General features: G+C 64.5%; 2 protein-coding genes across 11 annotated transcripts; both read left to right on the plus strand.

The window, feature by feature from the left end:
- The first annotated feature begins 17,610 nt into the window (after window positions 1-17,610).
- INF2 (inverted formin 2) lies at window positions 17,611-45,206 on the plus strand. 7 transcript variants are annotated; one of them, XM_033421424.2, is made up of 23 exons: window positions 17,611-17,766; window positions 29,063-29,462; window positions 31,067-31,182; window positions 31,248-31,407; window positions 31,878-31,911; window positions 32,853-32,994; window positions 33,661-33,802; window positions 34,012-34,650; window positions 35,193-35,338; window positions 35,414-35,475; window positions 36,150-36,252; window positions 36,389-36,474; window positions 36,964-37,064; window positions 37,589-37,659; window positions 37,749-37,856; window positions 38,170-38,240; window positions 39,375-39,495; window positions 39,808-39,972; window positions 40,055-40,157; window positions 40,331-40,471; window positions 41,093-41,722; window positions 42,151-42,207; window positions 44,931-45,206. In XM_033421424.2, exons 2-22 carry the CDS (start codon window positions 29,072-29,074, stop codon window positions 42,204-42,206), a joined length of 3,588 nt encoding a protein of 1,195 aa, XP_033277315.1. In that variant the 5' UTR covers window positions 17,611-17,766; window positions 29,063-29,071; the 3' UTR covers window position 42,207; window positions 44,931-45,206. The 7 variants fall into 7 exon arrangements, with proteins under 7 accessions (XP_033277315.1, XP_033277321.1, XP_033277324.1 ...); XM_033421397.2 differs by lacking the exon at window positions 17,611-17,766 and adding an exon at window positions 27,013-27,234; XM_033421407.2 differs by lacking the exon at window positions 17,611-17,766 and adding an exon at window positions 27,013-27,234 and having other exon boundaries at window positions 40,055-40,139.
- A 3,732-nt stretch (window positions 45,207-48,938) lies between these two features.
- Window positions 48,939-67,005, plus strand: ADSS1 (adenylosuccinate synthase 1). Of its 4 annotated transcripts, none has more exons than XM_049704936.1 (14): window positions 48,939-49,222; window positions 55,980-56,082; window positions 59,019-59,081; window positions 59,854-59,904; window positions 60,131-60,197; window positions 61,339-61,446; window positions 61,543-61,624; window positions 62,139-62,265; window positions 62,694-62,848; window positions 63,562-63,686; window positions 64,444-64,641; window positions 65,155-65,252; window positions 66,405-66,525; window positions 66,627-67,005. In XM_049704936.1, the coding sequence occupies exons 1-14, from the start codon at window positions 49,031-49,033 to the stop codon at window positions 66,730-66,732; spliced, it is 1,596 nt and encodes a 531-aa protein (XP_049560893.1). In that variant the 5' UTR covers window positions 48,939-49,030; the 3' UTR covers window positions 66,733-67,005. The 4 variants fall into 4 exon arrangements, with proteins under 4 accessions (XP_049560893.1, XP_049560896.1, XP_033277340.1 ...); XM_049704939.1 differs by having other exon boundaries at window positions 48,941-49,222; window positions 66,405-66,554; XM_033421449.2 differs by lacking the exon at window positions 64,444-64,641 and having other exon boundaries at window positions 48,941-49,222.
- The last annotated feature ends 280 nt before the right edge of the window (window positions 67,006-67,285 follow it).

Raw genomic sequence — 67,285 nt, forward strand, 5'->3', positions numbered from 1 at the left:
CGTCCTCCCTCATAAGAAGAGGAACAGACACCAAGCTCGAAATCTCTCCCCCGTGTGCACGGTGAGAAGGCAGCCGCCTGCCACCCAAGGAAGGAGGTCTTCCCAGAGAAATAAACGGCTGTGGACTAAGCCACGCAGTCTGTGAGGTTTTGGCAGACACGTCCCCGAGGCCAGCTGCAGCCCCCGGAACCCGGCACTGCGCTCCGCCCCCAGACTAAGCTCCTCTCCCCCGAGTCGGCCCACCCTGCCTGCCACAGGGCGTGCGGCAGGTTAGAGGCGCCGCCCGCCCGAAGCCGTGCAGCCCCGGCTGGGTCCAGGGAGCAGCTGACACTTGGCCGGCAGCTCAGAAGGAAGTGCCCCGCCCCCCCCCACCCCAGGAATGCAGCGTTGCTCCTCTCCCGCCTCCAATGCAGGGCAGAAGACGCCTCTGGTACAAAGGTCTTCTGTCCCTCTGGCCAGGTGACCCCAAGCTGACACGGGAGCCGGGGGGTGGGGGGGGTAGCCTCGGGCCGGGCGGGCCCCTCCCGCTCAGAGCCCCCCCACACCCGCTCCCCAGGCCAGGCCTCTTTCCCGCAGCCGCCCGGCCGGCCGCAGGGCCCGGAGGTGGGGAGGATGTGGACACGCCTCCCTGAGGACCGGCTGCAAACACAGCTCCTCTGATCCGTGTTTACCCACAGTTCGTCTTAGGCCAGAAAGAAGCCCCGGGGTTTCAGAGGAGGTGGAAACATGCCTTGTTCCGGGTGAGGGTTACACGGGCTATTTATTTCTCAAAATTCATCAAACTGCACACTTTGGTCTACACATTCTACTGTATGTAACTCACACTTCAAAAACACAGAATCAAAAAATAGTCATTATTTAAAAACTCAGAAAACACAGACAACCAGAAGATACTAAACAACTGCGCCCTGAGTCCACGGCTGTGCGAGCAGGTGCGCGGGCCCCTCCCCCAACCCCGCGGCGACGTGCCCACGAAGGCTTCAGACCACACGCGGACTCGGACCCTGCACACTTCTATCAACAGTAAAGCCCGAGCGTGTTTCCACTACATCTGCCACCATATTTTTAACGACTACACGACTTCACACTCTGCATAACCCAACATTTGTTTTCAACAAGTTACCAATTGTTCTACAGTTTTTCTTTCAACATTCGAAGTAGTACTGACGTAAACACCCTGGCTGCTTGATATCTGAGCACATTCGAAAGTCTTGCCTTGAGATGAAGTCCCAGGATTGGTATGCTGGGACAAAAGACACTCGCATTTTTTTTATATATTTATTTTATTGGGACTTCCCTGATGAAGCAATAGTTAAGAGTCCGCCTACCAATGCAGGGGACACGGGTTCAAGCCCTGGTCTGGAAAGATCCCACATGTCGTGGAGCAACTAAGCCAGTGCGCCACAACTACTGAGCCTGAGCTCTAGAGCCTGCGAACCACAACTACTGAGCCCGTGTGCTACAACTACTGAAGCTCGCACACCTAGAGCCCATGCTCCGCAACAGGAGAAGCCACCGCACTAAGTAGCCTGTGCACCTCAACGAAGAGTAGCCCCCGCTCGCAGCAACTAGAGAAAGCCCGTGCGCAGCAACGAAGACCCAATGCAGCCAAAAATAAATAAATAAAATCTATTAAAAATGTTTGTATTTATTTAGTTGCGCTGGGTCTTAGTTGAGGCAGGCGAGCTCCTCAGTTGCAGTATGCATGTCGGATCTAGTTCCCTGACCAGGGATCGAACCCGGGCCCCCGGTGCTGGGAGAACCACTGCGCCACCAGGGAAGCCCGGCACCTGCATTTCAAAGGTTTCTTTTTTCGTTAAACACCAGCCGGGAAGCAGAGGCTTGGACAGGGTTTTTTGTGTTTTGTTGTGGTTGTTGTTGTTTCTGATCTCTCATTAGATCTTTACAATCCGAAGGAGGCTGAGCCTAGAGGGAGCATCGGGAACAATCCACTTTGGATTTGAGGCGAAATGACAGACAGGAAGCAGACCAGAACGGAGATAACAAGTGCAAAAATAATTACTGGACATCCACTTCTGAGGAGGAAAGGGTGGATCCCACACGGAAGGCAGTCCTGAAGACAGCCACTGAGAGCGGCCGGACACATTACAAAAATCCTGCTGCGGAGGTCAGAGAGCTGTGGCGCCCTGACGACTTAAGGAGCCGAAACTCTGGGGACGGGAGAGCTGTCCAGATGCGCAGATGGCTCACAGCCGTCTTGTCCCCTGGGGACACTTATCGGTCTGGGCGCCGGGCCGAGGACTGGGCCTGGCCCCAGAAGCTGCAGAGAAGAGGAATCAGCAAAAGTTTTGCACAGTCCCAGGAGCAAAAGTGTCCAAAGTAGAGAATTCAGGGGCCTTAAACACACCGCTGGCCTCCCACCCCCACTACAAAACGTTTGTAAGGTCGTGGTGCTGCATTCGGCAGGAGGCTGACCTGCAAGCTCTCAGGTGAATCTCTGAAGAGACCAGTCCCCAAACCAGACAAGCCCCTTCCTGCCCCGGGTCATTCTTGATCCGGCTGCGGGATCTGCCCTCCTCCAGCCCTGTAACTGCCTGAGGGTTTGCTCCCAGTAGCGGCCAGGTGGCTCCAACTGGACCAACTCTTGCACAGATAACAACTACGATTGCTGGACACAAAGACAACTGTCTGACAGCACCGGAGAGCAGCCAGGACCAGACAGAGGCTGTAGGGGATGGACACAGGGGAGAAGGGAACAGCTGGGGTTCCCGTGTTCCGAGGGCAGCCCCGTCTGGGCCGCACAGGGTAGCTAAAACCATGATGAAACATACGGTCTTACTGACGTGAAGAACCAGAGGACAGAGTTTGGGGTGACTAGAGCAGCTAGAAAGTGAGGGGAAATCCCAGAAAAGAGAGAGCCACAGGACTTCCCTGGTGGCACAGTGGTTAAGAATCTGCCTGCCATTGCAGGGGACACGGGTTCGTGCCCTGGTCTGGGAAGATCCCACATGCCACGGAGCAACTAAGCCCGTGCGCCACAACTACTGAGCCTGTGCTCTAGAGCCCGCAAGCCACAACTACTGAAGCCCGCGTGCCTAGAGCCCGTGCTCCGCAGCAAGAGAAGCCACTGCAATGAGAAGCCCATGCACTGCAACAAAGAGTAGCCCCCACTCTCCCGCGTGCAGCAACGAAGACCCAACGCAGCCAAAAATAAATAAATTAATTTTTTTAAAAAAAGAGAGAGAGCGCCACAGACAGGAAGCCCCAAATACTCCATAATAAACTCGTCTCAAACCTCTGGCTGGTCTGTGAGCTGTGCTTGCGCAGGACGGATTCCAAACAGCTCTGCAAACAGAACAGAGATTCTACCCACCAACCACCAAGGGGGCGACGGTGTGTATGGTTTGAGTTCAGTCGAGTTAACCACGGAACAAAACAAAGAAATTAATCTTAAAGAGAACACAGCAGAATCCAGAGTCCCTACAACAATGTGCAGGGGAGAAAACCATAAAACCAATGCGCATGCAAAGAAGCAGGACAGTGTGACTGAGACTCAAGGAAGAGAACTGATGGAAGTCAGGAGACAAAGGAATATATCACTAAGGTGCTGAAAGGAAAGAAAACAGCCAACCTAAAATTCTGCACCCTTCAAAAATATCCTTCCAAGATGAAAATGAAATCAAGACTTCAGAGAAAGAGAGCTCCCTGGTGGCACAGTGGTTAAGACTCCGCGCTCCCAGTGCAGGGCTTCCGGGTTCAATCCCTGGTCAGGGAACTAGATTCCACATGCTGCAACTAAGAGTTCGCCTGCCACAACTAAGGAGCCCACGTGCCACAACTAAGACCTGGCACAGCCAAATAAAAATAAATAAATATTTTTTAAAAAACAAACCTGAGAAAATTAAAAAAAATAAAAAGACCTCAGGGCTTCCCTGGTGGCACAGTGGTTGAGAGTCTGCCTGTCGATGCAGGGGACACGGGTTCGTGCCCCGGTCCGGGAAGATCCCACATGCCGCAGAGCAGCTGGGCCCGTGAGCCATGGCCGCTGAGCCTGCGCGTCCGGAGCCTGTGCTCCGCAACGGGAGAGGCCACGACAGTGAGAGGCCCGCGTACCGCAAAAGAAAAAAAAAACTTCAGAGAAACAAAAACTAAAACTATTCATCTTTGCCAGATCTGCATTAAAAGGAATATTAAAGGAAATTTACTTAGGCAAAAGGAAAATGATCCCAGAGGTAAACATGAAAATGTAGGAAAAAAAAACAATACCAAAAAGGATAAAATTTGTGGGTAAATTGAAATGAATATAGACTGCAAAACAATACTCATAATATCGTTTTCTGTTTTTTAATAAATTTGTTTATTTATTTATTTGGCTGTGTTGGGTTTTCATTGCTGCGTGTGGGCTTTTCTCCAGTTGCAGCAAGTGTCGTTGTGGTGCGCGGGCTTCTCATTGTGGTGGCTTCTCTTGTTGTGGAGCATGGGCTGTAGGCGCGTGGGCTGCAGTAGTTGTGGCATGCGGTCTCAGTAGTTGTGGCTCACGGTCTCAGTAGTTGTAGCTCATGGGCTCTAGAGTGCAGGCTCAGTAGTTGTGGGCCACGGGCTTAACTGCTCCGCGGCATGTGGGATCTTCCCGGACCAGGGCTCGAACCCATGTCCCCTGCATTGTCAGGCAGATTCTTAACCACTGTGCCACCAGGGAAGTCCCTCATAATATCTTATAGAATTTAAAAATATAAGTAAAGCTACATGCATAACAATAAAGGTGGGGGATATCTGCAATACACGTGCAGCAAACCACCAAAGACTTAATGTCCAGAACATATACATATATAAAGAACATCTACAAAGCAACAAGTAAAGGACAGACAACTCCATAGAAAAATGGGTGAAAAGACCTGAACGGACGCTTCACAGAAGAGGAGAGTCAAGAGATCAGTAAACATACAAAAAGTGACCCAATATCATTAATTGTCATGGAAATGCAAATTAAAATCACAATGGAATAACCCAAACCCACAGAGTGGTCAAGGTGATATAGATGAAAACTTCCAATTACAGTAAGTCCCCTACATACAAACAAGTTCCTTTCCGAGAGCACATTCATAAGTCCAATTTGTTGGTAAGTCCAACAAAGTTAGCCTGGGTATGCAACTAACACAATTGGCTATATAGTACTGTACTGCAATAGGTTTATAATACTTTTCACACAAATAATACCTAAAAAACAAACACAAAATAACAAAAACATTTTTAATCTTACAGTAGAGTACCTTGAAAAGTACAGTAGTACAGCACAACAGCGGGCATACTGGGGCACGTTCGCATCTTTGAAAGTTCTCAACTTGAAGGCTCGTACGTAGGGGACTTACTGTATGGGCAAGGATGTGGAGTAAGTAGAACTCATGATCACTGGTGACAGGAAAAGCTGGTGTGACCACTTAGGAAAACTGCACCTACACAGACACACACCTAAGATTTACCCACCAGAAGGGTCCAGACCAAAGACAGGTGCTTGAGTGTTCAGAGCAACAAAAGAGGCCAAGCTGGAACCCCTGCAGTGTCCATCAGCCTTAAAACGAGATGCGGGGGGGTGACAAATCCGGGGCCATGCACCAGGGAAACAGCGTTCGGCAAGGAGGCCAAGAGCGACACCCCCACACCTGGTTCTGAGTCCAGTAAAGGGAAAGCAACCGAACCTGAAACTCATGGCCCTCCCTGGGTGGGGTGCTGATGGGAGGAGGGGTGAGGGGCGCTTTGAGGGGGGCTGGGATGGTCCCCTTGATCTGCATGTGGTTACGGGTGAGTTCAGGGTGTGTGAAAATGCATGGGGCCCTGCTTACGTCGGAGCACTTTCCTGTGCGCCTATTACACGCGGAAGCAGAGGGAGGCGTGTGTGTGGCCAGAAGCCCGGAGGTGCCTCCCCTCCTGCTCCTGGGGGCTCAGTACCTCTGGATCGCTGTCCATTCCGTGGCTCCATAAACATAAGGGCGCCCAGATTTTAAAGCATGACTATGGAAAGCGTGCAGATCTTTCAGGAACCCGTCTCCTTTGTTGTCATAAAATATATTTGAAATTCAGCAACCCCTTCTATTTAAATGCAAATACAGTCTGACATTTTAGAGTAAAGCGCTATAGTATTAGCCCAAGCTGCTCTGCAGCTATTTCCAACCCTCTTCCCTCTGTGTAATTGTGAAGCAAGATGTCTGGGTTAGGGTGGGGCAACTGAACGATGGTTACCTCTTAGTGCTGGGATGTCAACTGACTTTTGCAGACTTCCTTTTCCGTCATTTTTTGCATTAATAGATATTTTAATAATCAGCATTTTTCAAGATGATGAAACTGCTCTTTTGTGCCCCTGGTTTAGCCACTCCTAGCTGGGCAACCTTGAGGAGGTTCCTTAACCTCTCTGAGCCTCTCTGTTTACAACTTTAAAATGTAGATAATAATATTACCGAGTTCATAGATTTTTGTAAGAATTATATTAGATCATTTTCCAAAGCACCCATAGAGTGGGAGAGGCCCCGTACGGCGCCGCAGCAGCTGCTGCTGTTGCCAGGCGCGAACAGGGGATAAAACAACAAACGGATTCAGCCTTTGCTGCAAGGAGATTCTAGACCAGCAGCGCGAGATGGGGGCAAACACCCAAGCCCAGCCCAGTCAACCCCTTGCTGCCCTGGGGGTGGCCAGCAAGCTGCTGTGAGGGGCAGAGAAACGGGGCCAGGAGGGAATGGAGAGGTGGACCAGGGCCGGGGGTGTGAGGGGCGGCAGGCCTCCTGAGGGGCCCGAGACCACACAGAGACAGCATCCCACCCCAGGGGCATGGGGCACTCAGTGCTGGGCAGGGCCCCAAGACCAGAAAGTCAGGAATGCCTGCACCCAGATTCTCCCAGACTGAGAGCAAGGTGGGGGTCCTGGATTTCTCTACTGTAGCTGCAACACTCCTCAAGGGTGACGCTGTGCTTCTGCTCACCTGGCATAACCAGGACTAACCCTATGCCCAGCACATGGGAGCCTTTCAATAAATGTTCGGGGGCTTCCCTGGTGGCGCAGTGGTTGAGAGTCCGCCTGCCGATGCAGGGGACGCGGGTTCGTGCCCCGGTCCGGGAAGATCCCACATGCCGCGGAGCGGCTAGGCCCGTGAGCCATGGCCGCTGAGCCTGCGCGTCCGGAGCCTGCGCTCCACAACGGGAGAGGCCACGACAGTGAGAGGCCCGCGTACCGCAAGAAAAATAAATTAAATAAAAAAATAAATAAATAGAAAAAATGTTCGGTAGATGGATGGATGGTGGGTGGATGGATGGATGAATAGACAGAATGGATGGATGGGTGTTGGGTTCTGTACAGGTTTTAACACTAACCAGCCGTAGGTATCTCGTGACAGAGCGAGGACAGGAGCAGAGGAAGCGCTTGCTGGTGGGAAGACCCCTAGCTCTCACACATCTCACTCTCTCTGGCACCGTCCTTTTCAGCTTCTGTATGTGTAAACGGGAAGGCTCTGTCGTGCCCCAGACAAGAGGAAGCCAGTGTGCCAGGGCATAGGCTGCGTGCTCCTGACACGGGGAGGCAGGTAACGTGACTTGCCGGCAGCCTTCAAAGCCCCGCTGAGATCCCTGACTTCCCAGCCTCGACCTTCACACAAAGGTGACCAGGACCAAGGAGCTGCTCCCAGTCAGCCGACCACGCCCGTGGCCATGGCCAAGCCCGCCAATGTCACCCTGCAGCCCTTCAGAGGCCTCGTCAGCCCTGGTGTCCGGGAGGATACACCTCTCCCGCCTCGGGGTCGGGAGCCACGGAACCAAGTCTTACCTCCACCTGCCGGGAAGGACCCGTGCCAGGTGCATCTTGCTACCAGCTACGCCTCCCTCTTTGGGAGAGCTGCCCCCCATAAACCAGGCATTGAAGAAAAGGTCCCCCATTCACGGCACCTTGTCTCCCCTCCCCCCAGGCCACCCCAGACTGCCCAAGGGTGGGGTGGGACCCAGGCTGTCCTGAGAGTCCATCCCCAGGGTTCTTCCTCCAAGGGCCCCAGGCAAGGAATAGTGGGCGGCAGCTACAGGAGGACGTGGCACCAGCCTGACTGGGGCACCAGTCGGGTGGGGGAGGACGACGCTGACGGGGCAAAGCTGTGCCAGGGGATGGAGGGGTCCTCCCGACCCACGCACCCCTGCCCTTGTGACTCCCGTCCGTCAACTCCTCTTTCTCTCCTCCACCAGGTTGGGGTTCTGACCCTGGCAACCAAAAGGCTCTTGACTACTTCCGCATCCCTGGACAGGGACCACAAACGGTCCCTGGCGCTGCCCGTCCCCAGGACTGGGCCCAGCCCAGCAGCGCCTCTCCCGGCCTCTGGGGTCGCGGACACCATTCCCATCTGGTGGCTTCCTGCTGACTCTGACCCGCCTCAGGTGCAGCAAGGACCATGATGAACATCCTCTGCCCTGCCAGTCCCGTTTCAGACAGGAAACCCGAAGCTCAGAGAGGTGAATACATCTAGGAAGGGGCGCCCCACCCACGTCTGCTCGAGGGGGCGCACAGCGCAGGCCAGGCTGAAGCTCGGCTCTCAGGCGTCAGCATCTATATCAGCTCTCACCGGACAGAGGTCTCGCTGCTGAAATACGCCGAATGCTCCACACCTTAGAACCCCCTGATCCAGCCCAGCTCCTGTTTTTGCAGCCACGGAGAGACCTGCAGTGAGACCAGGGGTCCAGGAGCCCCTTCCCCTCTCAGGCCTCAGCTGCCCCGTCTGCACATACCATGGCAAGGGGAATCTGTCATCATTTCAGGAGCCTAAGGGGGTGCCCCAGTCAGAAAGAGCATCCCTTCCACCCACCCAGCCCCACGGGGAGGGGCTGCCACAGAGGCCAGAGGAGGGGCTGCAGAGTCACCCCACTCACACCCAGCCCCCACCTGCAGAGCTGCCAGGGCGGTGGTCTCAGGGACGTGTTGAATGGGAGGCTTGGGGCTGCTCAAAGGCTCTGAGTCAAGGCTTCCCAGCCCGGGGGAGGGGGGACATCGGGTCAGGGGTGGGGGCAGGGCAGTTGGCACCCTGCACCGGGCTGGGCTCAGGAGAGCCCTGCAGGCTCTGGGGTCCCTGGTGAGGGAGTCCCCAAAAAGACCCTTCACGGGAGCGCCTGGCGTGGCCTGGGTTTGCTATGCTGAGCATCAGACTTCCGTCCCTGTTGACTTGCAGGGTCCCTCTGGGGGCTGAGGCAGAGCTGCTTTGGGGAAGAGCCTCCGGGGACAGACAGGGAAGAAGGGTCCGAGGTGCGGCCCCTCCCCCTCCCCCTCCCCCTGCCCCCTCCCCCTGCCCTCTGCCCTCTGCCCTCTGCCCCCTGCCCTCTCCTCTCCGCGCCCCCCCATCTCCTCCTCCTCCTCCTCTTCCCGAGGAGCCAGATGGTGGTGGAAGCGGCCTCTCATTTTCCGGAGCATGACTCAGATGCAGCTGCCTTCTCAGCCCCACACACCAGCCTGCAGCCTGCCCTCCCCCACCCCAGCAGGGGCCCAGGGGCTCCCAGGCCCCCCCAGACTCCACCTGGGGGCCGCAGGGCGGAGGAGCTGGAAAATCTCCGCCAGGACCCCCACCCCAGGCCCGGGGGCGGGGAAGGGCTGCGTGTCCCCCCCCAACCTGGGCTGACCCTGCGGAGGCCTCTCCCGCCCCCCTCACCCTCTGGCACCAGCACCCTACGCCCAGGCAGTAGGGAGACGGGCATGTTCTGGGCCCCCCTAGGTGTCTGAGGCAGGGGGAGAGGCTTGGGGAGCGGGGCAGTGGAGGGGCCTGGACTGGCCCAGGTGCCTGGGCTGAGCTCCGGTACTCAGGGACACTGCCCTGGCCCGGCGGAGGGCTGAGGGGAGGGCCGCGGGGAGTCCCAAGCCAGGACTAGAGAAGCTCCAGACGCCGGAAGTCTGACCTGCAGGGGTCCACGCGCAAGCAGGCAGGCTGGCCTCCTCCCGGGAGAATGTGGGTCAGAGGGGAGCAGGCGTCACCCAGGAATCCCCTGGGGTCATTACCTGCTCTGAGCGCAGGACAGCGTCCCCTCCCCCCACCAAGTCCTCTCCCTGGAAGCCCCCAAAGACACTCTTGGCTGGGAACCCGGAAACCTCTGGGCCACCACTGAGACCTCCGGCAGCTCAGGGCCCTTCCAGGGCAGGGCTGGGCCTCGTCTCATTTGCCCACCTGGCTGCCCCCTGCACGCTCTGGGGCCCTGGGTACTGGCCCACATCCATCAGTGAGCTGAACCACGAAGCCAGGCCACACTGAGCCACCCAGAGAAAGCCAGAGAAAAACCCAGCTCCCAGGGTCCCGGGCCTGGTATGTTTCTGTCGCTCTGATGGCTTTAAGTCCAGGACCTGCCAAGGGCTGGGGGAGAGCCGGCCACCCCTGCAGGGGTTTCTGGCCTTTCTCTAGCCGGTCACGGGGTGAGCGGGGACTGAGGCCCCAGGGAAAGGCGGCACCCTAGTCTCTCCCAAGTATCCCCAACCTTTGTAAATTGCCCGCTGTCCCCAGAGTCCTCAGCTTATTTCAGCCTCAGTGAATACCAAGGGCCTGGCAGCCTCCACCGCTGGGCACCTGCGTCTGTTCCTCAGCGCCCCCCCCCCCCCCGGAAAACTGACCTCTCAACAGGCTCCCACACGTGCACTCACGTCTAACCCCCACCAGGCCTGCCAGCGCGGCCCCTGCGTCACAGCCTCGCCTGGCCCTGCCCCCCACCGTCTGTCCCTACGCCAGGGGCTCTTTCACACCATAAGTCAGGGTGCCCCACGCCCACCCCTGCTTAAACCCCTTTGACTCCTTCCCCGACCTCAGAGTAAAACCTACTCTCCTCGCCCTGCGCCTGCCTGATATTCGCACTGATTCTTGCCCCTCCCTCCCCCTGGTGTGTCCAAAGGAACTTTCCCTGCCCCCAACAAAGTGGCCCAGCACCACCAGCCCTGGACTTCGGCCAGGTCACTGAAGGGCTGCTGGCAGCTCAGCCCCATCTCCCACCCACACCTCATGACACTCAGCTCCATGTGGCTCAGAGGACCCCATGCAAGCCTCCGTAGCCCCAGGTGGGGGACCCCCAGCTCCAAGCAGCAGAAACAGGATCTGGGCCCAGGCTGTCTGGCTACAGGGTTCCTGGGCTGGACCATCGGGCCACACTGCCCACTGCCCACAGGGGTGTACCTGGCCTCCAGCAGAGTCCTCCCTACACAGGCCACGACAGGCTCTGAGCTCTGGAATTTGGCCTGTGGGCGGCGCACAGGACCCTGCTGGGCAGTGGCGAGGCTGCACCCATCCCCCAGGGCCTCTGCACGCCCCCAACCTAGGCGGAGCCTGCCCCTCCCCCAACTCGCCCCTCCCCCCTCAGCTGCTGTTCCAGGGGATGCAGGCCTGAGGCAGCGGCTTCAGGAGAAGGGCGTGGCCACTTCTTCGCCAACACGAGGTGGTGGGGTGGGCGGGCGGGGGCTGAAGCGCCCAGGCTCTGTTAGCTGGGATCAGCAGGGACCCCTGGCCACGACTGAACCAACCACACCGTTGCCCCTTCCCAGAGCCCTGGAGGCCTCTCCCGGGGAAAACGTACACACACACAAGGCCCACCCTGGGCGGGAGGTGGGGCCGGCCCAGCGACAGCCCAGCCCGTGGAAGAGCAACCGGGGACAGTGAGGTGGGGTCTCCCGGGGAGGAGTTCTCTGGGCTCATCAGCCACATGCCCCCCAACCCATACCCAGCTACCTGCCCATCACCCAGCGCCCTCCGAGCCAGGCCCCGTGCTGGGCACAGGAGCAAATGAGGAAACGGAGCTGTGCCTTGGGAGGTGCGAGGTGGGAGGGCAGCACGTGCGGGTGGGGGGATCCACAGACGCATCGCGGGAAGAAATAGCGCTGGGGTTAGGGCCTCCCGAAAGCTACAGCAGGCAGGGGGCATCTTGCTGCCTCTCCTCCGCCCCTTACCGGCTGGTGACTCCGGCTCTTAAGAATGTGTTCAGTGTTCAATTAGGAAACTGATCCAATTTAAAATGCGAAAAAGAAAATCCCTTGAGAGCCATCAAGAGAAAGCTTGTCCCTCGCCTTCGTGGCACCAGATGCGGTGCTAGTTGCGCCCCAGCTGGGCTCGCGTGGCCTGGGGAGGGTCGGGTAAGACTCATTGTAGAGGGGCCCCGGCTTAGCACCCGGCACCCCGCGCGCCCCGACGTGCGCGCCCGCGGAGCCTCCCACTCCAGGGCGCGCAGGGAACAACCCGCGTCCCTAACCACCTCGGAGTTACCGCCTGCTCGAGGTAGTGCTCAGTCCCCGCGCCGCTCCTCAAATTAGAACTTGATTTCTAGTTAATTTCAAGAAAAAAAAAATATGGCCAAGGTAATTAAGGAACTGATGGATGAAAGGAAACGGTGACGCCGCCCGTGACGGCCACAGAGGGCCTCCCTGGGGAGGGGAGGGGCGGGGTGCCGAGCCGCGGGAGGCTGGAGGACGCGCAGGGCACGGAGAGCCTGTCGGGGGCCTGAGCTGCACCGCGGAGTGCGGCCAGTCCGGGGTCCATTCTGAGGCACCCCGCAGAGACAGAGTGGGGGGAGCTGGGGGTGAGGTAGGGGCTGGAGCTCACTCGCACCTCCCACACCCCCACACACCGGACACTCCAGGGCCGCCTGCACCCTGACTCTCAGCCACAGCCCGCCTGGAACTCACAGTCCAATCAGGGACACGGATGACGGACGCCCACACGGGCCTGTGCAAGGAGAGCAGAGGTCAAAGTTTCCTGGGAGAGAGGGGAACACAGTGATTCCTCCTGGGGCTGGAAGGGCGTGGAGAGGTGGAGCGTCCCCGTGGAGGGAGTCCTTGCGCAGGGCCAGCGGAAGTTCCCGGGGAGTGGGGGTGGGGGACGAGGGCAGTGGGCGGCAGCCCGTGCAGAGCCCACGGCCTGTGCAGAGCCCACGGCCTGTGCAGAGGGACTGGAAAGATCGCGAGGTCTTGGGCTAGGAATCGGCAAGCCAGGCCGGTGTATGCGGAAGAACCATATTCGGGTTTTGGTTTGGGGGTTATTTTTAACCCTTAAACCTCCCCACTGGGCTGGAGGAGAAAAGGAGAGTTGTGATGCGGTCAGGAAGATGCTGAGGAGGAGACAGCGAGGGGGTGGGGGCGGGAGGGGGTGGGGTAGAGCCCTGTCCTGGGCGCTGAGGGAGTGGAGCCCCCTCCTCCATCCCCGCCTGAAATCTGTGAACTCTTCCTCCCCGGGAAAGCTCAGATGCCAGCGGGTTCTTTTCCACACAGGAGAAGAGGCTGGGAGCCTAATTCAAGGATGGCTGGGAGCCGAATGGAACCGGTTATCCTGGGAGGAGCAGGGGACTGCCGCGAGGGGGGGCCTGGAGGCCGGAGCCCGGAGCCCGGAGGGGTGGGACGCAGCGAGGCAGGTGCGCCAGGACAAAACCTCCAAGACCTGGGAGGCCCAGGCTTGGCGCTGCGCCTCTGAGAGACACAGCCCAGTGGCCAAAACCAGCATCAAGGATTCCGGCCTTGATTTCCACCTCTCAGCAAACACCAGGGGGAACCCGGTTCTTCGGCCTAAATGCCCTGTCCCCTCCCTTCCCCCCAAGTCACCTCTGCCCCTCAGCCCTCTGCCCAGAGCCCTGCCTCTCTAGAGGGGAGAGGGGAGACCCACCTTCTGAGTCTGCAGCCTCAAGGCCAAGGGCAAGGTGAGTCGAAAACTGCTACGTGGACGGAGACACTGGGTTTGGGGCAGGGTGGGTCTCAGGCACCTCCCCACCGTCGAAGCCCTAAGGAGGCCCCTGGGATTCCAGCGGGTGTGCCTGCCGGCAGCCTCCCCTGCCCCCTGCAGCACTCCCAGAGCCAGGGCTGCACGGCCCAGTGGTTTCTTGCCTCTTTTCCTGCAGAACCTTTATCTTGAGTTAAAGATGCTTCCCCACGCCCCATATAAAGAAGTCAACACTGATCTGCTGTGTGGCCCCGTCACACTGGGTTATCTCTGCAGAACCAAGGAGAAAACCACAGTCCCAGCTAGACCTTCACTGGGTAACTGAGGCAACGAAGGGAGTCCAGGAGGCGAGGGACAGTCCAAGTCTTGGTGGGTCAGCGGAGGCCCCAGGCCAGCCCCTCTCTGCTCTGCAGGCTGCATCTCTGGGCATGGCCCCAGCACTCCCCAGGGATGGCCACCCACTGCCAAGGGGACTGCAGGACTACTGGCCCAGCTGCTCAGAGAGGCACCAGAGGGGAGGTGGCCATGGACAGAGAGACCAGGAGCCCAGAGGTCGGCCCGCTCTGCCGACACCCCCGCCCCTCTGCCTCGTGGCTTCCTTGGCTGGACGGGCCCGCAGATGCGGGGAGGTCCACGCGGGAGCCCATGGGCCTCTTGCTGCGATGCGGGAGCCACACAACATCTCGGCCAGCCCCAGGGCGCAGCGGTTCTGGTCTATAGAGTCGCCACAAACACCTAATATTGGAGAACTGAGCCATTGCCCAAGGGGGAGCCCAGGGTCAGGGTCCCACCAGCCTCGGACCACATTCTTTCAGCCAGTTGATACGTAAGCTGCTTCTGCATATTCTTGTGTTCTTGTTTAAAGACACTGTATTTGTTACGACTGTGTTGTTCATGAGTGTTGAACCCGCGGCGGCTGCCCTGTAGCTCACGTGGACAGGATGCCCCTCGGACACAGGTGTTTTCTCTGTGAGGCACGTCCAACCTCCCTGTGCTAAGAGCCACTGGACACACTTCAGGGCTATGCCGGGGGCCACTTTAAACGGGGAAATCTCCTCCCGAAAAAGCACAAAAATGTGGAAAACTGAACACTAAATTGGCCGTGTTTGCAGCATGCGATTAAACGAGAAGGCACAGAGCATCGCCTCGTCCGACCTCAGCTGGGGACTCGCAGAGTTTTTGCCGGTCTACACATGTCAGCAAAAGACTGCAAAACAAGTAGTGATTTTTAGGGTCACAAACAGATTTTAGCGAGTAGGCAAGTTCCCAAATACAGATCTGCAAATGATGAGATCTCCTGAGTGTGTGACTGCTACTCAGAGGAAGAGGCTGGAGGTTACTGACCCACCCGAGCCTCTGACTGACCGGCCCACCCACTGTCCCTTCTGAGAATCTGGTCCCGGGTCCCACCTCCCCTCTCCAGACCAGGGATGGGCCCTGACTGACGTCACCTCTGGCCACGAGGGGGTGTTGAGGCTACAGTGGCCAAAGCTGCCGGGCTACAGAGGAAAGGCGCTGAAGGAGAGACAGGGATGCTGAGAGGAGCGGGGCCCAGGGCCGGAGCCTGCAGCTTGGGCCGTACTACAGCCCACCTTTCTGGAGGTGACCAGCGTGGTCAGGTTCCTGTCAACAAGAGCAGAAGCAGAACGGTTGCCCGAGGTGCCGTAGCTGATCTGTAGCAGAGCTAGGTACCCCAGGTCTTACTCACCAGATAGACCTAGTCCTGCAGTGGATGAGTGGATGGATGGATGAGTGAGTGAGTGGGTGCGTGGGTGGAAGGAAGGATGGGAAGATGGATGGGTGGATGGTGGGTGAGTGGATGGGTGGGTGGGTAGGTGGATGGGTGGGTAGGTGGATGGATGGGTGGTAGATGGGTAGGTGGGCGGGTGAATAGGCAGATGGGTGGTTAGGTAGGTAGGTGGGTGGGTGGGTGAATGGATGGGGGGCACAGTTCTGCTGACTTCATTCTGTAGCAGTATCAGGGCACCCCAACAGGATAAAAAAGGAAAAACATTTCAAAAGGCAAATACTGAAGAGCATCCTGGGTGCTGACCTGACACAGGAAACGAAACCCAAGGCCAGGTGGCTGCTTGGGGTCCCGGGTGGGCCCCAGGCTCCCCTCTTGGCCCACAAGTGCCCGCTCACTACACTCAGGTCTGTCCTGGCATCAAACATGGGGCTGGAAGGCCTCTGTCTCTGAGAATTCCCGTGCCTGCGGGGCTGCTCCCAGCGCTCACACGTCAGCGCCCGAAGCCTGCTGTGCTCCCTCCTCCGGATCTGTTTTCTGCATCCCAGCGGGAGGCAGCGACAGGCTCTCCGCAGGCTCACTGTGGCCCGAGCATGGTGCTGTGGGTGCACGCTCTCTGCGGGTCAGTCTCAGGCCTGCGCGAGGGCCACCGTGGGTGTATGCTGGAGGGGGCCGGGTGCGGTGAACGGACCGGACCCTCGGGTAAGGCCATGCAGGACACCCGCCAGACCAGGACAGCCGGGACTGTGCCCACCTGCCCCAGGCTGGAGCACAAGGGAGAAAGCCCTGGGCAGGAGCCAGCTCTGGGGGCGAGAGAGCTTCCCTCTTTTCCATCAGGGGAGGGGGCCTCATGCCTGAGTGTGCCACAGAAGGGCTGACCCAGTGGCCAAGCCATAGATCCCTGGCCAAAGCCAGGCCTCCCGCTTCAGCGACTTGGGGAGGCCCAGGGTTCTGCCTGCTCCCCGCCCCCGATGGTAAGGGCTGGGGGCACAGGGCACCGGAGGCCCCGCTTGACACTGCTCTCCCAGCTGGGTCACCCTCCCCAGCCCAGCCTGAAGGCTGGAAAGTCACTCCCCACCTTCCCCCCCTGCACTTCTCCATCCGCTGGATCCACAGACACACCCACTGACCACAGCCGGCTGCAGCCAGGAGCCAGGTTGGGGAAGCAGTGAGTCAGCGACTGGTGTCACCCCCAGAGGTGCCCACTGCTGGGATCCAGGAGGGCATGGAGGGGCCTGAAATCCAGCTCGGGGAGGATAGGAAGGCTTCCAGGAGGAAGCCACACCTGCTCCACGGGAGGGTCGAGGAGAGGGGCCGGGAGCCAGTAGGGGCGCTGGCCAGCCCTCCAGGCAGAGGCAGGCCCGGCCCTTAGAGAAACGACTGGCGCATTCCAAGAACAGCAGAGTCCCGGCAGCGTCCTGTCAGGGAGCGGCCTCCACATTCACACGTCCCCTGGCTGGAGGGTGTCCGGGAGCCAGCGCACCCTCCTTGGCGGCTCACCTGGGCGTGCCCAGCCCTCAGGGGCCCTCGTTCCACACCGGCCTGTTGCCAGAAGCTGTTCCCTCACTGGGGCCGAGCCAAGGAGACTTCAGGCGCTGTACACGCTGCTCTTATCCCCAGCCGACAGGGGCAGGCTGGGGGCCGAGGGGTATGGTTGGCCCCAGGGAGAAGCGGGAGCAAGGTTGTGGAGCCGCCTGGACCTGGCGCTGCGCCCTGTGCCCTGAACGGCCCATCATGAGCCCTCTCCATCCACACTACCCCCACCATGGTCCAGACACTGCAGGTCTCGGGAGAGATTTGGCAGGACAAAACCACAGTGGAGACACTTCACCACGTGTGCTCATCTCACCTGGTAACCTTTAGGCGTAATTGTCAGTCTGTTTTACAAATGGGGGAGCAGTGGAGCCCAGGGAGGGGGCGGACAGTGAGGGCTGAGGTGGGGAGACCACTTCCAGATGTTTCCCAAGACGCCCCCACCCCTTCCCCGTTCTGTGTGTCTCACTCCCCAGCGCCACCCCGGCCCACGAACAGCGAAACTGGCAGGGCCGGGAACCTGTCGAGCCGCGGCGGAGGCGGCCCGGGTATTTATAGCCGCGGGGAGATTCCCTCTGCGCCCCGGCCCAACTGGCAAGAGCGGGCGGGGCCTCTCCCGGCGCCCCCCCCCCCCGCAGACTCCGCCCCGGCCGACGCCCGCTCCCCACGTGGCCGCCGGCGGGCGGGGCTGGGCGGTGCCTCTTCTTCCTCCCGCGCGCCCAGCGGAGCCGGAGCCCTAGCTGAGCGGAGCCCCGCAGTGGGCCGGCAGTCCGCGGCTCCTGACCCGACGCGGACCGAGCGCTGGCCTAATATACCCGCCCTCCGCCGCCGTCCCCTCCCGGTAAGTCGGCTACCTCTGGGCCGGCCAGGAGCCGCGGGGAAACTGAGTCCGGGCCATGGGGGCGCTTGGGGTCGGGGAGTGGGGTTGGGGGAGCGGCGTGTGCGCCCGGGGTGGCGCCCAGCAGCCCCGCGCCCAGGGCGGCGGGATCCCGGCTCCCAGGCGGGGACCCTGCGGCGCCCCGGCCCCGACGGTTCGCGCCCCATCCCGGACTGCCGGCCCCGGTGCGGAGACGCCGCCCGAGCGCGCGCTGCCCTCGAGTGGTGGGGCCGAGGGTCGGCCGGGCCTCTGCCCTGTCCGGTGCCGGCAGAATTTGCCCGCCTCGCGGCTGCTACATCCTGACTATGAATCAGCCCCAGTTGGGGAAATAAACTTCAAGTGGCACCACAAGGCATGCGGCGGCCTGCGGCCCCGCCTGGGCTGCTGGGTCTGTAGCCGCCTGGATGCAGGTGGGCGCACACGGGGCCCTGGCACCCACATAGGCAGGCCTTGGGGGAGCGAGCCCCCGTCACTACTCCGGGTTCCTCCAGAATGGGGCTGGAAGTCTGGCCCCGTGCTGCTCCGGTCCCACTCCTGGGCCCCTTTCCTCGGGAGGAACCCGGGAGTGACCGTAGCCTCAGGAGGGAATCCGCGCTTCCACCAACACCGGCTGCTCCTGGGGAGGCACGTAGGGAGACTTGCCTGTCTGGCCTCCTGAGCCTCTGTGACCCAGGCCCCAGGCTGCATGGTGGCCGGCCTCAGTTGTGACCGCAGTTTTATTGCCCCACCCCAGCTGGACACACACACCAGGAGTCAGGGCACCTAAGGTGGCCATGACCCCGCCCCAGCTGGGAATCAGGAACAAGGCCAGAGGTCAGGCACACCCACGAAGGAGCTGGAGTTGCGAAGTCCCCTCCCCACCAGCCCCGCCCCCTTCTCCCTCTGGCAGTGGGAACCGACCAGGACTCTGGCCTTCTCTGGGCCTCAGTCTCCCCACCTGCACCCTGAAGGGTGGGGACAGTTGCTCAGGCGTGAACCTCCTCTGTCGCCCAGCGGTGAAGGAGTTGGGGACCCAGAACAAAGCCCCAGACCCCGTCACGGTGCTTCCCAGGGTGGCGGGCTCTGGGTAGGGCATGCTGCGGCCCTCTTGTAGCAGCTGTGGGTGGGCGTCTGGTTCCAGGTCTGGAGTCTGAGACTTCGCACTGTCCCCACTCCTCTCCAGGCCGGCATCAACTTTCTGCTCAAAGGGCCAGGTTGGTGTGGTAGGCCCGTCCCGACCACTGCCCAGGCCCACCCTCCCGTCTCTTCCACAAGAGTTCCCGGCCCCCAGCTCGGGGCTGACAGGTCATCGGGGCGGGTGGGCAGGCGGAGGGGGCACTGCCGGGGGGGCGTGAACCCAGGTGACCAGGTGGGGCTGCCCGTCCCGTGACCCATCCAGGCCGCAAGTCCTTTGAGGCTCCGCTCCTTGGCGGCAAAGAGTTAACCGTCAGGTGGGGGCCCCCGCTTTGTGGAGGTGCTGACAGGCTGTCGGAGCTAATTGCACACACCTCACATTTGGGACCTGGAAGCTGTACCCTGAATAGATTCCGTTTGCCTTTCGTCAAAGTGCAGTTGTTTTCCAGGTTGGAAAAGTTGGTGGTTTGTGGAACCGCAGGAGGGATGGATGGTAACTGGTTGATGATGGGCCGCCGCCCTGGGCACAGGTGTGACCAGCTGGCCTGGCCTGGACCCTGGCGGGGGGCTTTCCCTGAAGTGAGCTCGAGCCCTGGCTTGTGAGGGCACCCAGAGGAGGAACGCAGAGGCGAGGACCCCCACGGTCTGAGGGTCCGTGGGCTGAATGAAGGAAGGAGGGGCCGAGGGAGCCAGCCCGCCGCGCCCGCCCTGGCCCCTGGCCCTCCCGCCGTCCTGGGTCTTGGGGTTCTTGTGTGTTTCATGGGAAGAGGAGACTGAGCCCCGGGGTGGTTCGGGGGCAGAGCCAGTGCTGTGCTCCTGGCAAGAGATGTCTGTGAAGCCCCCGCTGTGTGTGTCAGGCTCATGCTCCCCTCGCCGCTGTGGTGGCCGGAGCGCGGCATCCACCACGCTGGGCGTGCGGGACGTGCTCCCCGGGGGCCGGGGGAGAACTGGCCGGCCCCCGGGGAGCACTTGGAGGCCAGGGCTGTCCCCCTGCCCCTTATCACCGCCGCAGTTCCCACAGGAAGAGCAAGCACATGGGTGCAGCAGCCTCTGGGTTCCAGGCCTGATGCCCTAGGAGTTAGGAGAGCTTTGTCCTGGCCAAGCAGCGCCCCCTGCCCCTGGCCCCCAATGCGGGGAGGGGGTGCCGGCCCACCCTCAGGGCACCCACCTGTGTGAGTGCAGAGCAGAGCAGCCAACGCGGACGGACAGCTGCCCTGGAGCCCGGGAGCCGCCGGCCCATCAGGGCGGTGGACCCTCCTGGCAGTGGCCGGGGGCGGGAGGGGCGGAAGCAGTCGCAGGTGGGTGACTGACGAAAAGGCCCCTCTCCCTGGGCTGTCCGAAGCAGAAGGGCAAGGGCCAAGGCCGCTTTCTTCTTCCGCCTGCCCGGCCTGCCTGCCCCATCGTTCTTCTTCTGCCCGCCCGGCCTGCCCACCCCATCGTTCTTCTTCCGCCTGCCCGGCCCACCCCGTCGCAGCCCTCTGCCCCAATGCAGCTTTCCCAGCGGCACCTCCCGGGTGCCCTGGGCAGCGGCCGCTGCTCACAGGCTGCCAGAGCGTCCTCAGCGCCCCCATCCTGTGAGCTGGGCCCAGTGGGAAGGGAGGGGGAGGGCAGACTGGAGGACCACCGGCTCCCAGGAGGTTGTGCCTGGGCCCACCCGCTCGGGAAGGTGGAGGCCTCCCTGGGAAGGGGTGCAAGGCCAGCGCTGCTGGAGGCCGGCTGGCCGGGGCCATCGAGCGAAGCCCCGCATGGGTGGGAGGCGCACGCCTGGGGAGGTGGAGGCTGTTTCTGCTTCCTGTTTTGCAGGTGGCGCCGCCGAGGCCTAGCATGGAAGGGGAGCGCTGCGGCTAGAGGGTGCAGTGGGCCGGCTAGAGGGTGCAGTGGGCCAGGGGCGAGGGGCGGGGCCGCGTCACAGCCCTGGGCGTGGCTTCCCCGCGTTTCCTCTGAGACCCCGCTTGGCTGTGTGAGCAGAGGCCGGCCCCAGCCCCCGCTGTGCCACACAGTGCTGGTTCCCCCACTCCACACGCGTCACGCCGTCCCCGCAGACCCAGCTGGTGGGGCAGGGGCTTCTCCATCCCTGAGCTTGACCTTGGTCCTCGCCAGGTGCTGGTGGATGTGGGCGTGAGTGCCAGCATGGGCCCTGCCCAGCTGGGTGAGAGGGCCTCAGTCTCCCCGTCCGGCCTGGTCCCAGTCCTCTGGGGCCCTGGGATGTGGCCTCGGTGTGCAGCCTGCCTCTCCCACCATCCATGTCCCCGAGCCCGTGTCCCCATTTTTGCTCCAAGTATGTACAGCTCGGCACTGCCGCCTGCGCGCCGCAGCCGGGAAACCGACATCTGCTCTTCACCCAGCCCCAGGGTGGGGAGGGGGTGCTGCCCGTCCCCCTTCCCGGCCTGGCTCCGCCGCCCTACGTGCACAGGCGTGAGTGGCCTGAGAACGCCAGCCCCGTGTGCCCAGATCGGATGCTGCCCGCTTTGGGGACATCCATGGCCCCTGCCTGGTGTTTCCAGCTATCGACGCAGGGGCTGGGCCAGGCCGTGCAGCTGGAGGCAGAGCAGTCGGGGCCGCCTGTGGCAGGTGGCAGAGCGATGGGAGGGACGGCCGGGACGAAGGCCCAGGGGTAGGACCTGGGAGGTCGCCTCCGAGAGGAGTAGGGGAGCCGCCTGGGAGGGGCCTTACTGGCCAGGCAGGCCCGGCGCCTGTGCAAACGGTACTGGCCCAGCCAACCCACGGTCCCTGGACAACATTCTGGCCATTTTGCAGATGAGAAAACCAAGTCCAGGATGGGCCTGGCCCCTCGGTGCCCGGCAGGGAACAGCACACAGCGTCTTGTGCCTGATGCCCAGGGTCCCACTTGCCCGGTAGGGCCGGGCTCCTGGCACTGGCTCTCGGGGGTGGGTGGCCCAGGGTCCCACTTGCCCGGTAGGGCCGGGCTCCTGGCACTGGCTCTCGGGGGTGGGTGGCCCAGGGTCCCACTTGCCCGGTAGGGCCGGGCTCCTGGCACGGGCTCTCGGGGGTGGGTGGCCCAGGGATGCTGAGCGGGACTGGAGAAGGGGCACGCGCCGTTCCAGCTCAGTGTCGGCCACGGCAGCCTGGCCGAGGTGATGTCACGCACAGTGGACTGGTAGGCAGCGGGGCACAGCACTTCCTGGCAGTTACGGGCCCGCTTTGCAGGTGGCATCCGTGGATCTGTCGGCAGACTGGGGTGGGGAGGTGGCACCAACATGCTCGTCCCTGTGTGAGGACAGAATCCAGGGCCCAGCAGGTCCTGTGTGTTGCCCAAGGGACACGGCCAGTCAGCAGCAGAGCCTGGTCTCAGCTAGAACTTGAGCTGTCCCCTGCCCCCAGGCCCTGGCTGCAGCCCGTGGCAGTGCCAGGCTGTGCAGGCTGGGCCCCTCCCTGCCAGTCTGCTGCTTTGTTCTCCCTACTCTGGGCAGGCAGCCTGGAATGGGGACATAGGACAGGCGGGGGTGGGTGGGGGCCCCCTGGGGCAGGCAGTGGGTGGCCTTCATGTCCTACCCCAAGACCCTGAGGCCTAGACAAGCACAGGGCGATCAGGGCCTGAAGCTGGCCTACCCCTTCCCTTCCCTGGACACCAAGGGTCCTCCTCCCTGCTGGGAGAGGCCTTTCCTGAGGGCAGCAGGGGGCCGGGGGGAGGGACACGGGGCTTCCTGGAGGAGGCTGCTCTGAGCTCTGTCTGGTCTTGGGGGAGAGAACCCATGCAGAGGGGACGCTGGTGGCGAGCCTGAGGTCTGCGTGCGGCCCAGCGGAGCCCTGCAGGTGGAAGCTGTGGCCAGACGCCGCCTTGCCACCCACGGGGCCACCAGGTTCCTCGCCCTCGCTCACTCCCTGACCGCAGGTCTGCACCCATCACTTCCCTCAAGTGTTCGTTGTCAGAACTGACTCACCGCCAGAAGGCGGCAGTGGCCTCTGTCACCGTTGGCCCCTGAGCCGGTCCCCGCCCTCCCGGCCTGGGATCCCCCAGAACCTGGACCAGAGCCCTGAGACTGGCAGAGGTGGCCAGGCCCTCTGGGCGCTCCCCATTGGCTCTGCCTGTGTGCAGCTGGGGAGGCCGAGGCCCAGAGACCAGGTGACAGCAGGAGGCGAGGACAGACCCGGTTCCTGTGAGCCTTCAGGGCACTTGGAAGCAAAAGCCTGGCTTCCTGGTGTGGGTACCTCCACCCTTCCTGTCCTCTCCCTGCATCCGAGCTGGCTCATCCCCAGGGAATAGGGCTCCCAGATCACCCCCAGCCCCTTACCAGAAGCCCAGACACCCACAAGGCCCAGCTCAGGGCTGCACTGCAGGGACCCTCCTCCCAGTGAGCCCAGGTAGGGCGGCACCACCTGCCCCAGCTCCGGCTGCTTTTTCTGTTCACCCGAGTCAGTTCCCTGCACCAGGACCCTCCCTGTGTGGCTCCCACCAGCTTCTGCTGCTAACAAGGAGGGTGTGAGCAGGCCACGTCGGTCACGACTCCAACCTGGTCCAGATCCCTGGGCACGGTGGGCCACCCGGGCCCCCGGCCCTTCTGCACTAACTAACCATACAGAAGACCCAGCTCCCAGGTCCATCCCTTCACCCCTGGTGACCCGAGCTGGGGGTGGACCTGCTCGAAGCCCAGCTCCCTCTGTGAGATGCTGCTGGTCTCCTTCTGTCATTTTGCTTGCTCTGTCCCTTTATAATCATGAAAATGACCATATTCACTGTGGATGCATCATCTCTTAGCGTTTGGCACGTGTCTCGTGCGACACGTCACATTTCACGTGGCTGGAATCCCACACAGTGCGCCTGGCACCCCGGTTGTCACCTCTGGGTTTTAATTTGGTGCTGCCGCGAATGTCTTGGCGCCCACCCACCTCCCAGCGGGCCCCTCTGTCCCGCTGCTGGATGCAGTGAGGGCTCCGGAGGCAGGGGCCTCACACCCCATCCTGGAGACGGCAGGTGGGGCGGGCAGGAGGGCTCCTTGGACGGGAGACGGGCCAGGGACCCGTGAGGACCCTGTGCACTCCACGCCCGGGTACGGGCAGGCGATGGGTGGACGCGCAGTTCCTTCCCGGGGGCCCACTGTGCACAGGACCCCCTACCTGGGATGAGCCCACGGGAGGTGACCCACACAGTTGAGTTGAGGCACCCTGAGGGCTCGGGGCCTGGTGAAGATGACACAGGAGCCGAGATTCTGGAAAGGAGGGGTAACGGGGTCACAGCAGGGCAGCCTCAGCTCCCCCTCCTACCCGGCAGGGCCCGGGCTGCCCCTGAGCTCCAGGAGCTGCCAGGAATGTAATCCAAGAGTTGCCAGGCAGTGGAAAAATTTGGGTTCTTGTAGGAGCTAAAAATACAGTGTGGCAGCCCCTGCCTTCCAGTTCCGGAACCCCCCTCCTGCCGTTTTACGCCCACCCCGGGGGAAGACGAGCTAACTCTTTGCACCCGCCCCCGCCCTCGCTGGCTCTGGGCCCAGAAGCACCCCAGCCCGTTTGCTGATGCTGGCAGGGCTACCCCAAAGCTGTCTCCCCAGCCTCAGGCAGCCAGTCCCCCTCACCGGCACCTTCCTTAGCCCTGGCCCCCGCTCCGGCCCCAGAGCCCCTCCTCCGCCAGCCCTTGCAGGGACTGAGGAACAGAAGGCCTCACCCACCTCCACAAGGTGCCAAGTGCTTACCCCGAGTCTGGGCTTCCCCACCCTACCATGCTGCTCAAAGTCCAGTGGATCCGTGCAGGGCCTCCCAGCAGCCGTGCCCAGGACACAGCTCAGCGCCCAGTGCCTGCCTGGACCAGCTCGCCCTCTCTGGCTCAGTTTCTCCATCTGCAGGGGCTGGTCTGGGAGGTCTGGGAGGCCAGCTTTGACCCTGCCCCCGCCGTACGCACGCACTCAGGTTGATGACCGCCAGGCAGGGGCGGTGGCTTCCCGAGAGTGCCCAGCTGCCCAGGCATGAGGGTGCCCAGGTGGAGGTACCAGGCTGGCCGGGTGCAGGAGGAGGGCCAGACGGGCGTCTGACAAAGTGGCATCTGTGTGGGCTGGGCGCGTGCCCATGAGCAGGACACCCGGATTGGTGGGCTGACCCTGGGAAAGCTCAGAGGGAGACCCTACCTTCTGGAGGCCCCGTCCGAAGGGGAAGGCATGACCCGGCCCAAGTGGAAACTCCACGTTAATGGAAGGAAAACAGTGAACGTTACGGATCCGCGGGCAGCATCCCACTGACGTCAGCCTCCGGGTCTCTCTCTGCAAAGGGTCACTGCCCTGTAGCTCTGGTGCAGGGGTGGGCCGGACTGCTTGGAGGACAGATGGGGTGCTTCAGTCGCCAAGGGACGGGGGCTGGCCTGAGCCACTTGAACCTGAACCCCTGGGAGCCCCAGGTGGTCGTGCTCTTCTAAGCCTGCCGCGCTGGCTGCATAAAACGGTCTGCCGTTCCAAATTCCCGTGCTGGCCCTGCTCTGGGCAGGCTGGCCACACCCCTCATCTGGGGGGACCCCCCCCCCCGCAGAACTGGGAACACATTCCTGAGCTTGGGGCCCCGCCCTGACTAGACTACACTGGCTTGGTCCCCGTGGCCCCGCCAGGTCTCGGCGCCTGGACTGGCTGTGCGGTGGGCCAGGGCTGAGCGGGGCCCGAGGGCAGAGAGGCAGGCATCCACGGACAGGACGACAAGAGCCGGGAGAGCCTGCGCGCTCGCTCTGCCCACCGGGTGCAGCTTCTGCACGGAAACCCGCTGCAGCCCTCTGACACTTCACAGATGGAGAACAGGGGCAGAGTAACTTCCCTGGGCGCACAGCCGGTGAGCCCAGGAAGGAGGCAGCAGCCTCCACCACGCTCCCTCCCACGCAGCGTCCCGGGTGTTGGCAGGAAGGGCCGTCCCCACAGCCTGTGCTCCTGAGGGCAGTAAAGGTTGATTTCCTCCGGTGCTCGCTTTGGAAGTGCTCAGCCGCCGCCTGGACGGGAACAGGCAAAGGCTGTCTATTCCAGGCTGCTGCGGCCAGGGAGTCGTCTGCTGGCTGGTTACTACAGACCTAGAATGTTCCATACACACGTAGCCATCTACATGCGTGTTATATAATATATGTTAATACGTTAAAATATCTTCTGTGTACAGAAAGCTTCTTTACAGGAAAAAGGGGGCCTCGGTCGTGATGGGGGCTGCGGGACTGGGAAGCTGGACGGCCCATAAGACACGGGGCGTCCACATGATGGCTGGGGGCACGTCCGGTTTTCTCCGGTTGGTCCTCAGTCAGAAGCGAGAACAAAGACCATGGACGCCGTGGGTTACGGATCAAGTCCCGGCCGTGGGGGGTGTCACAGGGCGGCTGTAGGGCTTCCTGGGCTGTCGCTAGAGATGGAGGTCTGACTTCCTGCAGGTCTGGCGCGGAGGGAGCTGCTTCCTGGGCTGGTTCCTGTGATGGTGGCCGGGTGTCGCGGGCTGGTGGCTGCAGCTGTGGCTCAGAGTTCCGTGTTTATATATGGTCTGGTCGTGGTCCATTTATGTATTCAATCTTTATCCTGAAAAGCAGTTGGAACATTTCTAGGAGGATGTCCTTGGCCCAGGGCCTGACAGCCCTGGACGATGTTGGGCACCCTGGTGGGCATCACAGAGGGAGAGAAGCCGCCCCACCTAAGCCTCTGGGTCACTAGCTGAGCTTGCTCTCCAGCTGGATGCCCTGTGCTCACTGGGCCGCGGCCAGCCGAGCCCTGCGCACCATCGCTGCCCCACGCGGCGCCTGGGGCAGAGCTCGGTGCCAGGGCACGTGGCGTAGGATCCTTCGTGGGCAGGTGGCGGGCAGGGCTGGTCCCCTGCCTTGCTTCCACTCCCGCAGACCCAGGGCTCCCGTGGAGGGCGTCTTTCAGGACAGCAAGCCTGTGGGCCCGGGGATTGGGTGTGCACGGGGAGGACGGGGCAGCACCGGGAAGGGTGGCTCTGGTGACATGGGCTGCCTCTGCTTCCAGGGACCCCTGGGGCTCTTGGCTGGCGAGGACACTGGGAGGCCAGAGCGCTGGCCTGGGAGAGTTCACGCTCTGTCCACTCAGCCTGTGCCAAGCAGCCAGGGACTCGGGCCAGTGGAGGCGGGGCGGGAAGGGAGGGTGGGTTCTGGGTCCTCCTTAAGCGGCAGCACCCGGCGGGTGGCAGTGTGTGCGGAGGTCTGTCTGCCGCGCTCTCCGTGGTGCTGGTGGGAGCGGCCCCCTCCCCTCCACTGAGAGGCTGCCTGGGAGGGATCGGGGCCACGGCTGGTACCGGGTAGCTCAGTGGTCAGCAGTGATGAGAAGCCAGGAGAGTGTGAGGGGCAGCCGGTGGCAAGGCCCAGAATCAATGGGCCGAGGCAGCCGGAAGGTCCTGAGAATCTGGGTGAGTGCCTGGGGGTCTGAGGCGGCCGGGCCTGGGAGGGTGCAGTCACGGGGCGGGCCCCGGCTTTTCCAGCCGGCCTGGCCCAGCACAGGACCCAGGCCGTGGGGGCCCCTGGGGGAGGGCTGAGGGGCACCCCACAGGCCCCTCGCCTCCCACCCCTCAGGATGCTGCCAGCAGCCCGACGCTGGTGCAGATGAGGGAACAGGCTCGGCCAGGGGCTGCTGGGAGCGTCAGAGCTAGGGGCACTTGGGGGTCAGCCCCCTCTCCCCCCGGCCAGGCTGCTTCCTGGAAGGACCCCGTGGGTCCCGCAGGGCAGGTGGGCAGGGGGAGGATTAAGGGTGGGGGGAGGGTGCTGGACTCCTGGTGCGGACCCCCTGCAGACAGAGGAGGGGCGAGGAGGCCCAAGACCCTCACCCAGGCGGAGGGGGAGCAGGACCTCCGAGAGAGACAGCAGCGCGCGCTGGGGCCGCGAGCCCCGCCGGGGACAGGCCCCTGGGCTCCTGGCCCCATTCAGCCTGTCTCCTGTGACCTCAGGTGGCCCCGCAGGTCTCCCCTCTAAGTTACCAGGGCCAGCAGCCCTTTGGGTGACGCTGCACTGGACATCCAGCATCTCGAGGGCCTCAGGCCGCCCTCCGGGGTCCAACCTCAGCTCTGCCATTTCCATCTCTGGGGCCGTGGGCACGTGATCTGGTTCCCCTGGGTGCTGCCTCCGTGTCCGCTCCTGTGAAGTGGGGGCGTACTGTGCCCGCCTGCCGGGTGGTGGAGGCCAAGGGTCGGGGTGGGCAGTGCTGGCACCAGGCCCTGGGCATGAGGCACAGTGGTGTTGCCGTGCCCTGCCCCTGAGGCCTCCCTCCATGCTGCCCTTCTCACACGCTAAATATAAGACCCAAGCCATACATGGTCGCAGAAGAGCCTGGACTGCCCCTGATCTCTGGGGGCCAGCCCCAGGGTCTGTGGTTGGGGACAGCGTCACAGCCCAGGGCCCCAGGGAGGGGCCTCGGTGGCTGTGGTGACCTGTCCCGCTGTTCCGTTTGGGGAAGGGCACGTCTGGGGGTCGTTCTGGGCTGGGCCACCCCTCGGCCGCCGGGGGATATTCTCTGGGCTGCGATCATACCTCCTGCAGCTGCATCCGGGTCAGTCTCCGAGAGCCACAGGCCTGGGGGACACCGGTCTTCCACTGCACGCAGACTGACAGAGTGAGGCCCACAGAAACTGGGGCCTGGCAGGGCTGCTCCCCACAAGGCCCTGGCCTTGCCCCAAATTGGGTGGGCGGTGGACATGACCTTCGAGTCAGCCCCCCTCCCCAGGCACATTCCCGATGCTGTGGGCAGGCTAGAAATGACCAGGGTCTGGAATTGTCCCCGCCCACCCTATTGTCCCCATCTGATTCTGTCCACTGGGCAGGGGAAGCACCCTGGGGGCCAGATAAGGGAGCCCCGGAGACCCCATTTTTGCTGCCTGATCACCGCTGGGTCAGTGGTATTCCTGCCAGTGTAGCCTTCTGGGGTCCTGGTGCCTTCAGTGAGGACAGCGGTGCTGCCTCCTTGGTTGCCGTGATGATCGAGACCGGGATGGGTGTAAGCAGAGCCTGGCACAGGGGAAGCCCATGGGCAGTGGCAGCCCTGGTGGGATGAGGGTTTGCCAGTAGTGTGTCCCCCGGGCAGGCCTGGGCATCAGCAAGGAACGCAATGAGTCCCAGTTGGCAGGTAGAGGCCTGGAGCAGGGGACGTTGCCTCCACTGACCAGCCAGGGGCTAAGCTGGGCTGTGGCTCTCCTCCGGGCCTGGGGCCGGGCTCCGGGCTGACACCCCTCTCCTCTGGCCCCGCAGTTCAGCAAGATGTCGGTGAAGGAGGGCGCGCAGCGCAAGTGGGCAGCGCTGAAGGAGAAGCTGGGGCCTCAGGACTCGGACCCCACGGAGGCCAACCTGGAGAGCGCTGAGCCCGAGCTGTGCATCCGGCTGCTGCAGGTGCCCTCCGTGGTCAACTACTCGGGGCTGCGCAAGCGGCTGGAGAGCAGCGACGGGGGCTGGATGGTGCAGTTCCTGGAGCAGAGCGGCCTGGACCTCCTGCTCGAGGCCCTGGCGCGCCTGTCGGGCCGCGGTGTGGCCCGCATCGCCGACGCCCTGCTGCAGCTCACCTGCATCAGCTGCGTGCGCGCCGTCATGAACTCCCAGGAGGGCATCCAGTACATCCTCAGCAACCAGGCCTACGTGCGCCAGCTCTCCCAGGGTGAGGCTCCGGGCTGGGGAAGGCGGTGGGAGGGCTGGGGCACAGGAAGAAAGAGCTTGGCCCGGCAGCCAGGGAGGACTTCCTGGAGGAGGAACCAGTTTCCCATCTTCCCAAGTCTGAAGCCTCCAGGTCACCTTGGAGCCGTGATCCTCTACCAGCTGTACCTAGTTGCCCCCTCTGTTCTGTGCCTTTGCCCTGCTTTTCCACCTAGCCCTGTGCTAGTTTGGGCCCTGCCCCCTCCCCGGTCTCTGGCCTCCGGGCCCCTGTCCACACCGTGGCAGCTGGAGTCACCTGGGTCAGAAACACACGTCCACCTGAGGGGCCCGCTTCCACTCTGCCGGGCTCCGAGCTCCTCGGCCTCAGCCCTTCAGGTCTGCGGCCCCTGCCAACGGCGTCATCCTCCACCGCCACCCCCTCCCCCCCAATCCCTGCTCTGGCCACCTGGGGCTTCTCCTTCCCCACCTGCCGGTCTCCCGTCTCCACCCCCTGCTCAGGCTGCTGTGCCCTCGTGTGCCTGCCAAGTCCTGCCCGCCCTTCAAGTTCTGGCTCACTGTCACCTCTTTTAGGAAGTCTCCCCGGACTGCAGCCAACTCAGTCCTCAGCCCTTGGGAGAGACCGCGAGTGGCCCTTGGTGGACAGTGGTCACTGCGTGCTCTTTGCCTACCAGGCTGTGCTGCTCCCACGATGCTCGGGGCTCCGGGGCGGGCAGGGCCTGTGTGGGCGAGCGAACCAGAGACCACCCGGCCCAGGCCCGGCTGTTGCTGTCTATAGAGTCCTTTGTGCCTCAGTCTCAGCAGGGCCAGCCGAGAGACACCCCCAAAACTTTCCCAGCTCCGGGAATGCAGTGGGAGGCAGGGGTACATGGGGACAGGCAGGCATCGCAGGCTGTGTCTGCTGTAAACACAGTTGGTCTAAGTTTGGAGAAAACACGGGCTCAGCCCTGGGAGGGCTGCCAATGTTGGCCTTGGGCCCGGAGCCCACAGGGGCCCCCTTAGACCTGAGGGCAGCGGGAGTCGACCCCGGGTGACTGGGGCCGTGCCTGCCTCCACACCCCTCCCCGTAGTCCCGGGGACGGTCAGCGCATCTGGAGAGGCCAGCGCCTGCTGTGGGCGGTGGGCTGATACAGGGCACCCCGGCCTCTGCCAGCCGGGCACGTGGCAGCCAAAGTGTGGGAGCCCAGGATGGGCGGTGGGCACAGGTGGGGGCAGGGCGGGAGGAGGGAAGCCCGGGCTGGGGGTCGGTGGGCACAGGTGGGGACAGGGCAGGAGGAGGGAAGCCCAGGCTGGGGTTGGTGGGCCCCCCTGAGAGGCCCCCTGCCCTTGGCAGCCAAAGTGTGGGAGCCCAGGATGGGCGGTGGGCACAGGTGGGGGAAGGGCGGGAGGAGGGAAGCCCGGGCTGGGGGTCGGTGGGCCCCCTTGAGAGGACCCCTGCCCTTGGCAGCCAAAGTGTGGGAGCCCAGGATGGGCGGTGGGCCCAGGTGGGGGCAGGGCGGGAGGAGGGAGGCCCGGGCTGGGGGTCGGTGGGCACGGGTGGGGGCAGGGCGGGAGGAGGGAAGCCCGGGCTGGGGTCGGTGGGCCCCCCTGAGAGACCCCCTCCCTTGGCAGCTCTGGACACGTCCAACGTGATGGTCAAGAAGCAGGTGCTGGAGCTGCTGGCGGCCCTGTGCGTCTACTCGCCCGAGGGCCACGCCCTGACCCTGGACGCCCTGGACCATTACAAGGTGAGCGGTGGGTGGCTGGCGCCTGGGTGGGGCCTGGGGGCACGCTGACCCCGTCCACCCTGCAGACGGTGTGCAGTCAGCAGTACCGCTTCAGCGTCATCATGAACGAGCTCTCGGACAGCGACAACGTGCCCTACGTGGCCACCCTGCTCAGCGTGGTCAACGCCATCATCCTGGGCCCCGAGGACGTCCGTGCCCGCGCCCAGCTGCGCAGCGAGTTCATCGGTAGCCCTGCCCGGACCCCCGCCACTGGGGCCCTGGCCGCCCAGCCCGCGCTGCCCCTTCTGGGGAGACGCCCCGTGCCCTCCACTCCAGGGCCCCAGAGGCAGGCTCTGCGTGGGCCCGGGAATCCTCCTGCCCCCACCTGCTCCCCTCGGTGGACCGAGGGCCCCGGGACCCCTGGACATTAGCCCTGGAGGGCTCTCTGTGCAAGGCTGCCGGGCAGTGGAGGGAGGCGGGTCCTCTGACGTCCAGTTCCAGCCCTGCTGGCTGTGCCAGGGACCGTTTACTGGGGACCACTGTGCGTCCAGTGTGGTCTCCCCCGAGAGCCCCATATCCCCACTGTCCCGAGGGAACGGGCGGGGTGCTTTGGGTGGTAGGAGTGAGCCCAGGGAAAGGGTGGAGATGCAGGGTGACCCAAGGGTGGACTGCCCGAGCAGCAGCCTCTGAGACTTACCGCACCTGTCCGTTCCCAGGGCTGCAGCTGCTGGACGTTCTGATGCGGCTGCGGTGAGTCCCCACTCTGCTCCCCAGAACCAGGCCCCCCTTCCCCCTGGGTCCCAAGCAGCGCCTCCAGCTGGGCAGGGAGGGGGCTTCCTGGAGTGGCCCCAGCAGGCCCACCGCTCCTGGGGCCAGGTCCCAGGGAGAACCCAGCTGGCCATTCCTAGCGCTGCTGGAAGGCCATTAAGCAGAATTTCCCACCCAGGGGCTTGGGAGCTGCCCCAAGAAACTAAGTTACCAGGTACGGTACAGGACGCCCAGTTAAATTGGATCGTAGGTAGACAACAGATCGCTCTGTTAGTGTAAGTATGTCCCACACGTCGCACGGATATACTCGTGCTAAATATCGTTCAGTGTTTACCTAGAATTCAAATTTAAATGGACATCTAGAAACCCGTGTAGCTGAGAAGCCCATCCCAGGCCTTGCCAGGACCACGCTCCAGGGTGGGGCCTCCACCCCCAGGGAGGTGGGCAGGGGGCGACCCCAGCCGTAGGAGCCCCAGCTGGTGCGACTGGTGCTACGCCGGCCTCCGCCAGAGGTCTGCTGGGCGCTGAGGGGGCGGCTCGTTGCCCAGGCTGAGGACGGGCCTGTGCTGGGCTCAGTGAACGCACAGCACCCCACTCGGGCCAGAGCCCCACGCCTGCTCGCAGAGGCCGGGGGGACGCCTCGGGGGCAGCCTTGGTGCCGCCCTCCAGCACCCAGAGGAGGGCCTGCCCCCCCTTCCGTGCCCCCCGCGGCACGGCCCCTCCGTCTGTCCCTGCGAGTGTGAGAACTCGCGCTTCCTGTCCCGAGGGGCGCGGAGCTGACCGGAGAGGCCGGCTGCCCCTGGCTACGGCGGCCACCTGCAGGCCACGGGCCCTGCTCAGGGCTGTGTGCGCGCCTGTCGGGGGCAGGGAGGCTGGGGGAGCAGCCTCTGAGCCCGCCCGCCCCCCCCACCCTCCCGCCGCAGAGACCTGGAGGACGAGGACCTGCTCATCCAGCTGGAGGCCTTCAGGGAGGCCAAGGCCGAGGACGAGGAGGAGCTGCTGCGGGTCTTCGGGGGCGTCGACGTCAGCAGCCACCAGGAGGTCTTCGCCTCCCTCTTCCACAAGGTGGGCCGGGCGGGCAGCCCCTCCCGGGAGTGTCTGGGGGAGGGGCCGGTGGGCCCAGGGCTGGAAGGGGCCTCCTGTCCTGCGCTGGTCATACCCTGCCCTGCTGGGGCCGGCGGGAGCCACATCCAGAGCTGAGAGGCCTGGGGGGCTGGAGAGAGGCAGAGGCTGGAGTCCGCTGCCTGGGGCCGGGTCTGGGCTGTCTCTGGCCAGAGCCAGGGCCACAGGACCCAGGAGGACAGGCTGGCTGCGCTGTCCTGGGCCCAGCCCACCGGCCACCGTGAGGGGTACCGAGGGGACTTCAGGACCAGCGAGTTGGGGCGCTGGGTTCTGGTCCAGCTCAGCCACTCCCTTCACCGAACCCAGCAGCTCTCAGCCAGGGGCCAGCGTCCCCAGGGGCATCCAGAAACATCTGGAGACATCTGGGGTTGTCACAACTGAGCACGGGTGCGACTGGCTTCGAGTGGGGGGAGACCAGGATGCTGCACATCCCACAGGGCACAGACCGCCCCCCCACGCTGACCTGACCCCAGGTGTCACCGGCGTGCCCGTCAGGGAGCCCTGACTCAGGCGCATCGCCAGGGCCCCGTGGGGCATAGAGGGGTGACAGGGTGGACGCTCCTGGGGAGGCGATGGCTGTGACCCGTACTCCTTGCCCACCCTGTCCAGGTGAGCTGCTCCCCGGTGTCCGCCCACCTGCTGTCTGTGCTGCAGGGCCTCCTGCATCTGGAGCCCACCCTCCGCTCCAGCCAGCTGCTCTGGGAGGCCCTGGAGAGCCTGGTGAACCGGGCCGTGCTCCTGGCCAGTGACAGTGAGTGGGTGGGATGGGGTGCGGGCAGGGGCCCCGTGCCTGTAGCCCCCGCCCGCGTCCCCCTCCCTGACCCCAGCCTGGTGGGCACACTGGGTTTTTAGCCTGTGGGGGGAGGGGGCCAGCCTCGGTCCTTAACCTGCCTCTGCCCGAGGGAGGGGGCTGCACCTTTCCGGATGCCCCCCACCCTGACCTGGATGTTCCCACCCCAGCCCAGGAGTGCACCCTGGAGGAGATGGTCGAGCGGCTCCTGTCCATCAAGGGGCGGCCCCGCCCTCACTCCCTGGACAAGGCCCACAAGGGTGTCCAAGTCAACCTCAGCCAGAGTCGAAGGGGCAGCTCCCCCCAAAACACCGGTGCCCCGACAGTGGGTGTCGGGGGCCAGCAGCCAGCGGCAGCCCTCGCCGGCCTGCACGTTGCCAGCGTCCAGGGCGAGAGTGGCAGGACGGCACCGCAGCCCACAGCCCCGGAGCAGCTGGAGCCCACCCCGCCCCCAGCTGCACCCCCCCTCCCTGGCACCGCAACCTGTCCCCCGCCCCCGCCCCCCCCACCTCCTCCACCCCCGCCCCTGCCGAGCCTGGGGGCCGCGTTTCCCTCACCCCCACCTCCCCCACTGCCTGGCCCTAGTGGGACCATACCCCCCCCGCCTCCACCCCCAGGCCTGGGGTGCCCACCCCCGCCCCCGCCCCTGCCGGGCACCTCCGGGCCCCCTGCAGCGGGCGGCATGGAGGAGATCACCGTGGCGCACAGCCTGGGCTCCGCCTGGGTCCCCAGCCACCGGCGGGTGCAGCCCCCCACCCTGCGCATGAAGAAGCTGAATTGGCAGAAGCTGCCGTCCAGCGTGGCCCGAGGTGAGTCCACGCCCCCAGGGGGCTCCCCTCTGAGGGCAGGGGCTCGGCCGCCATGGGGGGCAGCCGGGGCAGGGGCAGGCCAGGGGTCCCAGCGTGGCCCGAGGTGAGTCCACACCCCCAGGCGGCTCCCCTCTGAGGGCAGGGGCTCGGCCGCCATGGGGGGCAGCCGGGGCAGGGACAGGTCAGGGGTCATCTCTGAGGCCCCTCTCCTCGCACAGCTGCAGGCCAGTGTGTGTCTCTGATGCCGCCCAGGGGCTGAGTGCTGATGGCTCAGAGGAGGTCAAGGCCAAGGCTGGCTAGAGGCCAGGTCACCTGCCAGCCTGGACGCAGTCCCCCCCCACCCAGTGCAGCCACACCCACATATGTGGCATGGCAGCAGCTGGAGGGCTTCCTTTGCCAGGCATTTATTAAGTGCCCACTGTATGCTTGCCCTGGGCTGGGCCCCAGGCAGGGCATCCCTGCCAGCCCTCCAAGGCCCGGGCCACCTGCACCCCAGACTCCTGGGGTAGGTGTGAGCCTGACTGGCGGCCCTTTGCCCGCAGAGCGCAGCTCTATGTGGGCGTCACTGAGCAGCCCGGACACTGAGATGGTGGAGCCTGACTTCTCCACCATCGAGCGGCTCTTCTCCTTCCCCGTGGCCAAGCCCAAGGAACAAGCAGTGGCCCCAGCCAGGAAGGAGCCCAAGGAGGTAGGGAGGGGCCAGGGCTTAGACAGGGCTCCGTGGCTGCCCTCCAGGTACTGATGGGTCAGGGATGTTTTCCAGATCACTTTTCTGGACTCCAAGAAGAGCCTGAACCTCAACATCTTCCTGAAGCAGTTTAGATGGTGAGCTGCGAGGATCTGAGAGCAGCTGGTGTTGCAGAGCTGGCCCTTCCTGCCAAGCCCCAGTCAGACTCCCAGGCCCCGCCTGACCCGGCGCCGCATCTTGGGCTCAGCAGTGCCCTCTGCAGGCCACCCTGGGAAGTTCACATGCCATCCCTGGGGCTAGAGACAGCGCGGGTAATAGCCACAGAGGACACCAGCTGGGGGCTCTGGACACCACTAGGCCAGACTCCCTGGGGAAAATGAGACCCAGAGAGCGGTGGGGACCCTTTAAGCCACAGACAGGCGGTGGCCAAGCCAGGCCGAGGACGTGGCCCAGCCTCCCAGCCCTTGAGTCCTTCCCTGCAGCAGGTGTTCCGCCCGGGAGCTCACTGGGTACCGCTGAGCCATCCCACCTGTGTCCTGAGCAGCCCCCTGGAAGGAGGAGGAAGAGGGCGCTCTGGCAGATGGGGAGTGTTCCATTCAGCCGCCAGCGTCATTACTGTGTGACCCCGGGCAGGTGGCTTGCCTTCTCTGTGCCCCGCAGCCCTGGCCCCTGCGACCTCCTAGGTGCGGGAGGCAACCTGGGCATGACCAGCAGAGGTGTCGTGCGCCAAGGGCCGTCCCAGGCTGGCAGGGTCCCGAGGAGGCCAACTGGGGTGCCTCGTGTGACCACCCCCGTCCTCTCACTCCTCCAGCTCCAATGAGGAGGTCACCGCTATGATCCGGGCTGGGGACACCACCAAGTTTGACGTGGAGGTTCTCAAGCAGCTCCGCAAGCTCCTTCCCGAGAAGCACGAGGTGAGCGGACCCAAGAGGTGTGTGTCGGGGGGCCCAAGGGGCCTGCAGCTCCACCCAGAGCTGTGCCCGGTGAGCGGGCACCTCAGCTAGCCGCCGCAGGTCTCCTGGGTGAGCACGCGGGGGCCTCCTGTTGCAGGTTGAACACCTGCGCTCCTTCACAGAGGATCGAGCCAGGCTGGCCAGCGCCGACCAGTTCTACCTACTCCTGCTGGACATCCCCTGGTGAGCTCGGCGGCCCTGGACCCGAGGGCCCGCCCACGGGTGGGAGCTGGGCCCAGACCCAGAGGACAGAGCAGGGCTGTGTAGACGCGTCCCAGAGTTCCACGAAGAGCAGTCCCCAGCCGCGGGGCCCTCCAAGGGGACCCTGTGGGCCGGGGCCTCCCTCCCGGCCGGCGACGGCATTGGGGGTGGGCAGCGGGCAGGGCTGTGTGGCCTCCAGCAGGCAGGCCCAGGCCCCCCCGTGTGACCCCCGGGAAGGCCCCTGTTCTAGGAGCGAGGGGTGCCCCGCGGGGGAGCGCCTGCCCTTATCTTCGGCAGCCTGGGGCTTGTCCAGAGCACCCTTCCCGGGCCCGCGCCAGGCCCGGGAAGCTGCATGCTGAACAGGGCCAGGCCGTGGGACCACCCCCCACCAGCGCTGCCGAGAGGACCCTGCGGGCCCAGGGCGGGTGGGTGGAGGCCCCCAGGCCCTGAGCTCCCGCCCTGCCGCCCCAGCTACCAGCTCCGGGTCGAGTGCATGCTGCTGTGCGAGGGCACGGCCGTCGTGCTGGACATGGTGCGGCCCAAGGCCCAGCTACTGCTCGCCGCCTGCGAGGGTGAGTGGGGCACCCGGCTGGGGGCGGGCAGGCCCTGGGGGTGCCAACCTTCCCCTCTCTGTAGACCACCGCCCCGTTTTGAAGCCTGAGCCGTGCACGCACTCACGCGTGCCCACGCCGACACACGTACACGCACACACACGCACACCGCTTTCCCTGAGCGAGGAGTCCCCAGCCAGCGGGCAGGGACACGGACGGGCCTGACCACCGAGGCATGGCTCGGTTCCGCTGGGGTCGCACGCCGGGTGGGGATGTCCCCTGTCATCTTGGCCACAGACTGAGAGCCAGGGTGGCTGCAGGTGGCAGAGGTTCTCCTCTGTCCTCGCCCCCAGAACGGGCAGTGGTCACCTGCCCCCGGGGGCGTGAGGCTCAGTGAGCGCCCATGTCGCTCCTGCTTCCGGAGCCTCCAGGCTTGCTTTCAGTCAGGTTTCCGCTGCCCTGCCCGCTCCCTCGTGCCCTGGAGCCTAGCGGGGAGGTGGGGTGCGTGGGGTGCGGGGAGGCAGTGAAGGGACGCCATCCTGCAGGCCTGCTCACCAGCCACCGGCTGCCCGTCTTCTGCCTGCTGATCCTGAAAATCGGGAACTTCCTCAACTACGTGAGTGGGCAGCACGCAGCCCGCCCTTGCTCCCTGATCCCCACCTGGCCCCAGGCCCAGGCCGAGAGGCTCACTTCCCGCCCTCGCAGGGCAGCCACACCGGGGACGCGGACGGCTTCAAGATGAGCGCGCTGCTGAAACTCACAGAGACCAAGGCCCAGCAGGGCCGCGTCACGCTGCTGCACCACGTGCTGGAGGTGTCCGCGGCCTGGGGGGCCTTCGGGATGGCGCCCACGCCCCGCTCTGCCCGCAGCCCCTCGGGGCTCCCATCTGAGCCCCCGGTCTCCCCTTCACACCACTGCACCCCCCGCAGTCCTCACCCACTCCAACTGGCCACCGTCCCTCCCCAGACCCCAAGGAGAGCAAAACCGGCAGAATCCGGCCAGGCCCGAGGGAAGGCCTTGGAGGCCCAGGGTGCCGAGGGCTTCCGAGGGCCGTGAACCACAGCTGCTGAGGGTGGGGAGTTGCAGGGTGGCCTCAGCGGGTCTCACCGGACACGTCGTGTTGCAGGAGGTGGAGGAGAGCCACCCAGACCTCCTGCAGCTGCCTCAGGACCTGGAGCCGCCCTCCCGAGCGGCAGGGTAGGTACCTCCTGCCCTGCCCCCCACTGCCCGCTCCCCAGCCAGTGGGGCGGCTGGACTAGGCTGGGTCGCACGTTGCGGCACCACCCCGGCCCCCCAGGATCTGCTGCCTGATAGACACTCTCACCCTGGGCAAGACCTCGCGTCCGCCGTGGCCTGTGCCCGTGTGACCTAGAGGAAGAAACCGAGGCCTAGGATGTTGGGGAGCGACCTGACTACGGTCACGCCAGGGGCTGGTCTAACATGACCTCTTCACAAGGTTAACCTTCAAGATGAGGCCATGCCACCCCACTGTACAAGGAGGGAAACTGAGGCCTGGGGAAGCAGGGCCGGGTCCATGGGGTCACATAGCCCAGGTGCAGCTCTGGGAGGGCAGCCCAGGCCATCCACCTGCAGGGTCCACACTCCCAGCACAGGCCCTGCCCGGCACCGTGCCACCGTGGAAGGTCCTCTTGTTGCGGGGCTGCTGCGCCTTGTGGAGGGTCAGGCGAGGACAGGCTGATCCGTGGGGGTTACTGTCCTGACGCCACAGACGCAGCACCTTGTAGGCTGGGCGCTTCATCCCAACCCACTTAGGCCATCTGAAGGCTCTGACGTGTTTCTGGCGGCCAGTGGCTGTGCAATCTGGGGTCCCACTGTCCCAGTGAATGTGCAGTCCGAGGGTCCCACTGTCCCTGAGGCTGTGCAGTCCGAGGGTCCCACTGTCCCTGAGGCTGTGCAGTCTGGGGTCCCCGCTGTCCCTGATGCTGTGCAGTCCGGGGGTCCCCACTGTCCCTGAGGCTGTGCAGTCCGAGGGTCCCACTGTCCCTGAGGCTGTGCAGTCTGGGGTCCCCGCTGTCCCTGAGGCTGTGCAGTCCGGGGGTCCCCACTGTCCCTGAGGCTGTGCAGTCCGGGGGTCCCCACTGTCCCTGAGGCTGTGCAGTCCGGGGGTCCCCGCTGTCCCTGAGGCTGTGCAGTCCGGGGGTCCCCGCTGTCCCTGAGGGTGTGCAGTCGGGGGTCCCTGCTGTCCCTGAGGGTGTGCAGTCGGGGGGTCCCCCCTGTCCCTGAGGGTGAGCAGTCCAGGGGTCCCCCGCTGTCCCAGCAAGCCTGGACACCAGCCGTCCCCTGACCTTACCGGCCCTCTGGCTCCTTCAGGATAAACCTTGAGATCATCCAGTCGGAGTGCAGCAGTAACCTGAAGAAGCTTCTGGAGATGGAACGGAAGGTGTCTTCCTCCATCCCGGAGGTTCAGGAGCAGTACTCCCAACGCCTCCAGGCAGGTGCTGGGCGGGTGGGGCCCTGGGCGGGGGGCAGGTGAGCGTGGGGAGGAGAGAGCCAGAGTGAGAGACCCCCCTCCGGGAGGGCGGCCCCCTATTCCTGGTCCCTGATCCTGCGGCCGCAGTGCTCAGACCCTCGGTCCTGCTCAGAGACCACAACACCGGCAGGGCCTGTGCCGGTGGCCATCCTCCTGCGGCCATGGGCCCCACCGCGCCCTCCCTGGGGCTCCAGCCTGGGCATCTCCCTATAACAGCAGGTGGTGCCCTGCGTGGGCCCCCTCAGGGCCATGACCCTGCCCCTGTGCCCCCAGGCCGGCATCACGGCTTCCCAGGAGGTGGAGGAGGTGTTCCAGGCCATCAGGCAGAAGCAGCTGGAGCTGGCCACCTACCTGTGTGAGGATGCCCAGCAGCTGTCCCTGGAGGACACGCTCAGCACCATGAAGGCCTTCCGGGACCTCTTCATCCGCGCCCTGAAGGTGGGCCCCCGCCATTGCCGGGTAGGGCGGGCGGAATGGGGGTGATGGGGGGCCGGGCTCACGGGCCGCATCTGTCCCGCAGGAGAACAGGGACCGGAAGGAGCGGGCGGCCAGGGCTGAGAGGAGGAAGCAGCTGGCGGAGGAAGACGAGGCCCGCGGGCTGCGGGGTGAGGGCGGGAAGCCTGGTGAGGCTGTGCCAAGGGCAGCGGGGACGGGCCACGAGGGGGGGGGCGGGGCGGGCCTGGGCCATGGCCACTCCTCCTTCCTTGGAAGTCTTGCAGCACTACATCCCCTCCTCTGGGGCGATTCCGCGGGTGGGCTCCAGGGACCCTCTGAGCCGCGTCCCTGGGCTTCTCAGTCAGGCAGGGAGGCGGGAAGCAGGAGGAGGTGTGTGTCATCGACGCCTTGCTGGCTGACATCAGGAAGGGCTTCCAGCTGCGCAAGACGGCCCGTGGCCGAGGGGACACGGCCGCAGACCCCCCGAGGAACAAGGCACCTGGTGAGACCCTCCCCCGCCTCCCTGTCACCACTTGCTTCCCGCCACCCCCGCGCTATGCCATCCTTGCAGCCCGGGGCCTCCCTTCCTCCAAGAAGCCCTCCTTGATTTCACAGGAGAGCCCACTCCTCTCCCCTGCTGCCCTGAGATAAGGGCCAGCTCACCCCCACAATGCTTCCGCGTGTGTCTGCTGCAAGAGGGCTCCCCGGCTGGTGTGACGGCCACCCGTCCAGCCCCCAGGCCGGCAGAGGAGTCGGGCCAATGGGCCCTCTGACAGATGCCCTGGGGCTCAGAGGGGCTCTGTGGTGGTGGAGGAGGCAGGCATGAGGCCCTGGGGTGGGACTCTCCACTCCTGAGAAGGCTGCCTTGGGCTCCTTGGGGACTCTGGGGGCAGGGGTGGCGACGTGCCATCGTCTCGGGGCCCAGCGTCCCCCCCCCCGACCGTGGACAGACCATGGACATCAAGGCCTGGGCCTGCCCTGTGGGAACCCGCACTTCGGCCACCAGGAAAAGCTTCCCGGGGGGGGTGCTTTGCAGGGTGGGTGGTATTCGACTTGGGCAGGCTCTAGGGATGGGGATCACTGAGGGGCCCCTGCCCTCCACTGATGGGTACTCCATCCACAGCGGCCACCAGGGATCCTGTGGGAGGCACCAGCCTCCCCACGTCGGAGCCTGGTCTCGACGCCGCAGTGGCCAAGGAGCCCCGCGGCTGGGGTCTCACTGATGCCGCCCCCAGCAGCCCCCAGCCCGCTGGAGACTCGTCAGAGAAGGGTGGTCCTGGGCCCCTGGAGAGGCGTTCTTCCTGGTACATGGATGCCAGTGATGTCCTGGCCACCGACGACCCTCTGGGCCCCCAGCCCTCATTGGTGCTGGGAGGCACTCAGGCCCTGAAGCCGCTCAACTTCTCCAGTGACAAGCCCTCCAAGGCAACGGGTTTGAGCCAAGACACGGAGGAACCCACGGCCCCTCCGGGCGCCCGCCAGGCCGAGGCTGACACCACAGGCGAGGGCGCAGAGGATGCAGCTGCCCACAGCCGCGGTGCTGGCCTCCCTGCCGCAGGCCGTGGCGGGGACGGAGACGAAGATGATGAGCACACAGCCCCGGACTCCGCCCTGGACACCTCCCTGGACAGGTCCTTCTCCGAGGAGGCTGTGACTGACTCATCAGGGTCTGGCGCCCTCCCCAGGGCCCAGGGCCGGACGTCAAAGGGCACAGGCAAGCGAAGGAAGAAGCGCCCCTCCAGGAGCCAGGAAGGTAACTTGGGGCCCCCCTCCCTCCTTGTACCCCGAGCAGGAGTACCAGGCAGGCGAGTCGGCAGGGCTCCGGGCATTGGCGCGTGATTGGAGCTCATTCGTCACACGCCAGGGCCCTGGAGCTCCCCTTGCGGCCGGCCGCTGCCACCCCTTCCCCCCCGCCCGAGTGTGGGCGATTCCCGGGGCATCTCTGTGTCCTGCCAGAGAGGAGGTGGCAGCGCCTCTGCTCCGGGAAGGGGCAGCCTTGGGGGGCACCGTCCAGCCAGCACACCTCTAACCCGCTGACGCCTGCCTTACGTGGGCCACCTCCAGCAGGGCGCGGCGAGGGGCCTGGGGTGCGACTGTGTTCCGGCTCAGCGTCCACGCTCTGAGCTCAGGGTCGCTCGTGAGGGGCGAGCTGTTGAGCGCGTTTCTTTTATTTGGAAGCAGAGGTTGCCCTTGACCCTGACGATAATAAAACAAAAAGACTCTGTGTGATCCAGTAAGGTACGTACCAGGCTGGCGCTCAGCACTAACGGTGGCAGCAGAGGCAGGGCCCGCGCCCGGCCCTCCTGGACACTAACCCAGCTCCCCCAGCCCTCCAGCCAGCGTCCCCCGGGCCGCGGTGCCCGGCTTCCCCTCCCTCTCGGAGAAGGGCGGGAGCTGTGCCTCGCCTAGTTGGGGGAGGTGCGGCCTCAGAGCCTCCGCCAGGCCGACGGGGTGGACAGGGCCAGCCAGGATGCCCTTGGGGAGCAGGGCTCCAGGGCCCGGAGGGTGGGGACGGCGTGGCCCTCGGCCCGGCCACCAGGCTGAGGTCGCCCTGCCGGAGCCTCGTGCTAACTCCCGGCTGCCAGGCTTCGCTTCCCCCAAGTCTATCCACAGGGCACCCGGCCCTCCTCTGGCCCTGGCTCCAGCCACACGTGTCCCCACGGAGACCGTTGAGGGACAGGGAAGACCCTGGAGGCCGCTGCCAGGGACAGGCAGGCCACCGGCCCCTGTGGGGATGCACAGGCGTCCTCTCCCTGGAGGCAGCGGGTGGGTCTGTGGGCACCTCCTGGGACTCCCGCGATGGGGTGGGACAGTCAGGGTCTTTGCCGAGGCTCACAGCTGCAACCGGAGTGACGGGCCTGGGTCCCCATGGCGTCCCGGCCTGTGCTGTGGGCCGTGATCTGGTGCAGGGCCCCGGAGCCCCGCCTGGGTGGGAGCTCTGTGGGGGGGGGGGGGCGCCCTCTGTTCCTCACACACCTGCTGCCCGATGTGCCCGGGGCTTGGCCAGGGCATCGAGGTGAGGTCGGGCTGGTGCCGGAGCCCAGGGTAGGGGTGTGGTCCAGTGCAGCTGTGACCTAGTTCAGCCTTGCTGCGGGGCTCAGCCTTCACCCTGCGCTGCGGGGGGTTGCCCCCCGGGGGGTGCTGAGCTGGGCTGTCTGCTTTCACGAGGGCACCCGTCTGTCCCTCGGGGCCAGGATTTGTCCTTGCAGCCCCAGCTGCTGGCCCTAGGTGTGGGGGACATTGGAGTGTGCAGTCCATGCGTTCGGGGACAGCAACCATGTGTGGCCACTGTCTGGTGAAAGACCGCTGTGCCCGGTGCAGGGTCTGCGCTCCCCCAGTCCCCCCCAACCCCCGGCCAGGCCTGGGGCTCCCAGTCTGCAGGCTCGTGGGCCCTGTCATCCCAGTGTTAGGACGGGAGGAAGAACCCCTACCCTCCTTGTCTCCCCAACTTCTTATTTGGAGAAAAACTTCAACTCGACAGGAAATTTGTGAGGAGGTCCCAATGAACAGCACCTACCCTTTACCCTGAAATTACAAAAATGTGGAAAACATAGGAGAATTGCTGACGTCTGCTGCATTGCTCCCCCACCCCCCACAGCTTTACGGACCGACGTGAGGGTTGCTTATAGCCATCAGGATACTTTGTGCCGGGGTTTGTCCCCGGGGCCCCCAGGTCAGGGCCATTCTCCCGCGCACCCGGACACCGAGCTGTTTTTACCTGCAGCCCCGGCCGGGGTGACCCCTGGTCCCAGTCTACCTGTCATAGTCGTTGCTTTGCTTTTCTGGAAACAAAGTCCTGCCCAGGACCACACGTCTAGCCCCTTTTGTCTTGCATAACACCGCAGACACGAAGTCACTTTGGAGGTGTCCTGTTTGTCCCCCACCTGGGTCCAGGTTGCATTTAAGGCAGGAATCCTACACCCGTGACGTGAGTCCTCCCCAGAGCATCGCGGGAGGGGCTCAGGGGCCTGTCTGTCCCGGCGTCGGTGGCATTGACGCCGACCCAGACGTGTTACGGTGGTGGTTGTGGCAGAGCCCCGCTGCACAAGGAGTGTTTTCACTCTGATTAGTAAGCAGCAGGTGGGTGATGCCCGGAGTGACGGCCCCCAGTTTGCACCAGCATTTCTGTTCTGTCGTGCCATCTTTCAATCGTGCAAGTGTCGAGCGTGGGTGGTGTGTTCCGTCCTCTGCTGCAGTGCTCGCGTGGCCACGGCAAGAGTGGGAGGAGTGGCGTCAGGGCGCCTCCGCCCGCTCCTCTGGTCCTTTCCTGGGTGCAGCCCCGCCCCCGCTCCCTCTGCCCACCCCGGCCCGGCCCAGGCCCACCTGACTGTCCCTCCTGGGCCTGCAGCCACAGTGTGGGGGACTCTGATCCTCTACTCCTGCCCCATCTCTTTTGAGCTCTGGTCCCCGAGCCCCACGCTGCCGCCTGGCTCCGGGGTGCCGTGGGCGCAGGGCATCTGGGGGCAACAGCCAGGCGAGGGCCCCGGGACTAGAGAGCATGGAGGGCACTGGGTGGGCGCAGGGCCGGCCTGGGGCAGGAGCCACAGGTGTAGGGCCCGGTGCCCTGAGGACGGAGCTGCAGAAAGACACGGCAGGAGGCATCCACATGAGGGGCCGGTGGGGAAGTGACTGGGGCTTCCAGGGAGAGCTGGTGACAGTGGGGACCCGTGAGTACAGAAGGAGTGAGACCTGGGGAGACCCCGCCCGCCTGGTGATGAAACGTGCTTTGTGAAACCCGGTCTGGACAGATGGACGGGGGCAGCAGTCACCTGCTTCCTGTGTGAGCCTCGCTGCTCCAGAGAAAGGGCCTGCCGTCCGAGTGGACCTGGGGACACGCGGTGCAGCCCACTGGGCAGGGGGCAGCAGGGGGCAGCAGGAGCCTGGGGACCCGGTGCGGGCCCCCTGCCACCGCCCACAGCAAGGCTGCTCCTGACCGAGTTCTTTCCTCTCCCTCCCCGCAGGCCTCAGGCCCCGGCCCAGAACCAAGTGAGAGGACCCACAGCAGGACCGCTGGACGTGCTGCCGAGCGGGGCTCCTCCGGGGCCAGGCTGGGACCGGCCCCCGGGAAACCGAAACCCTGTGCCTTACCCAGCCAGTGCCGCGGTCTCCCGGAGCCCTGGCAGGGGCTTGCGGCTGGGACCCCAACAGGCACTGGGGCCCGGCCTGCCTGGCGCCTTCCTGGCCTGCCTGAATGCCCCCAGCCCCTCGCGGTTTGCTTTCTAAACGCCGATGCCCAGCCCCGACCCCACACCGCATGCACCACGGTGCCCGCCCGCAGCCTGCAGGGGGCAGGGTCCGGTGGCTGCGGGTCCAGCACCACTGAGCTTGTCACCCGGCACCCAGCTGCTTCTGGGGACAGGCCCTCACAGACCCCCTCCCCCTGCAGCTGCGGTTAGCTGGGGCGGGTGGGGGCGCTGGAGCCCCGGCGCCACAGCTCAGCCCCTCAGCCCACTCAGTTGGTCTGAAGCAGTCGTGTTTCACTGAAATGGGATTGTTTATGCGTTTCCACAGTTCTGTGGTGGCCCAGTCGGGGATAGATAGGTGGGTGAGAGGACCCCAGGGCCTTTGGGTAGAGGCAGGCTGTCTGACAGTGCATGGGAGGCCCAGCGTCCCTCTACTCAGAAGGGGGGGGGACCCCATGGAGTTGACACGCATCCTAGCATCTCCAGCCCTGAGGCAGGGAGGGGTCTGCCCTTGTGGCCACAGCCAGGACCTGGTCCCCTCATGGACAGCACAACCCGCCCTGCGAGCTGCTGCTCCCACCTCCAGACCCGGCTGGGCTGAGGGGAGGCCGGGATCCAGGCCTAGGGGACCGGACGGATCTAGCCAGAGGGGCTCCCGTCTCTGACCCCGTGGGGCCCCTGCCCACACTGCGCTCGCCCACCCCCATCCTCCCCATCCCCCGCTGTGTGCTGCTGAGACTGGAGGAACTTTGGCCAATAAAGAGCAAAGCTTGCCCAGCACGTGCCCGTGTTGTATTCAGAAGCCGTGGGTGGGTGTGGTTTGATCACAGTGGCTGTGACGATGCGGGTGGGTGGATGGATGGATGGATGATGGACAGACAGGTGGATGGACAGACGGGTAGATGGAGGAAGGGAAGGACAGACGGCGGGGGGAGTGAGAGGGTGGGTAAATGGGTAGAGGGGGGTATGGCTACATTAGCACATAGGTGGCTGTGTGCATGGGTGGACAGGTGGATGGATCAGGGGAGGGCGGGACAGCGGGAGGGGTGGGCCTGAGGGGCCCTGCCTGCTCCCACAGAGCCCCTAGAATCGGGGCAAGGTCCAGGACAGTGGTGAGATGAGCACAGCTCTACGGGGCCGTAATTTACAGACATAAACCTCACCTGTTGTAAGTGTATGTAATTCCAGCAGATTTACAAGATACTGCAGTCATCACCGTGACCCACTTTTAGTATATTTCCATCATGCCCCCAAAGTCCCCGCATCCCCGATGTGGCAGCCGCTCCCTGTTCCCCCTCCCCCAACCCCAGCAACCACTAAAGTGCCTCCTGTCGCTACGGATTGGCTTCCCGTGGACATCTCATGGAAGCGGGATCAGACAATAAGTGGCCTTCTGTGACGGTTTAGCATGTTTTTGAGATTTAGCCGGGCTGTAGTGTGTCAGGACTCCGTTCTTCCATGTGGCTGAGGAATGTTCTGTTCTGTGGCCAGACCACACGTTCATCCGCTCACCTGTGGACGCTCCGGTGGTCTCCACGTGAGGCAGCGCTGCCGTGAGCACGTGTGTGCTGCCTGTGTGCTTTCGTTTCTCAGGGTTCGATTCCTGAAACGAGAATGGCTGGGTCATACGGCAAGTTTATGTTCAGCTTCTTAAGAATTTGCCAAGCTGTTCTCCAAAGCGGCCGCGCCCGTTCCCGCTCCTGCCGGTGCACTGCTTCGAGCTCCAGGGGCACCTGTGTCCTGGGGCACCACGTATGACGTGAGGTGGGAACCCTGGGCAGCCGAGCCTGTGCGCTTCTGCAGGGGGCTGTTCTAATTTGGGCTGGGCCATGTGACTGGCAGGGCCCCAGCTGCTGGGCCTGGACAGGGCTGTTTATAGAAAAGCCCGACTCCCCCCAGGCCTACTGGCTATTTATAGACCCGGGCTTGGGGGAGTTGGTGCCCCGGCCAGCGTCTGGCCCTGCAGAGCCCATCCGAACCCCCACGGTGCCCCCTGGGCCCCCCTGAGCCTCCATCTCACACCCGCTGGCCCAGAGCCCCGGTCTCCCGCAGGAAGGGCTCCCAGCCCGCAGTCCCCGCCTGGGGCCTTCAGCGCCACCCAGTGGTGGACAGAAGCATCGCCACCGCCCCCCTCTGATGTGACCTCTCCAGGGCTCCTGGGGGCCATCCCAAAGCTCAACTCCTGCATCCGGAGACAACAAAGAAATCTCCCAGAACTCTTTTGGTCCCTCCCGCTACAATCCCGCCCCCTCCTAGTTGACACAGCCAGCCTCCCACGCCCTCACTCCCTGAAACACTCCGCCCCCCGCCACAGCCCGCCCTGGCCAGCCCACGGTTCGCCCCATCCTCAGCCTCCTCAGCCCGGTGGCTTCAGAGCCTGGCACCCGGCCCTCCTGACCCTGCTGCAGCCGATTCCCGGGGCTGGTGGCCCACGGAAGGGCGGGGGGGGGGGTGCTGCCCACCCGCGCTCCGTCACTGTCATCCAAGGAGGCCTTACACCCTGCTTGTAAGCCCTGGTGTCCCCACGTGAGAGAAGAGGGACTGGGGCACGGAGGGGCCAAGAGCCCTGCCTAGGGTCGGCGCCAAGGCTCTGGCCAGGAGCCCAGGGGGCTGGAGGGTGCAGGGGTGGGAGGAGGGGGGCGGAGGAGCAGGTGCAGTGGTGCTGGGGCGTGAAGCACTGACTCTCCAGGAGTCCGTGACAAGCCCAGGGTCCACTCCCTTGCTCCTGGGGAGTATCTGGTCCCCTGCCTCTGGCTTGGAAGCCCAGGGAGCTCAGTGGCTCTCTGAGCCCTGGGCAGAGGCCAGTGGACAGGCTCCAGGCCCCTCTGCACTGAGAGTCACCCCAGGAAAGGAACCAGGGGCACTGGCTCCCAGCTCTGGGGCAGGGGCCTAATAGGACACTCCTACCCCCAGGGGCCCATCCCTCGCCCCTTCTCCGATCCATAGGGCCAGTCGTGTCCAAGCCCAAGTCCACTTAGGGTGTGTATGTGGCAGGGTAGAGCGGGCGTTCACTCCGCTGGGAACACAGGAGCCCAGCAGCCCATGGTGCACCCTCTCTGGGCACCCAGTCCCTGCACAGGCTCGGGCAGGGAGGAGGCCTGGTGGGGCCTCTTAGACACCCCAGCCCAGTGCGGCTGGAGTGCATCACTGGCCGCTCCAGTGCCCAACCAGGTGACCTGACGGCACCGTCCCTTCTCCCTGGACTCAGGGCCCTGAGACCCGAGGGCAGCCGGGCTCCTGGATTTAGCCCGCCTGTGATACCAGGGTGCCCAGTGCCAGACGCCGGGGCCCCTGCCCATATGGGAGGGCGAGGGGAGGGGAGACGTTGGTGGGGGAGACACTGTCCTCTCTCTGCGCCCACCAGAGGGCGCCCGCGCCAGTCTGGAGAACCCGGGTTCACCGCGGGGCAGGTGCGCACCCCGTACACCCCGAGTGGGGCGCAAAGACGCAGCTCCCCTTTGGCAAACCGCACTCCCGCCCTGGAGGGAACCCCCGCGGTTTCTGGAACGCCGAGGTCCTGGACCTAGCGTGGCCGGCGGGCTGGGTCGCGGCGTCCAGGCCTCGCCTCGGGAAAGGCGAGCGCGATAGCCCCCAAGAGCATTCCCGGGGCTCCCCCGGCCTGGCCGCGTGGAGGGACCCCGTAGCGCGCCGTCGGGCCTTGCGCCCCCCCCAACCCTGGCCCGGCCCGCGGCCCCACCCGGTTCCGGGTGGTTGCGGGGGCGGGACCCGGCGGCCTGGAGGTCACGGCGGCGCGTCACGGCGCCCGAGAGCCCGCCCCCGGCCCCGCCCCCCGCCCCCGGCCGGTTCCTTTTAATGGCGCAGCGCCCTGGTGCGGCGGGCTCTTGGGCGGCCCAGCGCAGCGGAAGAGTTGAGCCAGCATGTCGGGGACCCGAGCCTCCAACGACCGGCCCCCCGCCGCAGGCGGCGTCAAGCGGGGGCGGCTGCAGCACGAGGCGGCGACCACCGGCTCCCGGGTGACCGTGGTGCTGGGCGCGCAGTGGGGGGACGAGGGCAAAGGCAAGGTGGTGGACCTGCTGGCCACGGACGCCGACATCATCAGCCGCTTCCAGGTGCGGGCCGGGCGCCGGGTCCCTCCCCCACCCGCCCAGCGAGCCCCCCTCCCCTCCCCTCGGACCCAGACGGACCCTGTCCTCCCTACCCTCCAGCCCTCCTGGGACACGCCTCTTGGACGCCTCCCCTCCCGGGACACCCTTCCCAGCCGCCACCCCCGCCTTCACACGCACACACCACCCGCTCACAGCCCCCTGCCACTCGTGGGAGCACACGCTTCCCTCCCCCACTGCCTCCCCCAGGGACCCCGCCTTCCCCACCAGCCCCACCCCCCAGGGCAGTGGGCCAGGGGCAGAGCTATAAATACAAGTCGCTGAGTTGGGGACACCGGATCCTCAGGGGGTGGGGTGTGCCGTGGGTGTGACACTGGGCCCTGCAGTGTGGGGGGCAGGGACCCCAGCTTCCCAGTGGTTTGAGGGCCACGGAGACACCCTCCCTTCCTGGTTCTGTCTGGGTCTGGGACAGGGCTGGCTGGCCACAAGGGGTCAGTGCACGCCGAGGAGGCTGAGTGCCCAGAGCCCAGAGTGGGAGCCAGCAAGGCCCCTCTGAGAGGGGTGGCCCTGGAGGGTCAGCCAAGCAGAGGCAGAGGCCAGGGCAGGACAGCGGGCCAGGTCCTGACGGCAGGCAGAGCAGGGACAAGGAAGAGAGGGGGGAGCCTCGGACTTACGGCCGGGGCGACCCCGTGGCTGGCAGTGCCAGCCAGGAGGCCAGACACAAGCTCCGTCCCCTGAGGGCCCAGGGCGGGGCCTCTGCCGGCTGCGGGCTGCTCTCTGCACCCCGTCTGTCCTGATTGCCACCGGGCAGTCCCTTGGGGCCCTGTGCCATGCTTGCTGCCATGGGCTGACCTACAGCTCGGGGTGCAGAGGGGTCAGCTTTGGGGTGCGTGCATTGGCGCTGCCAGGGTTTGCAGCCACGGGTGGGAACGCCGCCAAAAGTGAGGAAGGGGCGCCCTCCGAGCTCCTCCTCCCTGGCTCTGTGGCCTCATTCCTGAGCTCCCGCCAGGCGGCCTGGGGCTCCGGCGCCCCAGGGGAGACCAACGTGCCGGGCCTGGGGAAGACGCTGCCATCCGGACCACTCCTGCCTGACGCAGACAGTGGGTTCCTGGAAGGTGCTTCCTGGGGTGGCGAGAAGTCTCCCACCCTCTCTCTGCCCTAAGCCACGGCGAGCAAGTCCGCTCCTCTCCCCTGGACCCTGCAGCCGGGCGCGTGGTCCATGTCCACTCTCCTCCCTCCCCAGCTCAGGGCATCCCCTCCTGGGGCCTGTCTGCTCCAGCAATGATGCCCAGGGCCCTCCGTGTGACCTGCCAGCTCTGGTCAGCCTCGCCCACCCGCCTGTAGCCGTCTCCCCTCCTCGAAGTGACCTCGGGGCTTTGCAGGTACCCGTGAGAGCCCTCATCTTGAAGCCACCGGGATGTCCTGGCTGTGGAGATGGTTCTGGAATGAGGCCCTCCCTGCTCTACCACCTGGGTCAGCAGGCCAGGCCCTGCCCTCTTCCATTGCTGGACAGGACCAGCCAAGGGCAGAGCAGGCTGGACCCCCCAACCGCCTGGGGGGCCCCCTAGTCACCCTCTCCCCCACCCATATTCTCCAACTGACATCAACTGACATCAACTGACATCAGCTGACATCATTTCCACCTGCAGGCCTCTGCTCTGCAACATGTGGGAATAATTCCCAGCTGTCCTGGGAGCCCGCTGGGGTTTCTCCTCTCCAGCCTCCAAACAAGCTGGTGAGGCGGGGCCTCAGAGGAGTTGAGCAGTTTGAATAAGTAGCGCTTATGGGCCCTCACGTGTGCCACACCCGCATGGCAACAGCGCTGGGCGTCGGGCTGGCACGGGGAGGGTCCAGCCCCTGCCCCGGGAAGGCTGCTTTTACTTAGAGCGTGTATGCGGGAAGCCCAGGGTCTTCGCCTTCACACGGCACCTTGACCCCAGGAGCTGGTCCGAGCTCGGGAGCGAGGGGCCAGGGAAGCTGTCGGTGGGGTCGCGTGCAGGGGGTGGGCTGGGCTGGGCTGGGGCCCGTCTGGGTGGCTGCCTAGAAGGGCTAAAGCCAGCCGGCCCCAGTGGCCGGAACGGTCCCCTGGTCTGTCACCTGGGCCGGGGGCCATCCTGAGTGGCAGCTGCTACCCCCGTGGCTGCCCTGGTCCCCGGCTCTGGTCTTGCCTCTGCTCACCCTCTGCCACCAGCAGGCCTGTCTTCCGTCTTGGCTCTGGTACAAGTGGGAAGCCCTTTGGTGGCCTTTGTCCACCTGGCTCACCTGGACTCACTTTCCTCCTGCCCAGAGGCGGCCTGGGGCCAGAGCCACCCATGCCCCCAGCGGCCATCCTCTTTTCTTCCCATCTCAGTGGTTTGGGGCCTGTGGTCAGCAAGCACCCCAAGACCCCCAAGACCTTCCTTACGGTCCAGAGACTCAGGCCTTAGGCCCCTCCTGCTGTTTTCTTTGATTCTAGGCCCCCTTTCCTGGCAGCCTCCCCTCTCCCCGAATGGAGGGTGCGCAGCCCTGCCCTTCACCAGCAGCAACCCTTCTGCAGCCTGGGCCCCCGGTCTGCCCCAGGGCTGGCTCCTTTCTCTCCTCATTCGCAGCCCAGCCCCCTGGGCTCAGGGATGGCCGCGCAGCCTCCCGCTTTCCTCTCTCTGGTTCAGCTCCTGCCGCAGCGCTGCGGCAGAGACCCCAGCGCCCATCCATCAGCAGCCTCCCCGCGCTGGCGCCTCATACCCCCTCTGCTCTTTGCACGGACGGCCGAGGGCTCCGCTGCTCACTCCCTGGGAGTCCCCGCCCTTCCCCTGGGCTCCAGCTTTCCATGTCTGCTGAGCGTCCTTCCTGCTGTTTGCCATCCCCCTCCGCCCGCTCCGCCTCCGTGGTCCAGATAGGAGCCTAAGAGCTCACACACCTGGCCTGGCCGTCAGGCCTCGGTGCCAGCCCTCCTTCCATTCCCAGAGTTGCCTTCGTCAGGCTTTGGGCCCCCGCCCAGGACCCCGAGGCCTTCGCACGCACTGGGCAGGGTTTCAGATGCCCCTCCTTCCAAGGGCAGTAAGACAGCTCGGCTTGGCACAAGGGCGCGGGCGGGTTTCCCCGGGGGAGCGCCGCCGTCAGTCCCCAGGGAGCTGTGGCGATGGGCACGGTGGTCTCACTCGTTGGGGGCCGCGTCCTGCGGCTTGTTGGTGCTCTGGGTCCCCTCTTCCTGGGAGGGCGACTGGGAAATGCCTCACCTGGAGCCCCAGGCTAGTCCAGGAGCCTCCGAGGGGGAGGGAGAGTGGGGAAAATACCTGGTGGTGTTCCAGAAGCAGCCCCCTTCCACATGTACACCCTCCGATGACACCGGCCCCCCAGCAGTGCTCCAGGGGGAGGGCCTCCGCAGGGTCGCCCAGTCCCCCGCGCCCTCCTCCCTCCAGGCCTCACCCCAGTGCCTCATGGGACAGAGTAGCTCAGTTTGGGATGAGTGAATGAGTGGGTGAACGAATGAACGGCAGGAGCCCGCCAGCAGAGCAGACACACAGGGAGCTGAGGGCGGCCTGGGTGCGTGCACTCCATGGTTTCACCCCGACCCTGCTGGGGGTGGGGGCAGTTCACAAGGGGCTCCAGCTGGAGGGAGAGCCGGCCCCTCGCTGATAACACCCGCAGCTCCTGCCGCTGCCCAGAGGCCTCCTCCCCCGCCCGTGGCCACACCCTGCGGCATGGGAGCAGCTTCAGGGCCTCGGAGACAGTCGCCCCGCACTCAACCTCTGCCCCCAGAGAGGGTGGGCTGGAAGGACACCTGCAGAGGCAGGTGGGGTCGGGGCTGGTCAGATACCCCAGTGGGTTGGCCTTGGCCCCGTTCCTGTGTCCCTGAGCGAGAGGCCCCCTTTCTTAGATCCCTGCGGCCAGGGAAGCAACGGGCAGGAGCGCCCACCAGGGAGTTTGAGTAACCGGCCAGGCCGCAGGGGTGGTTTCAGCAACCCTGGGCGCTCAGAGCTGTGCCTGACCCAAAGCTGCGTTACGAGGGGAGAACCTGGAGGCTGGGAGAGCCCTGAGCGTCCCCCGGGACACGGAAGAGGGGTGAGGCCAGCTCCAGCTCACGCACGCGGTGCCCCGGGCACGGAGCTTCCAGAACCTGCCCACCCAGGGACGAAGGCCCTGCAGAGCCCGCCGGACTGGGCCTGCGGGGCTGGGGCCTTAGGAGGGCAGGTGGGGTGCCCTGCCCTGACCTCACCCCTGACTGTGCGGCCAGGAGAGGGCAGACGGGGGCCTCTCTGGGCGGTCACCTGGACCCCTGCACAGCTGCTGGGAGGTGCGCCCTGCGGGGCAGCAGACCCCGGGCTCAGCGTCCAGGGCTGGCTCACGGCCCTGCGAGTGGACTGTGACCTGACGCCTAGGCCCCGGGGCCGGCAGGGCCACCTGCCTCCCACAGGCCCACAGTGGCCTGCGCCTGTTCCTAGGCGCTGGTGTTTACCCCAAACAAATGTGGTGTGTGCTCAGGCCAGCTGGCGTTGGCACTGGGCACTCGAGAGCAGGGGAGGGAGGCGGGCCGTCTGGACCCCCACCAAGGCAGGCAGGATGCGGCTGGGGGGGGGATGTCTGGCATACGGGGAGAGCATCTGCAAGCTGCCATCTGGTCTAGCTTGGGCTCTGCTGCAAACTCCTTTCTTGGGACCTCAGTTTACCCATCTGTCAAAGGAGGCCACGCACCGTGGGCTGAGCCACCTACGGTGGGAAACCTGACCCTGGGTGTGAACTCCGCGGAGAACCTCACGTGAGGGAACTCACTGCACGTGTACTGAGGCAAGGGCAGAGCAAGGACAGAGGTCTCGGGGGGGCACAGTTGACCCCCAAGCCCGGGGCCCATCAGTCACGGTGACTCAGATGGTCAAGGCTGAGCCCACCGCCCTACTCCCCCGCCCCCCACACCTCGTCAGCATCAGCTCCCTTCCCTGTCTCCCTCCGTGGCGGCCCCCCCAGTTCACCCCCCAGCACAGTCTGCATCCGAGCCCCCCATGGCCTGACACCGCCTGCCTGCCCTTGCTCACAGGGCACCCCCTCCTTGGCCCCCAGCCCCCCGTCGTGCCCTTTGTCCTTCTGCTTTCCGCGTCATTTGTTCAGAGCCTGCGCTCAGTTCCCGCAGCCAACCACCTGGCTCGGGGCACCTGGGGAGGTGGCAGTCTGGCCTCCAGCCGTTGTCGGCCTTCGGGGGGCGGCTGAGCCGTGGGACCCAGCGCCGTCGTGCAGCGGGGCCTCAGGGATGCACGGCAGCATCGCAGCGACCCCAGGAGTCAATTAGAGGCAAACCCACCCCAGTCCCCCAACCCCCGTGTCAGGCCAGACAGGCCTCCCCGCGTGCGTTTGACAAGTGGAACGCTAGGGTGTCTAGGGACCCCCGTGGAAAGGGCTGCTAGCCAGGCCGTGGTGGGGCCGTCTGGCACAGATCGCGGCCGAGCCCCAGGGCGAAAGGGGTATTGTGGGTGACGTTGGGCTCTGGCCCCGCTTCTTAAATTACCTGGGGGTGCGGTGAGGTCCAGGGGGAAGAGGCCCTGGCCGGGTCTCCTGGCGCCTGCGCCCCCAGCCTGGGCCATCTCGGTGGGGGGGCGGGGGCCGGGAGATGTGTAAGTTTCATCCATCCCCAGCCTGAGGAGTAGGTGCTCCTGGCGGGAGGGGGCCGCCCTCATTCAGCCCTGCCTGCACGGGGCGAGGAGAGGCCTCGTATCAGGGGAGCCCCACCCTGCCGGGCCCTGCGGAGGCGGGGCTGAAGCCCTCACAGCCAGCAGCCACGGCTGCCTCCACAAGGCTGGGGGACAGCGGGGCGTGGAGGATGGAGGCCCAGCCGTGGAGAGCCTCCGCAGACAGGCGTGTGCTTCTGCAGGAGATTCAGCCGGGAAGGTGGAGCCGGGCTGGGCTCCGAGGCTCTGGGGACAGAGAGGGCCCCACAGAGCAGGCCCACGGCCTCTGGCACCAGCCGGAATGTGCCCCTCCCTGGGCCCTGCTCACTGGCTCTGGGGACCCACGTGCTGGGGCCCACGCTGTCCGCTAGTGGCCGGAACTGGGACTGGAGGCCGGTGCCCCTCAAGGGCAGGGCCTTCCCCTGGCTCCCCCGACTCAGCCCCGACAGCCGCAGAGTGGTTTTTCCCTCTTTATTCTTAGATGGGAGACACAGGCCCCAGGGAGAGTCCCTGCTGAGAGGATGAGGGGCCCTGGCCCTGCTGGCCCATGCCAGCACCTAGTCCCCTCACCCGGCCCCAGAAGGGCTGTGCTGCCTGGCCTGCCCTCTGCTTCCCCGGAGCTCGGGCTGTGTGGCAGCAAGGGCCATGGGGGCCTGGGTTTGCTTCCCGGGATGGTTGGGCCCCTCATTCCTGCATCAGAGGACGAACCCCCAGAGGGACTCATGGGCAGGGCAGGCAGGGCTCTGAGTGTGTCCGCAGCTTCGGGGCTGCACTAGCCAGCCTCCCTGGAGCAGTGGCACGTGACGGTCCTGGGTGTGGGCCAGCCCCTCTCTTGGACCCGGTCCCCTGGCCAGGCCCCTTCACTCCATCCCAGGAGCAGGGCCCTAAGCCAGCATCCCAGACGTGCATCAGAGCCGACCACTGGACCAAACTCCCCAAGTCCAAGCATGGACGGCACCTCACACTCGTTGGGGGACAGGACATCACCCCGGGCAGCCCAGAGGGGACTCCTGAGCGCCTGCATTTAGAGCTGCCTGCAGCGAGGCCGGTTGCCGGGCAGGCCTGCCCAGGGTGGGTCCAGGCCCCTGGGCTCCTGGGTGCTGAGCCAGTTTGTTTTCTGTTCCCAGGGGGGCAACAATGCGGGCCACACCGTGGTGGTGGACGGCAAGGAGTACGACTTCCATCTGCTGCCCAGCGGCATCATCAACACCAAGGCCATGTCCTTCATCGGTGAGTGCCCGCCCTGCCCCGCCCCACCCCAGCCTGGGATCCTGAGTGTGTGAGCAGGAGAGACCTGGGACGTCATCCAGCCCAAGGGCCCGGTGTGAGGCCTGGATGCAGCCGGAGAGCTGGGCTGGACCCCCGTACCCCCTGCCCTGCCCAGCGTGAGGACCAGGTGCTCCTGGGCAGGAGGGAATAACCTCAGCGGGGCCTCGGCCCTGGGCCGGGAGGTTCAAGGTCCAAGGTCCCCGCCTCAAGCGGGAGCCCTCGCAGAGGCCTCTGACCCGGATCTGTCCTCAGAGCCCCTCCCAGAGCCCAGGACCCCACCCAGCCTGGTCCAGAGGGAGGGAGAGTGCGGGAGGCTCCTCTGAGCGCCCAGACTCCCGCAGTGTGTGTGTACAGGCCCGTGTGCCTGTCTGTGAGCGAGCGCACGTGCGAGCGTGCATGTGTATGAGTCTGCGTGCGAAGGTGCGTGAGTGTGAGCGTGTGCGTGCTCCTGTGCGTGTCCTCAAGTGAGCGTGCGAGCGGGGTCGGGCCTGGCTCCCCGCCGCGTCGCTGGAGACGGGTCTGTGCAGGGAAGCTGTCCCTGGCCTGCTCGGGCCCCTCTGTGGCGCCTCCCCTCGGCCCCTTCCCATTGCCTTCTGCTGCCCACCCCCCATGGGACACGCTCTGGCAGCTCCTGGTACTTTTCCTTCTGGCTCTTTCCACGCCTGGGCAGGCCCACACTCGTGACTTATCTGCCCCGCCCCCTCGCTGGCTGGGAAGCTGGGGAGCCGGGGTGGCGCGGCAGGTGTGTGCCCGGCGGTGGTAGGGGGTCTGCCCTGCACGTGGGCCCAGGGACACGGCGGCAGAGGGGCCGCAGGGCAGTGGGCAGTCAGGCTGAGCAGGAGGAAGGGGTCTCCCGGAGGGAGCGAGGACGCCAGCTCACCCGGGACCCCACGCCCAGGGGCTGGGGCTTTGCTGCAGGAAGCTGCTCAGCGCCAGCCTCGGTTGCTGGGCCCCAGGCCCCTCCGGGAGGGAAACGAGGCCAAGGAGGCACCGCTCGACCAGGGGCGCTCTGCCCGGTCTCCAAGGAGCTGGGGGTGGGGGGGGCCAGCAGTCACCGGGGACCATGGGCAAGGGCTCAGCTTGGCGGTCAGCACGGCCAGACGGCGACGGCAGCGGGAAGCCCCTTAGCAAGGGCAGAACGAGCTGGCACTCACACGGCTGCCCCTCCAGCCCGGATCACGGCCGTTTCAGGACTCGTGGCATTTAGGTGACCTTTTGTGCTCGGTCTGAGTCACTCCCGTCTGGACCCATGTCCCGTCTCCCTCGGCCAATCCGGGTGCTCAGGGGACGGGCTCCTCCCAGGAAGGCAGCGGGGGCCCTGCCCAGCTGGTTTTGGTCTTAGAGGAAGGGGCCAGCGTTGGCTTTAGCCTGGGCCCACGGTGACCTCGTGACCTTGGTGAGCGCCTTCCTTCCCTGGCCTCAGCCTCCGCCCTCTGTAGACCCTACTTCAGTTTTACGTGGTTGGGGAAGCGTGGCTCCCCCGAGGCCCTGCTTGGGTCCGAGGAACGGCTGGAGGCTGCATTTCTCCGCACCTCCTGCTTTCCCATTTCTATGCCACTTAAATAAAACGTAACAGCTTTATTGAGGTATAACGTACGTACCATGAAGTTCACCCCTGTGAGGGTACGACTGTACCTCCATTGCGATTCAGTTCTAGAACATTTTCCTCCCCCTGAGGAGTTTCTCCTCCCCCCTCCCCCCCACCCCCGACAACCACTGATCTGCTGTCTCCGTAAATGCTTCATGATGGTTTTTGTTTTGTTTTGACCGTTTTCTTTGTTGTGATAAAATGTACATAATATAAACTGACCATCTTAGCCATTTTTAATTGTGCAGTTCGGCAGCGTTAAGTACGTTCACGTTGTGCAGCCTTCACCACCATCTGTCTGCAGAACTGTGTCATCTCCCTAAACAGAAACCCTGTCCCCATTAAATACTCGCTCCCCCTTTCCCTCTCCAGCCCCTGCCCCCGTCTCCATGAGTCTGGCTTCTCTGTGGACCTCACGCACGCGGATCGCACAGAACGTGTCCTTGAGCGCCTGGCTTATTTCGCATTATGTAGTGTCCTCGAAGTTCACCCACGTTACCACCTGTGTCAGAATCACCTTCCTTTCTAAGGCTGGGTAGTATCCTATCATGTGGATGAACCCCATCCGCCTGTTGATGGACGCCTGGGTTGCTTCCCCATCTTAGCTATTTTGAACGATGCTGCAATGAACGTGGGAGCGCGAATTTCATGCTGTTTTTGTTTTTATTTATTTATTTTAAAAATAGGCCATTTTATTTTATTTTTAAAATTAATTTATTTTTGGCTGTGTTGGGTCTTCATTGCTGTGCGCGGGCTTCCTCTAGTTGCGGCGAGCGGGGGCTACTCTTCGTTGCGGTGCGCGGGGTTCTCATTTCGGTGGCTTCTCTTGTTGTGGAGCGAGGGCTCTAGGCACGCAGGCTTCAGTAGTTGTGGCACATGGGCTCAGTAGTTGTGACTTGCGGGCTCTAGAGCGCAGGCTCAGTAGTTGTGGCGCACGGGCTTAGTTGCTCCACGGCATGTGGGATCTTCCCGGACCAGGGATTGAACCCGTGTCCCCTGCATTGGCAGGCGGATTCTTAACCACTAGGTCACCAGGGAAGTCCCTGTTTTTGTTTTTAGATTTTTTTTTTATGTGGACCACTTTTAAAGTCTTTATTGAATTTGTTAACAGTATGGCTTCTGTTTTATGTTTTGGTTTTTTGGTTATGAAGCATGTGGGATCTTATCTCACCGACCAGGGATTGAACCCGCACCCCCTGCATTGGAAGGTGAAGTCTTAACCGCTGGACCGCCAGGGAAGTCCCTGTGCTGTTTTAAACGTAAGGCCCCCGCGTCCGTGATGCGATTCAGTCTTGTGTCTGTGTTGCAGGCAACGGAGTGGTTGTCCACTTACCAGGCTTGTTCGAAGAAGCAGAAAAGAATGAGAAGAAAGGTAGGCCCGTGTCCCCGCAGACCCGCCCCGCCCAGGACACGTGCATGTTCCCAGCGGCCAAGTTGCCGGGTGGCTCGCCATGTGGTTTCTCCTGAGGGCGGCGGCAGGTGGGCAGGTGGGGCGGCTTCCACGGCTGGCCCCCTGCCTGAGCCTGCTGGCTCTGTCTGTGCAGGAAGCTGGGAGCGGGCAGTCCAGCGGCCCCAAACTCTGGCTCCAGGCCACAGCCTCAGTGTCGCAGGGGAGCTTTCGTGACACTGGGGACAGGTGGCACTGGGAGATAAAGACCAGGCTGTCCAGGAAGGAGCCCTGGAACCTGGAATATGTCCCTGATGTCTGGCTGAGACTGGGGACCATTGGACCGACCACGCAAGCAGGGAAGAATGTGGTCTCTGGGGGCTGTTCAGGGGCAGGAGGCTGGCAGGCAGTGACCGAGGCCACCAGCCAGGCATCTGGGCAAGTGGGACCCCAGTGACTGTTTAGAGGCAAGATGATGACACAGCAGCCCTGAGATGCCGTGGAGGAGGCATAGCCTCGGCCTCAGGGCTCAGCGCAGGCATGAAGAGAGCGAGTGGGGCCCTGGCCCTGGGACGCGGGCACCAGGAGGTGCCGGGACGGAGACCCCACGGGGAGACAGGCTCGCCGTGGGCACGTGGGTGGACGTCCCTGGGGGGAGGGCCCAGGACCCCCCCCCAGAGAGGCCACCATGGGGAGGGCCCGTCGCTGACTGGAGGTGACTCTGTGGCCCGTGGCCAACCACGTGCCGTGTCCGCAGGCCTGAAGGACTGGGAGAAGAGGCTCATCCTCTCTGACCGGGCCCACCTCGGTGAGTCTCAGGCCCTCCCTGCCCGCCTGTGAATGACGCCCCCTCCCCACCATGGCCTGGGGCTCCCCCAGGCCTTCTCCAAGGGCTTCCGGGGGTGCCAGGTCGGGATCACTGCCCCCACTGGCAGATGGGGAGATTGAGGCCCGGGGGACCCCAGTGCATCCCCGGAGGCCCTGTAACCGTCTGTCTCTCCCGCTCGTGGTGCCCCCGCCGGCCCGGCCGGCAGTGTTCGATTTTCACCAGGCGGTGGATGGGCTCCAGGAGGTGCAGAGGCAGGCCCAGGAGGGCAAGAAGTGAGTAGCGCATGTGCTCAGCTCGTGGCCCTCGAGTCCATGGATGGAGAGCTGGGGGCGTGTGGGGTGGGGAGCGTGCGTCCACCCGAAGCCCCCGAGGACGGTGCCCGTCGGTTCACCCCAGGCCTCGCTGGCCCCGAAGCCCAAGTGAGCCGCCTCTCCCCGGGGCCGCGCCGTCCTTCCCGGCGTCCACCCCGCGGAGTGCCCGTGCTGTCTGTCGCCTGCTGCGCCCCCCACCCCTGCTGGGGTCGCAAGCCAGCCTTGACCATAGCTCTGTCACGGCACCCCGTCCTGCCCACCAGCTCTCGGTGGCCGTTCACTGGTTCTCCAGAGATACTTGTTAGAAGGGGCCGGGGACGGTTCTCAAAGCCGGGACAGGCATGCAGCAGACCAGAGTACTGCCTCTCACACACACGTGCACACGCGCCTGCACTGCCCACATTCACACTGTGCACACGCTCGTCCACAAGCGCACACGTACATACACACACCGGTGCACGCATGTCTGCACACAAATGTGCACGCACCACATGCACTCACACGGCACACACGTATGTGCGCGCGTGTATGCGCTGCACACATTTCACACGCTGCACGTGCTCATACACAGGTGCACACCCGCTCCCATGGAGCATATGCACGCACAAACATGCACACACACGCACAGGGCTTGGCCACGTGCAGGTGGCAATGCTGAGCTTGGCTGGGCTGTGGCGGGCAGAGCGTAGAGGATGGGCACAGCTGGGTTCCAGTCCCGGAGCAGCAGCCTCCGTGCCAGGCAAGAGGGAAGCCAGGGCAGAAGGCAGACAGGCCGGGGAGGGCACCACTGGGCACTGGGCCTCAGAGGGGGGGTAGGGGAGGGTCAGGGCTGGGACTCAGACCCGCGTGCCACCACCGCAGCCCCGGGTCCCTGGAAGCTGGCCCCGTGAGATGTCCCGTGGTTCTCATGGCCGTCCCAGACCCCCGGGTGCTGCTGCCGGGAGGGACCCTCAGATGCCACCCAGCTCGACCTTGATTTCTGGGGCTGGAAACTGAGGCCTGAGGGGCTGGCCGGGGAACCCGCGTTCCCAGGCTCCTCCCCCAGGCCCCGGGCAGGCTGGCCTGGGCGACCCGAGTTCACAGCCTGTGGCCTGTCTTTTAGCATCGGCACCACCAGGAAGGGGATTGGACCGGCCTACTCATCCAAAGCGGCCCGCACGGGCCTCCGTATCTGTGACCTCCTGTCAGACTTTGACGAATTCTCCACCCGGTACCTGACCTGTCCGTGACCCCAGGGCAGCCTGGCCAGGGAGGTGGGCGCAGGGCTCCAGGGGGCCGGGGATCTCAGTCGTTGTCGCTTCTGCAGGTTCAAGAACCTGGCCCATCAGCACCAGTCCATGTTCCCCACTTTGGAAATAGACGTTGAAGGTCAACTCAAAAGGCTCAAGGTACAGCCGGGCACCTCGGCATCAGGGCCGAGCCCGCCGAGGGTCCGCGTCCCACCGACCGTCCGTGCACATCCGTGCAGTGCACCTGTCGCGTTATCACAGGTCGCCTGGGCTTGGGGGCTGCGGGCCTCCCGTGGGCGCCTCCTGGCCAGCCGTGCTCATGGTGCCGTTCTCAGCAGGCCAGGGGCTCACCTGCTGGCCTGGGCCCTCGCCTCCTCTCTGAGGAAACTGCCCCAGATGTGCTGGGGGACGGAGGCCGACCCTGTATGTCTGGGGCAGGGGCAGGCGGGAGACAGGAGGATGTCAGCGCAGAGCCCTTCTGGAAGTTTCCAGGGCTGGGACCCCAGCTCCTCCACCCTCGTCTGGGGCTGTAAATGTGACAGGGCGGGACGAGCGGGGACACCTGCAGACCGAGCCCCTCGCTGGGCAGGAATTTGCTGGAAAAGAGAGGCTGTGGGGAGGAGGCCAGAGCTGTGTGGACACCCTAGTTCCTGCATCTTCCCCCTTCCCCCAGGGCTTCGCTGAGCGGATCCGACCCATGGTCCGAGATGGCGTTTACTTCATGTACGAGGCGCTCCACGGCGCCCCCAAGAAAATCCTCGTGGAAGGCGCCAACGCAGCCCTCCTCGACATTGACTTCGGTACATCCACGGCCACTTCCCCACAAACCCCGCCTTTCAGAGACAGGCGTGGTGCGGCCTGCCTCCATGGCCGCGCTGCCGGCCGTGCCCAGGAAACGTACCGCCCTCGTTTCCCTAACTTCAGCCGAGAGAGGAGAAGGGAGAAGCTGGGCTGGAGGGGAGGGAGGGAGGGCGAGAGAGACCGGCGGGGCCCCAACTGCCCCACGTGGGCCTCTGTCCACCCTGTCCCTGACCCAGGGACACACCAGCACCGAGGCCGCAAGGCGCAGGCCGGGGAGGCACGCACCGTCCAACCCCTCCCCCCAGCTCACACCCACCGTGCCCCATGCCGGCCACTCCCCCGGGATGGTCCCCCTGGAGACCCTGCCAAGGGGGACCCCTGGGCCCAGGTGATCTGCGGGGTGGGGGCCTGACCGGCTGTCTCACAGGGACCTACCCCTTTGTGACGTCATCCAACTGCACGGTGGGCGGCGTATGCACCGGCCTGGGCATCCCCCCGCAGAACATAGGCGAGGTCTACGGCGTGGTGAAGGCCTACACCACACGCGTGGGCATCGGCGCCTTCCCCACCGAGCAGATCAACGTGAGTGCCCAGCCCCGCGGGACGGCGTGGGCACCTGGTGGAGGGGCCTGGGGAGGCTATGAGGTGCAGGACGCTGCCGCGCCGTGGCCGTACACAGCGGAGCCCCTCGGCTCGGGAAGGGCACCGGGAGCTGTGTCTCTGCTCCGTTCTCAGGGACACAGGCCACCTTCGTCCTTGAGGGCCTGAGTCCGCCTGGGTTTGGTCTCAGGCAAGCTAGAGCAGGGCCAGAAGCAACCCCCAACCCTGCCCGGCAAGCTGCTCTCCAGCCTCGTGGGTGTTTCTGGAAGCTCAGGACACCGCCGGCCTTCCTCTCACCTGGCCTTGTGCCCTCATGGCCGGCGAGCACCCGAGACTCTTGTCCTGGGCAGGTGTCTGAGAGCCAGAGTGGGAAGGGGCTTGAATGAGGCGCAGGGACAGGGATGGGACTCCTGAGAAATAAACACACGCCTGCCCGATGCTCAGCTGCAGGGCCGGGTCCATCCACCCGCACCTGCCCACGAGGCCCAGGAAGTAGGTGCTGGTCAGTGCGGCCCTACCTGTGGGGCCTCAGCTGGGGCAGGTGTGCCGGGGACCAGGGAAGCAGGCGTGAGGGGGGTTATCGTCAGGGGCTGCAGGGGGGTCGGAGGGGAGGGCAGGGGAGGCACTGTGAGCGCCAGGCAGCCGGGCGCATGCTCCCTTTCCCGTGGCACCGGGCCCTCTCTGTCCCCACGCAGGAGATCGGTGACCTGCTGCAGAGCCGCGGCCACGAGTGGGGCGTGACCACGGGCAGGAAGAGGCGCTGTGGCTGGCTGGACCTGATGACCCTCAGATACGCCCACATGGTCAACGGATTCACCGCGTAAGTGGTACTTGCGGCACATCTGCTACTGAGCCCACCGGGTGCCCGTCCAGCCCGGGGTCCGCCCACCCCGGGGTCCGACCCTGAGTCCCCAGACATGATGGGAGCAGGGGAGCTGGGCCTCGGGGCTCAGGGCCACCGTCTCCCCACGTAGGGTGATGTCACCCGAGGGAGACCCTTCTCCACGGCATGGCCACAGTGGGGTGACGTGGAGGCCCACGCGGGGCACCTTGGAGCTGGCCCTGCGGCCAGCCCTGCATCTCCTCCTGAGCACAGACAGGGCTGGGGCTCCCCCACGAGCTGTGCCAGCGGCAAACGCCATCACTTCACTTCCCCCAAACCCCCAGGGTGACACTGGGCTCCTAAGAAGGGGGCAGAACAAACCCCCGGCAGGAGAGGCGACGCTTGAAGCTTGCGAGACCCCGCAGAGAGGCGGCCGTGAGGACGCAGCCTGCGCTGGTCCTGGAGAGCGGCCAGCTGGGTTTACAGCCCCTCGGGGGCCTCCGCAGGTCCCCCCGGCTCTGGGGCCCCGGTCTGAGGCTGTGGACAGGAAGATGACCCCGAGGGGGCCGGGAGCAGGAGCCCCCCTCCTCCGAAGCAGTACCCCCAGGGGGCAGGGCGGGCCCCCCACAGTGCCCCCGAGACCAGCCAGGCAGCCGGGCTGCTCTTGGTGATGGTTGTGGTTCCGGCGGCTCAGACCTTGCCCGGGGAAATGAGGGGCTTCATGCGAACGGAGGACTTCCTGCTTCCTCCCCAGAAAGACGGGCCAGGGTGCGAGGTGCACGCTTGTCACAGCACACGGCCCACGAGTTAACCACAGCCGCGCTCGGTGTGTGTGGGCCGTCCGTCCGCGGGAGGCACAGGGACGAAGTGGCCGAGGACACGGGGTCGGAGGCCCCCGGCCCGCAGTCCTTGTGTGCAAAACGGGGAGATGCAGCCTCCCGGGGCCCCGAGGGTAACAGCCCAGCCCGGGTCAGGGCAGTGGCGCTGCGCACGGTGGCCCACGTGGGCTCGGGAAGCCCAGGGACACCCACCCAGAGGCCCTTGAGGCCTGGCCGTGCAGAGATGAGGAAAGGAAAGGGAGGAACTTGCATGAAGCCTGGGCTCCCTGGCCCTGGGCGGACGGTGCGGGAGACCCTCAGGGGTGGACGACGTCATGGGCACCGGTGGTCTCGGCCCGGGCTCGGGGTCTCCCGGGTCAGAGGGGCATGGACGGGCACAAGGCTCACATGCCCAGACCCTCAACGCGGCCGTGAGAAGGGCAGAAAGGACAAGGCCACCAGATCGGGGTCCCCACGGGGTGCTCAGGGCCAGGTGGCTGGAGCTGGGTTCCAGCCTGGCCATGGGCGGCCTTTTCCATCCTCCTCTCGATTCCTGGCAAGTAGAGGAGAAGCGAGGGGTGGAGCCCGACAGGAGAAATGACGGCGTAGCTGAGCGCCGCTCGGCTTCTCGCTGTGGTTCTGGACAGGCTGGCCTTAACGAAGCTGGACATCCTGGATGTCCTGGACGAGATTAAAGTCGGCATTGCGTACAAGCTCAGCGGGAAGCGGATCCCCTACTTCCCAGGTACGAGCACGGCGGCTTGCCTGTCCTTGGCCTGTCTCGCGGGACCTGGGAACAGACGTGACCCGTGGTTTCTGGGGCGAGGGGACAGGGTGTACGTGTTGAACACGCGGGGTCAGTGCGTGTCTGGGAGACTCATCCCGATTCTGTCTGTGGCAGGTTCTCACCCCGATGGGAGGCCTGGCCGGGCCTTGGGGCAGTTGCCAGGCATCCATGGTCTGGGAAGGGCTCAGAGGGACCGGCCTGACCCCGGGACCCTGGGGGACCCTCAGGAGCCTGGGGTCAAGGCCCACCTCCCGGGAGCTGGGGACTCACCTGAAATAGCCGATGTCAGGTCTGGACACTCAAAGCTCTGGGCAAATAGGAAGACGACTTTGACCTAAGAAAACATACATTTTTGGTTAGACTCCTTAAGGTTCTAACTGGAGTTTCTGTGACCAAGGAAGCATCCTTTCTTTTAAAAAGCATAAAGGCAGTGCTGTTTTCCTGGGGTCACAGTTACTTGTGCATCTGCACCGGGGACACGTGACCCCACCCTCACCAGTGGCCATGGGCGAGCTGACCCCCGCTGCCCCACCCCCAGCACGTGTGTACACCCGCCAGCACCGGCGGCTGTGGGAGCCCCGTGCGTCCTCTCGGCCAGTGTGCCCCAGCCCTACTGACCCTGAGCTTCGAGAGGGCTCAGGGGAGCATTCGAACTTGGAGTGCATCCAGGGCCCTTGCAGTGGATGGCCCCTTGCAGCATCTTCTGACGATAAGGGGTGGTTGGTGTCTGCTGTAGCCCTGGAGGCCCCGCCAAGTGGGGTCCCTGCGCTGAGGAGGGGGATATAGATTCTTTAGGACCTCTTGACACTTCAGGACCCTAGATCCCCTTAGAATTTCCAAGCGGGGGCCTCAGAGTTCCTCTGATGATCGCTGTGGACATTGCAGCAGAGCGCGTAGTGAATCCGTGTCCAGGGTGGCATGTCCCCTGGGCTGGGAGGGGTACAGCCAGTGTCCGAGAACCACCCCAACCCCCTGAGTAAACCAAGCAGGGCGGCTTGCCTTTCCCGCCTCTGAGCCCCGGGGCAAGCGGACCCCAGGCTGGGGGTCCCGGCCCCGTGGCCGAGCTACTGTCCACAGCACGTGGTTCACCCCCGCCCTGTGTGTCCCCAGCCAACCAGGAGATTCTGCAGAAGGTGGAGGTGGAGTATGAGACGCTGCCTGGGTGGAAGGCGGACACTACGGGCGCCAGGAAGTGGGAGGATCTGCCCCCACAGGCCCAGAACTATATCCGGTTTGTGGAGAACCACGTTGGAGTGGCAGGTGGGTGCCCTGAGCCCTGGCTGCCCCCTCTCCCCGCCGTGCCCTGGGCTGAACCTCCCCTTTCCCTTTCAGTGAAATGGGTTGGCGTTGGCAAATCCAGAGATTCGATGATCCAGCTGTTTTAGACAAAGACAGAGCTGATCCCGGCAGGCCACGTCCACGCCAGCAGCCACAGTAGTGTTCTTTCCCCAGCCAGCAAAACCAACGCCGTAAACAAAGAGATTTGAAAACTATTTTCTGTACTTTTATATTTCTCTTTAAGCCTTCAGCTCCACCCACTGATTTCTACAACTTGAAACATCTGAAAACCAGTGTTGGGTACATTTTAAAATCTGCTATTTCAATGAGCCGAAGCGCTCAAAACAGAGACCTTTTATGGCACGTGAATTGTCACATGGTTGTATGCCCGGTTGGAGCCGTTTAGTAATAAACAAATCCGACTGCCGCTGAACGGTAGCGAGCAGTGCCTGTTTTGTTCTGCCTCTGTCGTCGTCATTTTGACTTTTAAACGCTGGAAGGAGCCACTTTGCCACATCAGCAGTCTGGGTGACACACATTTTCTTTTGTTTTTTAATAGATTTATTTATTTATTTATTTATTTATTTATTTATTTATTTTTGGCTGCGTTGGGTCTTCGTTGCTGTGCGCGGGCTTCCTCTAGTTGTGGCGAGTGGGGGCTACTCTTCGTTGCGGTGCGTGGGCCCGTCATCGCGGTGGCTTCTCTTGTTGCG

This window comes from Orcinus orca, chromosome 2, assembly GCF_937001465.1.
Source record: "Orcinus orca chromosome 2, mOrcOrc1.1, whole genome shotgun sequence".
NCBI classification, from domain to species: domain Eukaryota; kingdom Metazoa; phylum Chordata; class Mammalia; order Artiodactyla; family Delphinidae; genus Orcinus; species Orcinus orca.

Excerpts from the sequence above, each read along its gene's own strand:
- ADSS1 (XM_049704936.1), top strand. The coding sequence starts at position 49,031 with ATGTCGGGGACCCGAGCCTCCAACGACCGGCCCCCCGCCGCAGGCGGC. Across the intron at positions 49,223-55,979 it reads ACATCATCAGCCGCTTCCAG|GGGGGCAACAATGCGGGCCA; the intron begins GTGCGGGCCGGG and ends TTCTGTTCCCAG. Across the intron at positions 63,687-64,443 it reads ATGGTCAACGGATTCACCGC|AAAGACGGGCCAGGGTGCGA; the intron begins GTAAGTGGTACT and ends CTTCCTCCCCAG.
- INF2 (XM_033421397.2), top strand. The coding sequence starts at position 27,148 with ATGAGAAGCCAGGAGAGTGTGAGGGGCAGCCGGTGGCAAGGCCCAGAA. Across the intron at positions 31,183-31,247 it reads ACGCCCTGGACCATTACAAG|ACGGTGTGCAGTCAGCAGTA; the intron begins GTGAGCGGTGGG and ends TCCACCCTGCAG. Across the intron at positions 35,476-36,149 it reads TTCCTGAAGCAGTTTAGATG|CTCCAATGAGGAGGTCACCG; the intron begins GTGAGCTGCGAG and ends TCACTCCTCCAG.